The sequence below is a fragment of the Vitis vinifera genome, chromosome 5, assembly GCF_030704535.1.
Source record: "Vitis vinifera cultivar Pinot Noir 40024 chromosome 5, ASM3070453v1".
NCBI lineage: Eukaryota > Viridiplantae > Streptophyta > Magnoliopsida > Vitales > Vitaceae > Vitis > Vitis vinifera.
In genome coordinates this window covers 22,012,108-22,080,460 of record NC_081809.1, presented here as the reverse complement: position 1 = coordinate 22,080,460, position 68,353 = coordinate 22,012,108, and the positions used below count along the sequence as shown (strand labels likewise).

The 68,353-nt window shown below is 29.7% G+C and overlaps 3 protein-coding genes across 4 annotated transcripts; 2 read left to right on the top strand and 1 right to left on the bottom strand.

Annotated features, from left to right (window-relative positions):
- Positions 1-31,476: 31,476 nt before the first annotated feature.
- LOC100254972 (clathrin interactor EPSIN 2) lies at positions 31,477-38,885 on the top strand. Of its 2 annotated transcripts, XM_002267516.5 has the most exons (7): positions 32,584-32,762; positions 33,474-33,851; positions 34,507-34,545; positions 34,678-34,773; positions 34,856-35,016; positions 37,724-37,914; positions 38,624-38,885. In XM_002267516.5, exons 2-7 carry the CDS (start codon positions 33,502-33,504, stop codon positions 38,792-38,794), a joined length of 1,008 nt encoding a protein of 335 aa, XP_002267552.2. In that variant the 5' UTR covers positions 32,584-32,762; positions 33,474-33,501; the 3' UTR covers positions 38,795-38,885. The 2 variants fall into 2 exon arrangements, with proteins under 2 accessions (XP_010650455.1, XP_002267552.2); XM_010652153.3 differs by lacking the exons at positions 34,507-34,545; positions 34,678-34,773; positions 34,856-35,016; positions 37,724-37,914; positions 38,624-38,885 and having other exon boundaries at positions 31,477-32,762; positions 33,474-33,586.
- On the bottom strand, positions 38,822-40,360 carry LOC104879426 (uncharacterized). The gene is made up of 3 exons (XM_010652195.1): positions 40,142-40,360; positions 39,123-39,426; positions 38,822-39,048 (listed from the first exon to the last, which is right to left on the bottom strand). Exons 1-3 carry the CDS (start codon positions 40,358-40,360, stop codon positions 38,822-38,824), a joined length of 750 nt encoding a protein of 249 aa, XP_010650497.1.
- A 2,521-nt stretch (positions 40,361-42,881) lies between these two features.
- On the top strand, positions 42,882-43,829 carry LOC109122612 (protein FAR1-RELATED SEQUENCE 5-like). Its single transcript, XM_019219882.1, has one exon. It carries the CDS (start codon positions 42,882-42,884, stop codon positions 43,827-43,829), a length of 948 nt encoding a protein of 315 aa, XP_019075427.1.
- Positions 43,830-68,353: the final 24,524 nt, after the last annotated feature.

Sequence of the window (68,353 nt, the reverse complement as noted above, 5' to 3'; positions counted from 1 at the left end):
TTGTCACTTTATTCTTTTGTAAGTTTATGTCCATAAAAAGGGTCTCATTTTGGTTAAACTTTGTGTAAATCTTGAATCTTCAACAGATTTTGTGAGATAATCGAATATGAAAGTTGTCACTTTATTCTCTTGTAAGTTTTTGTCCATAAAAAGGGTCTTATTTTGATTAAACTTTGTGTAAATCTTGAATCTTCAATAGATTTTGTGAGAGGATTGAATATGAAAGTTGTCACTTTATTCTCTTGTAAGTTTATGTCCATAAAAAGGGTCTTATTTTGACTAAACTTTGTTTAAATATTGAGTTTTCAACAGATTTTATGAGAGGATTGAATATGAAAGTTGTCACTTTATTCTTTTGTAAGTTTATGTCCATAAAAAGGGTTTCATTTTGGTTAAACTTTGTGTAAATCTTGAATCTTCAACAGATTTTGTGAGATGATCGAATATGAAAGTTGTCACTTTATTCTCTTGTAAGTTTTTGTCCATAAAAAGGGTCTTATTTTGATTAAACTTTGTGTAAATCTTGAATCTTCGACAGATTTTATGAGAGGATTGAATATGAAAGTTGTCACTTTATTCTCTTGTAAGTTTATGTCCATAAAAAGGGTCTTATTTTGACTAAACTTTGTTTAAATATTGAGTTTTCAACAGATTTTATGAGAGGATTGAATATGAAAGTTGTCACTTTATTCTTTTGTAAGTTTATGTCCATAAAAAGGGTTTTATTTTGGTTAAACTTTGTGTAAATCTTGAATCTTCAACAGATTTTGTGAGATGATCGAATATGAAAGTTGTCACTTTATTCTCTTGTAAGTTTTTGTCCATAAAAAGGGTCTTATTTTGATTAAACTTTGTGTAAATCTTGAATCTTCGACAGATTTTATGAGAGGATTGAATATGAAAGTTGTCACTTTATTCTCTTGTAAGTTCTTTTGTTCATAAAAGGACCTTGTGATCATCAAACATAGCAGACAAGCCTTTAGAAAAGCAACAATTGTTTTTGAGGGAATAAGGTCTGTGAGACCTTTGTGAGAGAGCACTACCATTTTATTAGCCTCCATCCACAACTGAAGTTGTGGGAAAAGCAAAACAAGTCACATTTAAGTTCCTCATACCAATTAGTACAGTGGCTTATAGGGGTGTATTTGTGTGTCTGTGAGAGAGAAGTTAAGGCTTCAATACTTACAATAGATTTACTAGGTTGGAGGCAAACAACAATCTCAACCCATGCCTAAGCATGCCAATCATAACATCCTCATACTAGAGAAAATCATATTTAAGTGAAAAGGTCATAAAATTTGTAAGTATAGTTTGATATTCAATTCACATATCATCTTGGTTCAATTCCAGAAAATTCAATACACCTTTCCCTCCCCTTAAGTTCAATAACAAAAAATCTTTTGAATTATAATTTGTCCTTACCACATATGGATTTATGTGAGACAACCCGAAGGGTTTCACTAGTATGCAAGTTAAGAAAATCCATATATAGATTTAAACAAGCTTGTTACCAATGATAAATTAAGTTTTGCAATAGCATTATAAGCTTTGGTTTTCAAAAAATTAAATTTGAAGAATGTGTATACATGAAGGTAAGTGGTAGCAAATTAATTCATCTTTTTTATGACATATGTGAATGATATCTTACTTGTACTAATAACTCGACCTTGTCACATGGAACTAAAAGTTTTCTTTCCAATACAAAAATGCTCACCAAGTCCAACTCCCATTGTTAAAGATGTTGAATTAAATCCAACTCTGGTTGTTAAAGATGATAAACTAAATCAAAGTCAATCCCAAGTGAAATAAAATATGAGCAAATGTAAAATATTTTGTATCCTTTTATTGTTGGTAACCTAATGTATACCTTAACAATTACATGCCCATATATTAGTCTAGCAGTTGGAATGCTTAGTCAATATCAAAGCAGTCTTTGATTGGATCATTGGAAAGTGGCTAAAAAGGTGATGCATTATCTATAAGGTACAAAAGGCTATATGTTTACCTATAAACATAGTGGTCACATAAAGATTATTGACTATTCCGATTAAGATTTCATAGGGGGTATTTATTAGTCAATAGTTGTTAAGATAGAGCCCTTAAAAGCAAAATATGATATAATAAAGTTAGACTTAAGTTTCCACTATTCTATCCATTAACTTCATGAAGATTTATTTGAGCATTCAAGCATACATTACTTACATTGTATATGACTTAGGTGCTTTAGGAGTTACACAAAAGTTTCAAATCATTGGTTTCTTGTAAGTTGATGAGTTATTCATAGCAAAATCAAGGACTTAGGCAATCAAACTGAGGGTGTAGTGCACTACCTCCTAATTGGAGGGATGTCTTATCTTGATCATTGAGATGAGTTTCCTATAATAAGTGCACTAGTATAAAGACTTACAATGATAGGTTTCACATCATATAAGACTTATAATTAATCATGACATGAGCTATTAGATAGTCATAACTTCACCAAGCTACTATGTTAGATGAACTCTCAATCTCGATAGAATATTGAGCTAGTGTTGAGGTTTGTAGTGGTAAGTGGTAACAAGTGTTATCAAGATAAACACTATGATATCTTATGGGTTTGAGATGGTCTATCCTTTTAGGTGATCCTAAAGATTTGTAATGATAAAATATATGACACCGAAGTAATTCCTTTAGTGGAATTTAACATATGCTTTTAGTAAGTTAGAATATGTTAATTGATCACATAATAGGAGAATCTTAAACTCAAGGATTGTAGAAATAATCTTAAGAGAATAATAATATTTACCTCATTAGATTATGGACATCAATTCATAGAGAGTTTACATGTTGCAGATAATAGGTCATGAACTAAAGGAATTGATTGAATTAGACTTAATCAATTCTTATCTAGATGTAATAGCATGAGATATTGAAATGTAGTTGACTCTCTTTAGTAGAATATTAACTCAACTTCAAAATTAGATTATGAAGAAGCCTCTATTTTCTTATGAGTCTCAATGGTTCCTACTTGAGCTCACATTCCTTAGTAACACATTGTGTTGAGAATTTTGAATTATTCTTTTCCTTGACTCTAGATCATATATGTAAATGTTTTCTCTACCCTAGGCTTCTCTAAAAACTATTATAGTGGAAATAATGGATTCAAAAACCATAAAAACATAGATCTAGAGAAGTAAAGACCATACTTTTGATTTGAATGTTCTTAGATCAATTCCAAGCTGATGGAGAAGTCATAAAAGATTTAGTAATCGTTCAAAACTCTTTAGAAATCATTTATTTGGTGCTTTTCCCTAAACCAAACATAACTTATGATTTAATAAATATAGGGAAAATTGTGCTTCGAAGTCAATTGGGCCTAATAATTGGCTCAACATCCTCCTATCTTCCATGTTTGAGTTGAAGACTCAATAAAAGAGTAGAAATTGAGGTGAAAGATATTACTTTTCAAAAATCCCTAAAATACCCTTTATTGTTAAATAAAAAACCAACTGCCACACTCTTTTTTTTTTTCTTCATTCACCTCACCATTCTCTCATCTATTTTTTAGTAGGACCAGATTGAATCATTCATAGGGAGCTAACACTATTTTTGCTAATCACTTTTTCTCCCAAAAAAATTGAATATTGGAGATAAATGGTTAAAATGATTATTGTCAAATACATTTTTGAAGTAAATATTTTTTAAACACCTCATCAAATATTATTTTTTTTTAAAAAAAACTTATAGTAAATATTTTTTAAATACCTTAGAATATATATATATATATATATATATATATATATATTTGTTTCTTACTAATAGAATAATATACATATTGTACATTATTTCTCATATATATTAAACAATTTTTAAACACCTTATTTATTATTTCTCACATTATTACAAAAATAATGTAAACACTCACTTAAACTGGCTTTATATAATATTCATTCAAGAAAATGATATTTTGAGGACAAATTTAACATCCTTCCAATAATTTTACTAGTGTAAATAGGGTAATTGACTAAATTAAAGTCTTTAGGATATTCAAAATTTCTTCATTCCAAAAGTACCTAATTACCCACCACACTAATTCTAAATATTTTAAAATAAAAATTTAAATATTTAAAACCATTAAAATAAATATTTTCCTATTACAACAATTTTTTAAAAGTAATAAGATAAAAATCATGCAATCTTCAAAACCATAATTACAACAAAAAATTTTAATTTTAAAACTAATTCCATAACTTCAATTAATTATTTAAAAACATATATAAAAGTTATAAAAATAATTTTTGTTCACTTTTAATTCCATTTAAATATGATTTTTTAATCTATACTAATAATGGTGAAATTATGTTTATGAGGGCAAAATAACACAAATATATATTTCATTAAATTTACTTGTGATTAAAAATTCAAACATAATTAATTTTAATTTTATTTCCTACGCTTTAATTTTGGTAGGGAAGGTCTTAATGACAAAATTTGGTAGAAAAAAAAATGTCAATAATCATCATAATATCAAGCTTAAGTTGATTACAAATTGTACAAAACCCATTAGGAGTCTTGTCATTGTATAGTTAATATATTTGTCTTGTAAAGTTAATGCAACACTTTTGTATAGTGGTGCAAATTTCATAAACATGTATGAATAATGTGTTCACATATATGCGTGAAACATGTTTTCAATGCTTTGATTTAGAAAATGGTAGAAAACTTTAAAAAAATTTGTTTTTCAAACATTATTTGTTGGGTAAGTATTCAAATTGTCATATATGCGTTAAATAAAGTGCATGAGATGGATGTATAGTGAAGGAATGTATGACATAAGAGTGTGCAATCCTTGAGTGATAAGAAAACAAAAAAGTGACTCAAAATCGATTACAATCTTAACTTTGTACACCCCTTATATAGTTAATATATTTGTCTTGTACAATTAGTGTAATACCTTTATACAATGGTGCAAATTTTGCACATATACATAAATAATGTGTCCACATAGGTGTGTGAACGATGTTTTCAAAGGTTTAATTAAGAAAATGGTGAAAAACTTAAGAACAATTTTTTTCCCCAAACATCATTAGTGGAGTAAATATTTGAATTGTCATGTGTGAGTTAAATAAAGTGTATGAGATAGGTGTATGATGAAGGAATATGTGACATGAAAGTGTATTAGTCACTGAGTGACAAGAAAAAAAAAGTGGTTTAGAATCAATCAAAATCTTTCACAATTGATAGTCTTGTACATCCCTTGTACAATTAGTACATTTGTCTTATATAATTAGTGTAACAGTTTTATACAATGATACAAATTTCATACACATACACTAGTAATGTGTCCACATAGATATGTGAATCATATTTTAACAGAATAAAAGACTTGATAATTTTTTTTCTCCAAACATCATTAGTGGAATAAGTATTCGAATGATCATATATGAGTTAAATAAAATGCATAAGATGAGTGTGTGATGAAGGAATGTGTGGCATCGATTGAAATCTATGGTTCATAATTGATTGAAATAATTCACAAATGACAACCTTGTACACTCTTTATATAGTGAGTCATTTATCTTGGCTAATTAATGTAGCACTCTTGTACAATGGTACAAATTCCATACACACACCCCTTGACAACCTTGTACAATCCTTATATAATTAGTTCAAGTGTCTTATATACTTAGTACAAATATCTTATATATTGATGAAAATATAAATAACTACTATATAAAATGTTTGCAAATATGTGTAGACAATATTTCATGTGGTTTGATGTGAGAGGAAAAAAAAAAGAAAAAAAAGGAAAATGTAGAAAACCGCAAAAACTACTTGAAACATTTTTGTGACAGATGTGCACGCAAGTTAATTTCATTTCTTTTACATTTAACCATAATTTATAAAGAATTTGAACTAAGTATACAAGATTTGTATAAGACACCTTATATTGAACTATTTTATTTTTTTCTTCATTTATATTATTTGTATTTCATCGAAAACCACTTGAAACAAATATTATGAAAATTAATTTGATGTATGTAAATGTGTAAACAATGTTACAACTAGTTTTATTATAAAATAAATAAATAAATAAATAAACAAGAAAAATGAAAATGAAATTAGATAATACATTATTTATAATTTTTTTATTCAATTTTAAACTTCTTTTATAGAAAAGTATTTTTATTATTGAATGGATTTTATAACAAAATTTATTTAAAATAAAAAAATCAACACACTTTTTAAATTAAATCTTTTTATTATTAAATCCTTAATACAATAAAATCAAAATTATAAAATATATATTTTAATCTATTTATAAAATTCACATTTAATAAATTTATTTTAAAAATTTATAACTTTTTTATTTCATATTTATCTTTTTTATAAAATAAAGATTCTTATTATTAAACAATTTTATCGTAAAATTTATCTTTTTTAAATTAAACTTTTTATCATGTAATAAATAAAATAAATATTTTAAATAAATAATTTAATTTAATTTATTTATATTTATATTATTTTAATGAGTGTTTGAAAATTTTATATTAAAATATTAAGTATTTGGAAATGTTTATATTATTTTAATGTTAGTAATAAATGTATTCACACTTTAATTCAATATAAAACTTTCATTGCTAACAAAGATTTCAAAACCCCTACCATTACTTTGATTAACAAACTATTGTTGAAACTGCTGATGGGAAAAGTTGGTATCAGAGCTTCTCTGTGTATTGCAGTATATTAATTAGGAAAGGAGACTGTAGATTCAAATTAATTTTTAGAGTACCGAACTTTTTCTTACCCCATTTAAAGTCTGATTAATTTTGCTTGATTTATTATGAATCTTTATTTACTCTACTTATTTGATATAAATTAATGTCTTTATTCCTTATCCTCCTGGTATATATAATATTGATTATGATCGTATAAAAGAACTTAACAATAGGTTGTATGCTCAACGTAAAAAATTTAGAGAAACTAGTGATAAATTACATAATTTAAGAACTACTGTAAAATATTTAACCACAGATATTAAAAACCTAACTTCTCTTAAATATTTGAATGAATACGAAGTAGCTATACAATAAGCTTTTGATGAACTTTTTGCTACAAAAACCTTAATTAGAAGTGAAATTATAAAATATTATAATGATAATTTATATGCTAGCTCATCTAATTAAAACATATTAAAGATAATGAACCCTCATCTACAAACCCAAGAGGTAAAACAGTTAACATTTTTAGTAGAGACACAATTAAAAATAACAAACGAAGTATTACAAGAACAAATTCAGAAAGAAAACCAAAATAATATAGATATTTTAAAAGAAATCCAGAAAAGACAAATAAAATCTGTAGAAAAACTAAACATAGTCTTAGGAATTAAAAAAGAAGCTGGAAGACTTTAAGAACCATAACTTGCTAAGAAATAACCTAAATTATATTAAAAAACAATTAGCTAGAGAAGAAAAATTTGTTAAAAAGGAAATAGAACAAATAAAATTAGAACAACAAATTTTAAAAGAAACTTTAGAAAAAATTAACCAAAAAGTAGATAAACTTTTAGAACAAAGAAATATAGTATTATCATAGGAACAAAAATTAAATAACCTTTTAAAGCAATTTGAAAACTTTAATTTAGGAGAAAAACCAATAATTAAAATAGAAAGAAAAATAAATCATTTTGAACCAAAAAATCTAGCAATAAAACCATGGAAATAGTAGAAGCAATAAACCCTAGAGATAATGTAAAAGAATGTATTGAAGAAAAATTTTAAAAGGCAGTAAAGGAAGTAACACCTTACAAAAAACAATTAGTTAAAAATTCTAAATAACTAGATTTTTAAATCAACATACTATAAGTTCAATAGGAAATATTGTATATTTAGACTTAGTATTTCCAGAAACAAAACACAAATTATTAAAAAATAAAACCGATAAATATATGCACTTAGGAATAATAGGACTTCATCGTAAAGAAATTGGAGCACTTATAAATATTAACCTTTTAGTTACTAGAAACAATATAGTAGGACGAGCTCTTTTAGCTAGTATAGGAGTTAATATGAACCAAAATTATGCAGTTATTGGCTGTATACCTCAATTTTGTATAGATCTTAAGGAATTCATAGAAAAAATACAAATAACTGTAAATACTAAAGGTTATGATATGGAATTAGGAAGTAAAAACCTTAACATAACTATAGGATTTATAGGAAAAACTACTAATGCTTTAAGTTTAAAATGTATGATGGAATTCGATGATATAGTAAAAACTTTTGGAAGTAAGGCAGTAAATATGATAGAAGCAAAACCCGTAAATATAGACTATTTATTAGGACGAGAGTAGGAATTACCTCAAATAAATAAACCAGTAATAAAATATCCAACATCCAGTAGCTTATATGAAAACTAAGATGGAAGTGCAACTATAACCTTTGGAAATTATAAAACTGTAAATGTAGAGGTAGAGTCGGATAGTGAGATAGAAACTGTAAATGTTATACAAGAATATATTTTACTAAACATTGAGATAGTAGAAAACCTATACAAAAACTCAGAGTTAGTAAATATAATGTTAGAGGAATTTAGTAATCCAACATTACTAGACGAACAAGTGGATCAGGAAAACTTTGTTAATATAATGTGTAAAAACTATATAGATGACCAAATAATAGAACAACTCTATAAAACCAATTTAATCAAAAAAACTTATAGATATAGAAATGATAAATCAATTTACTATTCAACCAAAAGTTAACGAAAACATAGAAATAATCTCAAACGAATCAATATTGTAAAGAAATGATTTTCAAAAATTTAAGAAATGAGAAATTGTATCTTGAAGAAACGATTTCCACAAAAATAAATAAATAAATTTAAAATTTTAAAATTTTTTTTAAAAAAAGTGAAGAGACGATTTCTCACAAAAAATAAAAAAATAAAAAATTAAGAAGTGAGAAATTGTCTCTTCAAGACATGATTTCCACAAAAATAAAAAAATAAAAAATAAAATACAGATTAAGAAGTGAGAAATTGAATACAATTATTTTTCTATGTATTATAAAAAAATGTAATTTAATATAAATGTATATTATAAATCTAGTTTGGAATTAAATCCAGTTTGTATTATAAATATATAATACAATTTAAAATAAATATACTCATACAATTACAATTAAAAAATTAATTATACTCATACAATTATACCTGAATTTTGACACGAAGTGATGTTTTAAAAAATTTTGAATTTTACTACCTGAATTTTTGAGATATCCGATTTCAAAAACTTAAATTTTATACGTTCATAAGCACAAAACCCTTTTATTATTTTAATAGCTGTTGGTGTTTGAAAATATTTTTATATTAAAATATTAAGTTTTCCAAAAACTTTATATTAAAATATTAAGTTGAAAAATATTTTTATATTAAAATATTAAGTTTTCCAAAAACTTTATATTAAAATATTAAGTTTTGAAAATGTCTGAAACCTTTTATGATATTTTATTAGGAGTTTGAAAATTTTATATTATTTTAATAAGTCTTTGTAAAATTTTACACTATTTTAATACTAGTAATAAATGTGTTCACACTTTAATTCAATAAAAAACTTTAATCAAACTCTCATTGTTAACAGAGATTTCAAACAAACTGTTGTTGAAACTGGTGATGGGAAAAGTTGGTATCAGAGCTTCTCTCTGTGTATTGCAGTATATTAATTAGGAAAGGAGATTGTAAATTCAAATTGATTTTCAGAGTACCGAACTTTACCTTACCCCATATAAAGTCTGATTAAATTTTGCTTAATTTATTCTGAATCTTTATTTGCTCTGCTTATTTAACATGAATTAGGAATTAATGTCTTTTATTCCTTATCCTCCTGGTATATATAATATAGATTATGATCGTGTAAAAGAACTTAATAATAGGTTGTATTCTCAACGTAAAGAATTTAGAGAAACTTGTGATAAATTACATAATTTAAGAACTACTGTAAAAGATTTAACCACAGATATTAAAAACTTAACTTCTTTTAAATATTTGAATGAATACGAAGTAGCTATACAAGAAGCTTTTGATGAACTTTTTACTACAGAAACCATAATTAGAAGAGAAATTATAAAATATTATATTGATAATTTATATGCTAGCTCATCTAATTAAAACATATTAGAGATAATGAACCCTCATCTACAAACCCAAGAGGTAAAGCAGTTAAAATTTTTAGTAGAGACACAATTAAAAATAACAAACGAAGTATTACAAGAACAAATTCAGAAAGAAAACCAAAATAATATAAATATTTTAAAAGAAATCCAGAAAAGACAAATAAAATCTGTAGAAAAACTAAACACGGTCTTAGGAATTAGAAAAGAAGCTGGAAGACTTTAAGAACCATAATTTGCTAAGAAATAACCTAGATTATATTAAAGAACAATTAGCTAGAGAAGAAAAATTTGTTAGAAAAGAAATAGAACAAATAAAATTAGAACAACAAAATTTAAAAGAAACTTTAGAAAAAATTAACCAAAAAGTAGATAAACTTTTAGAACAAAGAAATATAGTAATATCAGAGGAACAAAAATTAAATAACCTTTTAAAACAATTTGAAAACTTTAATTTAGGAGAAAAACCAATAATCAAAATAGAAAGAAAAATAAATCATTTTGAACCAAAAAATCTAGCAATAAAACCATGGAAATAGTAGAAGCAATAAACCCTCGAGATAATGTAAAAGAATTTATTGAAGAAAGATTAAAAAAGGCAGTAAAGGAAGTAACACCTTACAAAAAAAAATTAGTTCAAAATTATAAAATAACTAGATTTTTAAATCAACATACTATAAGTTCAATAGGAAATATTGTATATTTAGATTTAGTATCTCCAGAAACAAAACATAAATTATTAAAAAATAAAACCGATAAATATATGCACTTAGGAATAATTTTGATAGGAATAATAGGACTTCATCGTAAAGAAATTGGAGCACTTATAAATATTAACCTTTTAGATACTAGAAACAACACAGTAGGACGAGCTCTTTTAACTAGTGCAGAAGTTAATATGAACCAAAATTACGCAGTTATTGGTTGTATACCTCAATTCTGTATAGATCTTAAAGAATTCACAGAAAAAATAAAAATAACTGTAAATACTAAAGGTTATGATATGGAAGTAGGAAGTAAAAACCTTAGCATAGCTATAGGATTTATAGGAAAAACTACTAATGCTTTAAGTTTAAAATGTATGATGGAATTCGATGATATAGTAAAAACCTTTGGAAGTAAGACAGTAAATATGATAGAAGCAAAACCTGTAAATATAGACTATTTACTAGGACGAGAGTGGGAATTACCTCAAATAAATAAGCCAATAATAAGATATCCAACATCCAGTAGCTTATATGAAAACCAAGATGGAAGTGCAAGTATAACCTTTGGAAATTATAAAACTGTAAATGTAAAGGTAGAGTCAGATAGTGAGATAGAAAATGTAAATGTTATACAAGAAGATATTTTACTAAACATTGAGACAGTAGAAAACCTATACAAAAACTCAGAGTTAGTAAATATAATGTTAGAAGAATTTAGTAATCCAATATTACTAGACGAACAAATGGATCAAGAAAACTTTGCTAATATAATGTGTAACAACTATACAGATGACCAAATAATAGAACAACTCTATAAAACCAATTTAATCAAAAAACTTATAGATATAGAAATGATAAATCAATTTACTATTCAACCAAAAGTTAACGAAAACATAGAAATAATCTCAAACGAATCAATAAATACAATAAATGAAGAAAAAGAAATTGTAAATGTAAAAAGTGAAATAGTAAAATATAATAAGCCGTATAGCAAGCCAAAAGGACCTCAATGGAAAACTAAAACAGAACCTTCTAGTTCTTTGCAACCAATATACGAATATGGAACAATATTAGATATAGATAGTGCACAAGATCTTAGAAAAACCATAGAAAATTGGGAGCAATCTTTAAATTCAGCAGGTGTGGTAGTATCCTTTGAAAATCAACAAGAAATTTATGAATTTTGTAAAAGCACCCTTAGAGGAACTGTACTACAATTTTTTAGAAACATGGAACAAGAAAACAGCAGTTATTTTCAAGAAGTCAGAAATAATTTTAGCATATCTGTATTTATAAATCTAATAAAACTTTATTTTTTAGGAACAACACAAGAAGATGTAAAGGAACCTGCAATATACCTTCATAAGTTAGAACAATTGAAATTATGTAACCTTTCATATATAAGAGAATATGAACAAAAATATAGGAAATATGCAATCCTTGCTAGAGTAGACAGAACCCCTGAATATTTAAATAAATATATATTAAAAATACAAGGACCCGTAGGACTTAGATTATGGAATGAATTTACAACCTCCGAGTATAAAAACTCTCCTTATATAGGTGCTAGAATAGAATTTGTAAAAAATTGGTTAGAAAGAGAATGTGTAAGCATAGGAGAAAGAAGTCAGATAAAGAAACAAGACATAAATCAACAACTTTGTAGAAAATTACATATAGGAGAAAATCTAGATATAGGATGCAGAGAATATAAGTTTAGAAAACCTAAGAGATATAATAAATTTTTAAGAAGAAAGTCAAAAACCTTTTATAAAAAACGACCATATCATACAAGGTATAAAAAACCTGGAAAGTTTTGGATAAAAACAAAAAGAACCTCAGAAAGAAAAAGACAGTGTAAATGTTATTTGTGTGGTCAAGAAGGCCATATAAGACCTGAATGTCCTGAACTTAAAAAACCATTAAATGAACGAAATAGAAAAACCCAAGTAAAAATAAACCTAATAAATGAGTACCAGCTAGATAGTGAAGAAGAAGAACTTATCAGTGAATTAGACTTTGAAAGTGAAAATTCAAGTGTATATAGTGTAGAAGATAGTGAAAATGAAAAAGAAGAAATTTGTATGATTATTGAAAAAGAGGAAAATCAAGCTAAGAAAACCCCTTTAAATTTAGAAAACCTTGTACAACCTTTAGAAAGTAAAATAAAACCTTATAATATATGGAAAGATTTACAAATAATAATCAAAGGAAAAATTTCAAAAGAAGAAGAAGATAGTAGTTCAAAACCTAAGGACACAGAAGAACCAAAAAGTCCTGTAAAAGAACCAATGAATCCTGAAAAAATAACCATACAAACAATAGAACAAGTAAATATGGCAAATAAAGTTAAATCTATTATTTTTCCAACAACAATTAAATTAAAAACCATAGAATTAAAGGTAGACGCAATGTTAGATACTGGAGCCAGTAAAAACCTTTTATTTGAAACCTTAGTACCTCAAGAAGATCAGCAAACATTAATTCAACTAGTAGAGTTAATCCAATACAATCAACAAAAACTAATACTAACCAAGTATATTTCAAATGTACCAATTATAATTAATAACATAACCTTAGTATTACCCCAAACTTATCTTGTACCTACTATAAGTTTATATCCTTTTATTTTAGGTCTAAATTTTGTACATTCTTTACAAGGAGGGATAACAATACAAAATAACCAAGTTAGTTTTCATCCTAAAACCACAACAATTGTTTATACAAACATGGAAAATGTATTAAATAAAAATCATAATGTAACATCTCATCAAATTAGCAAAGTGGAGGCACAAAAGGATAGTATAATTAATGACTACTCAGAACAATTAAGAAATGCAAATAGATTAAAAACCCTTATATTAGAAGCAGAAAAAATAGGAATTATAGGAGAAGACCCACAAAAACATTGGAATAAAAATAAGACAACCTGTAAAATACCAATTAAAAACCCAGATTTAACAATAAAAACAGCAGATATAGCATGTAATCTTATAGATACAAAGGAATTCAAAATTCAAATAGAAGAATTGTTACAGAATAACCTCATAAAACCAAGTTTCAGTCCCCATAGATCCTCAGCCTTTTTAGTTAGGAACCATAATGAAGAAAAACGAGGAAAAGCTAGGATGGTTATTAATTATAAAAGATTGAATGATAATACATATGATGATGCCTATAAAATTCCGAACAAAGATTCTTTAATTAATTCTATTCAAGGATGTAAATATTTTTCTCAGTTAGACTGTAAAAGTGGATTTTGGCAAATCAGATTAGAAGAGGATAGTAAACCATGGACAGCGTTTTCATGTCCTTGTGGATTATATGAATGGAATGTAATGCCATTTGGACTAAAAAATGCTCCTCAGATATTCCAACGAATGATGGATAATATTTTTGGAAAATATTCTTTTGTTCTTGTATATATTGATGATATTCTTGTCTTTTCATATACTCTTCAAGAACACATAAAGCATTTAGAATTGATTTTTGAAAAATTAATTAGTCATGGATTAATAGTAAGTAAAAAGAAATTGAAATTATTTAAGACTCAAATAGAATTTTTAGGATTAGAATTAGAGGATGGACAAATAAAATTACAAGAACATATAGTGCAAAAAATAAATAATTTTCCAGACAAACTCGAAGACTTAAAAACCCTTCAAAGTTTTTTAGGATTATTAAATTATGCTAGGCCATATATTAAAAACCTTAGTAGATTAGCTGGACCCCTTTATAGTAAAACAAAAAACACATGGCAGAGATATTTTAACCAAGAAGATATTAAACTTATACAGAAAATAAAAGAACTTGTGAAACATCTCCCAACCTTACATTTACCCTTAGAAAATGAATATAAAATAGTCCAAACTGATGCTAGTCAAACAGGATGGGGAGGTATACTTTTAGCAGTAACTAATATAGGAGAAGAAAAACTTTGTAGATATTGTAGTGGAACTTTTAATGATTATCAAAAGAACCTTAGCTCTACAGGCTTAGAAATTGAAGCAATAATATTAGTCTTAGAAAAATTTCAATTATTTTTGAACCAAGAACAATTTACTTTAAGAACCGATTGTGAGAATATTAAAAAATTCTTTGAAAACAAAAATTCTTCAAAACTGTCCACCAAAAGATGGATAAAGTTTCAAAACTCTTTAATTGGTTTCAAACCTAAATTTGAACATATTAAAGGAAAAGATAATATATTAGCAGACTGGTTAAGTAGACAAATAATCAATAATGTCGATAATACTAATGATTGATTTCATGATTACAGGAACATGGCTCAAAGAAAACCTACGAAAGCTAGAACCTTTCAATATGGAACCATATGTCTAAACGAAGTGTTGAATCCAAACCTAAGGTTTAACTCTTTATTTTCTCAAAACCTTTTTGAAGAACATAAGGTTATTGTAGATAATTTTTGGTCTTTAAAACCACAAAGTTTTCCGAACCAAAATTTAGAATACGCTTATGGAAAAACAGTGTCAGCTTTAGCCCAACATTTACAAAACCTTCAAAACCAACTGATTGCTTTAGAAACCCAAAAATTCCAAAACCTCAAAATCCAAGAAAATCAAGAAAAACTGATAGAAGATTTGAAAACCAGTACAGTGTCAACCAATCAAACCAGCTGTTCAAACAGTCAACCTGAAGTAATTAGTTTAATTAAGAAATCAGCTCTTCTGACTGAACAATATGAAAGGCTTGTTGTTAAAAACATAATTGGAGTTGATAACTACTCTTTCGTCAAAACCTTTTTTCTACAAAACCAATATAACAAAGTGTTTAAAAATCAAGAACTTTTGTATAAACACTTTAGAACTAAAAATGCCGGGATAAAAACAGGGTATATGGCAAATCACGACCCTGAATTTTTCTTTGTTATATATCTAGCTTATGTAAATATGTCTGTTGTAAATAAAGAAAATTTTGATTTAGTACCGCAACTTATGGATCAGGGAATTTTAAAAAATGTTTTTATGAACCATATATCTCAAATCCCTGAAAATTTCCCAGAAAAATTGAAAGATATTTTAACTTATCTTTTTAAAACCGAAAAATATATAGATATTTCTTTTGAAACCATTCCACCTTTATTTCAACCCGATGGATCAGTAGTACCAGCCTATCATCATGTATATATAAAACATAATAAAGAACCACTCATCCCGCAACAAAAACCAGAATGGGAAATGACCCGTTCAGATGAATTTCCAAAATTTTTTACTCGCTATAGAGCTTTTCAAATCTATGATCTTAGACCAACCCGGAATAAATTATTTCATCTCATTGGCGAAACAAAAACCATGTCTATATGGAGAATAAAACCTTTAGAACACATTATCGTTCCAAACCCTTTTATTACTTCTGAAGAACAGGATTTTATAACCGAACTCAGTGTAGATATATCGGAACCATCTTCCTACCTCAGCGATGATGCATTATTTTGGGACAACCTGGACGATGAAAGTTATCATAATCTACAAAATGCAATGGAAGGATGATGTCAGCAATGACGACATTGAAGCAGTAAATGCGTCTTCAACTACAAAAATTAAACATGGCAGTACAAGTTCAGAAGCAGTAAAGACATCCACAAGCCACGTGTTATGCATGTAATAAAAAGAGAAGAAAAGGACAAGAGAAAGAGACAAGAAAGAAGAGAAGAACGGATGAATTAAAGTCATAGTCTCAAAAGTCTTTGTATTTATTTTATACCAAACCTTTTAACACCGTAAATATTTTTCCTACCATCCAACCACTTGAAATTAATTCTCACCTGTATTCTCACCTGTCATTTGTAAATGCTTTGCCTATATATTAGTGGTAAAAGGAAAGAAGTGTGTGCCCGAGAGAGTGTGTGCAATAGTGTGCAAAGTTGTCTGTAAAAAAGAAGCTCCATCATCTTCAGCCTTGTACATTCATCAGCAATCAATAAGAAAGTAAGAATTTTCTGTTAAATTTTTGCCTTCATTTAAATTTATTCATCCCGCAACAAGAACCAGAATGGGAAATGACCCGTTCAGATGAATTTCCAGAATTTTTTACTCGCTATAGAGCTTTTCAAATCTATGATCTTAGACCAACCTGGAATAAATTATTTCATCTCATTGGCGAAACAAAAACCATGTCTATATGGAGAATAAAACCTTTAGAACACATTATTGTTCCAAACCCTTTTATTACTTCTGAAGAACAGGATTTTATAACCGAACTCAAGATTTTTATTTATCGGTTTTATTTTTTAATAATTTATGTTTTGTTTCTGGAGATACTAAATCTAAATATACAATATTTCCTATTGAACTTATAGTATGTTGATTTAAAAATCTAGTTATTTTATAATTTTGAACTAATTGTTTTTTGTAAGGTGTTACTTCCTTTACTGCCTTTTTTAATCTTTCTTCAATAAATTCTTTTACATTATCTCGAGGGTTTATTGCTTCTACTATTTCCATGGTTTTATTGCTAGATTTTTTGGTTCAAAATGATTTATTTTTCTTTCTATTTTGATTATTGGTTTTTCTCCTAAATTAAAGTTTTCAAATTGTTTTAAAAGGTTATTTAATTTTTGTTCCTCTGATATTACTATATTTCTTTGTTCTAAAAGTTTATCTACTTTTTGGTTAATTTTTTCTAAAGTTTCTTTTAAATTTTGTTGTTCTAATTTTATTTGTTCTATTTCTTTTCTAACAAATTTTTCTTCTCTAGCTAATTGTTCTTTAATATAATCTAGGTTATTTCTTAGCAAATTATGGTTCTTAAAGTCTTCCAGCTTCTTTTCTAATTCCTAAGACCGTGTTTAGTTTTTCTACAGATTTTATTTGTCTTTTCTGGATTTCTTTTAAAATATTTATATTATTTTGGTTTTCTTTCTGAATTTGTTCTTGTAATACTTCGTTTGTTATTTTTAATTGTGTCTCTACTAAAAATTTTAACTGCTTTACCTCTTGGGTTTGTAGATGAGGGTTCATTATCTCTAATATGTTTTAATTAGATGAGCTAGCATATAAATTATCAATATAATATTTTATAATTTCTCTTCTAATTATGGTTTCTGTAGCAAAAAGTTCATCAAAAGCTTCTTGTATAGCTACTTCGTATTCATTCAAATATTTAAGAGAAGTTAAGTTTTTAATATCTGTGGTTAAATCTTTTACAGTAGTTCTTAAATTATGTAATTTATCACAAGTTTCTCTAAATTCTTTACGTTGAGAATACAACCTATTATTAAGTTCTTTTACACGATCATAATCTATATTATATATACCAGGAGGATAAGGAATAAAAGACATTAATTCCTAATTCATGTTAAATAAGCAGAGCAAATAAAGATTCAGAATAAATTAAGCAAAATTTAATCAGACTTTATATGGGGTAAGGTAAAGTTCGGTACTCTGAAAATCAATTTGAATTTACAGTCTCCTTTCCTAATTAATATACTGCAATACACAGAGAGAAGCTCTGATACCAACTTTTCCCATCACCAGTTTCAACAACAGTTTGTTTGAAATCTCCGTTAACAATGAGAGTTTGATTAAAGTTTTTTATTGAATTAAAGTGTGAACACATTTATTACTAGTATTAAAATAGTGTAAAATTTTACAAAGACTTATTAAAATAATATAAAATTTTCAAACACCTAATAAAATATCATAAAAGGTTTCAGACATTTTCAAAACTTAATATTTTAATATAAAGTTTTTGGAAAACTTAATATTTTAATATAAAAATATTTTTCAACTTAATATTTTAATATAAAGTTTTTGGAAAACTTAATATTTTAATATAAAAATATTTTCAAACACCAACACCTATTAAAATAATAAAAGGGTTTTGTGCTTATGAACGTATAAAATTTATGTTTTTGAAATCGGATATCTCAAAAATTCAGGTAGTAAAATTCAAAATTTTTTAAAACATCACTTCGTGTCAAGGTAATACCCCCCTTCTGACCAGACATAGTCTCCCTAAAACGCCAATTTTCCGGCAAAAACGGGTTTGAGGTCAAGGGTTAAGACTAAAGACTCTAGTTTTTAAAACATGATTTTACACCCAAAATTTTCTAAATAACCCGATTTTTTTTTTTTTTTTTTTATGTTGATGAGAACATTATATAAAAAGGATCCATGTATATTACAGATATTAACTAGTAAAGAAAACTTAAAAATAATTCAAATAATTTTCATTTCCCTACTTTACCTTTTTACCCCCTAAGGGTAAGAAAAATACATAATAAATTTAAATGAAGGCAAAAATTTAACAGAAAATTCTTACTTTCTTATTGATTGCTGATGAATGTACAAGGCTGAAGATGATGGAGCTTCTTTTTTATAGACAACTTTGCACACTATTGCACACACTCTCTCGGGCACACACTTCTTTCCTTTTACCACTAATATATAGGCAAAGCATTTACAAATGACAGGTGAGAATACAGGTGAGAATTAATTTCAAGTGGTTGGATGGTAGGAAAAATATTTACAGTGTTAAAAGGTTTGGTATAAAATAAATACAAAGACTTTTGAGACTATGACTTTAATTCATCCGTTCTTCTCTTCTTTCTTGTCTCTTTCTCTTGTCCTTTTCTTCTCTTTTTATTACATGCATAACACGTGGCTTGTGGATGTCTTTACTGCTTCTGAACTTGTACTGCCATGTTTAATTTTTGTAGTTGAAGACGCATTTACTACTTCAATGTCGTCATTGCTGACATCATCCTTCCATTGCATTTTGTAGATTATGATAACTTTCATCGTCCAGGTTGTCCCAAAATAATGCGTCATCGCTGAGGTAGGAAGATGGTTCCGGTATATCTACACTGAGTTCGGTTATAAAATCCTGTTTTTCAGAAGTAATAAAAGGGTTTGGAACGATAATGTGTTCTAAAGGTTTTATTCTCCATATAGACATGGTTTTTGTTTCGCCAATGAGATGAAATAATTTATTCCGGGTTGGTCTAAGATCATAGATTTGAAAAGCTCTATAGCGAGTAAAAAATTCTGGAAATTCATCTGAACGGGTCATTTCCCATTCTGGTTCTTGTTGCGGGATGAGTGGTTCTTTATTATGTTTTATATATACATGATGATAGCTGGTACTACTGATCCATCGGGTTGAAATAAAGGTGGAATGGTTTCAAAAGAAATATCTATATATTTTTCGGTTTTAAAAAGATAAGTTAAAATATCTTTCAATTTTTATGGGAAATTTTCAGGGATTTGAGATATATGGTTCATAAAAACATTTTTTAAAATTCCCTGATCCATAAGTTGCGGTACTAAATCAAAATTTTCTTTATTTACAACAGACATATTTACATAAGCTAGATATATAACAAAGAAAAATTCATCACTTCACACACTATTACACTACAATTTTATTACCTACTATACTTCATCACTTCACACACTATTACACTACAATTTTATTGCAGCACTCAATCAATTTGAAGACAGTTTGAGGTGTTGTCATTTCTTCTGAAATGTTGAAATATTCCACTAATTTAATACTCCACCAATTTGACCATTTCATATCATTTTTTCTGAAATATTCAAATGTTCATCCCCTATCTTATTCACTACATCTATCCTACATCTTCCCAACTTCTCTTACAATATAAATCAACTTCAAACTTCTTCATCCTCATTTTCTCATTCTTCCCTATTTTAAACTCAGTTTTTCACTCAGTTTCTATCTATATCACTCACTTCTCTCTAGAGAACTTCTTAACATATCTCCTATCTTTTTTTCGAACACTCACGCTACTTATTAAATGTATTTAATATGTAAATTTACATTTAAAATGTTATATATATATATATATATATATATCAATTTTAAAAAGAAAAGAAATATATAGTTGTAAAATGTTAGAATATATAATAAAATAAAATGAATTTAGTAATGGTTGGTAGTATCATTATTTTTTTTGCATATAATATTATTTAAAAAATATTCAAATATAAAAAAGATAAATAGAATATTATATGAAATTATGAATTTATCTTATTGTAGACCCCAAAATTTGTTCCAATTTTATTTTTACTTTAATTTTGAGCTCAATTTTTGTCCTTTAAATTCCGATTACATATGATATTTTTTACTCACTTTCCATTTAATTCTTAGTTTTTATTATTTTGTATATTGTTTTCTTTTATTTTTATTATTATTATGTTTTATTTTATTTTTATTTTTTATTTTTTTTCTTTCTCATTTCTCATTTCTCTTCCTACCTTCCCCAACCATCCCACCCACTCTCTCTCCTCCCACACCCCCATTCCTATGGCCATACCACTACCTTCTTTTTTATTTTATTTTATTATTTTTTTCTTCTTTTTTTCTTCATCTTCTCCCTCCATTCCCAAGGTCGCGAGCAACCCATTTTTTTTTCTTCTTTTTTCCCATTTTCTTCCATAACTTTTCTCCATTTTTTTTCTTCCCCTCACCTCCTACACACAACCGGAGACCATACCCTTTCCCCCTACTCTTTGCTTTTATTTTTTATTTTTTCTCCATTTTTTGGCTTTTATTTATTTTTCCACTTTCCCTTAACCATTTTTTCTCCACCACTCTTGCCATACCACCACACACCCCCTATTTCTTTTCCCCCATTTTCTCTTTTTTTGCATCTCTTCTTCCTCTTCTTCTTTCCCCCAACACCCACATCTCCACTTGAACAATCACTTCCCATATTCAGCAGTCTTCATCACCACTGTCGGTGGCGTGACGCCGACGCCATTTCCAACCCTCCTTATCCTCATTTTCTCCCATTTTCTTATTATCTTCATTTTTTTTTTTTATTATTATTATTATTATTATTATTATTATTACTACTACTACTATTTTTCTTTATTTTTCTTGATTTGATTTTAATAGTAATTGTTGTTTGTGATATTTGAATTATTGAATTAAAATGAAAATTTTGAACTTTGTTAATTAATATGGAATTTGGGTTAATTTGTTGTTGGTAAACTAATATGAAATTTAGGATAATTTATTGTTGGTAAATTAATTTAGAATTTTCTAATTTGGGCTAGATTAGTTGATATTTATATGGTTGTGCTCATTTTAATTATTCAATTTGACATGAGATATATTGTGGTATATTTTGAATGTGGGTTTGCATATTAAATTGGGTTGATTTTGGTTGTGGATTTAAGTTTGCATATTAAATTAGGCTTGGATTGTGGGATATTAAATTTAGGCCTAATGAGATTTATTTTAATTCATCATGTTTTGAGTTTGATTAATTGAGCTTATATTTTGGCTATTAATTTGAAAATTTTAGATTAGGACCTATAACATGAAAGATATTTTTGTTGGGTTATATTTACTAATTTGGACCTATTTTGATTGAGGAATTTGTTGGACTAATTTGAAATTTGAATTTGGGTTCGAATATTTGTTTTGAATTTTGTACATTTCTAGATATTTATATATGAGTTATTTTTGTTTTTGCATATGCCCATTCTACAACTCCATTGACTGAGTACAAATTTATGACACGTAGAGCACGAAATTTAATGAAAGAAATTGACACTCGAAAAGCTATAGGAAGACATTGAGCTTGTTGTAAGCTTATTTGGGTACACGTTTTATTTCCTACTACTAATTGATTTTATTTTTATTAGTTTATGTAAATATTTGTTTGTATATATTTATCGAGTGTATATAGAATTAGATATCGAACAAACCAGAAATTTTGTTTAAATAAGATGAATAATTTAGTAAATATGTTTTAATAAAATAATAATTTTAAAATATTATTCTTAATAAAAGAAATTTTTTATTAATAAAAATTCAGAAAAATGCTTTTAGAAAAAAAAAAGTTTTTAATAGAATTTGAAAATTTGTTTTTAATAAAATTGTCCAAAAATTTATTTGTTTAATAAAAATTGTCCAAAAATTGTTATGTAAATAAAGTTGTCCCAAAAGTTAATTTTTAATAAAATTGTCCAAAAAATGTTTTTTTTTAAAATAAATTCTTTTTCCTTAATTAAAATGGGATTAAAAGTAATTTTTAGAAATAGGGGATTTAAATTTTTTCTTTTTAATTAAGAATTCTTTTGCAAATAAAGTTATGTTTTTTTTTCTTTTTTTAATAGCTTGTATAAGCCACTTTTCTTAAATGAAAACAAATTGAAATACTTTTGTAAATAAAATTATAAAAATTCATTATTTTGTAGTAAAAGTAATTAAATAATTTTTGTGCCAAAATTGAAATTTTGTAATAAATTCTTTTGATACAATAAGTGTAAATAACTTTTTTTGAAAATTAAATACAAATGAAACTGAATCAAATCATTAATTGAAAATAAATTGAAACTTTTTTTTTTTTGTAAATAAATAAATTGAAATCACTAATTCAAAATTGTTTTTAATAAAATCATTTGAAATTTCTTGAAAACTATTTTTTTCAACTATCATTTTTTTCTAATCAGATCAATAAATCAATTTGCATAATTCTATTGTCATTTGTTTTATACATTTTTGTAATTTTATTTTGTCATTATCTTTATGTATCTTGTTTCATTCCTTAAATCTTGGTATCTATGAGTAATTGATTAATTACCACAATTTCCTTAATTCGTTTAGTAGAGATTGTATGTATACGAGCTTAAAGGGACGCTACGACTTACCATTATACCTTCCCAATAGGCAACTTGACCTTTAGATCCAGATTCAGTTTTTGCAGATATGTCTTTTCCAAATAAGAAGTCACACAAAGTTTTCTTTCTTATTTTGTTTTCTCTTTTTAAAAAATAAAATAAAATAAAGTAGCGACTGCAAGTCTTTTTCTAAAAAATCATATTTTTCACCAAATAAATAAAAAGCAAGTATCGCCGTCGAGTAGGAACACACGTGAAAAATACGGGGTGGACTTATATATTTTTCAAAAAATAATATTAGTCTTAAATTATTGAAAAAATTCTTGTAAGATATCGAGAGTTCAAAATAAAAATATAAATAAAAGTAGAAATAAAATTAAAATGTTATGTGAATTATTTATATGTAAATAATATAACAATTAAAATAATAGTCGTGTATTCTTATTTTTGAAAAATGACTTTTAAAAAATAGATTTAGTAATGGACAATGCACAATAATATTAGTAAAATAGATTTGCAAAATACATATTATATATCAATCATTATCATAAAGTCTATTGATGATGATACTTCTTTGTTGATTTTTTTAATAAGTTTGATAATGGATGGTTACACCATAGTGTTGTGTACTAGTGGTGAAATTGTTGATTGTGAATTTGGGGTATGTTATAATCGTCCTTCTGAGAAAGGTGTTTCAATCAATAATATGATAACATTTGACGAGTTAGAAACAAAATTGTGTCATGCTCTGAATATTAATCGTACTTACACCAAGTTAAATATGGTGTTCTGATATCCACATCTTTTTCCAAATGGAAGTGGTACTATTAATTATGTCCACCTGCCTATTCGAGATGATGGTGATGTGAGCATAATGTTTCATGTTGTCACACAATCTCCTCATTCTAATATTATTGAAATGTATTGTCAAACTTCTTCAATTGATCATCACTCCATGCCAATTAGCTTTACTACCCCAATGCATATTGAAGGTGTAGGTCCAAGTCAACAAATGGTAGAAGAGAACACCTCTTCCCCTACGTATATGCAAAGTTATGATAATGACATGGAACCTATAGTTAGGGTAGATTTGGTAGGGGTCACTGATTCAATTGTAATGATAATTGAAAATTATGTTGATATTTTACCTGGAAATGACGATGACAATGTAGAGTTCTTTGATGAAAATGATGGTAATGAGGATATTATGGACATTGAGGATAATGAAAATACAAAAAATGATGCATCATTGCTAAGTGATGGTGAACATGATGCCACTTCTCCAATATTTAGAGAATTGAATTGGGATGCAATTAACTCCATGGCCGACAAGGATTTGATAACACACACTGGATTATGGAATAAATTAGTCGAATTGTTTAAGGTTTTGCGATTTGAGGGTAAGGTATACTTACAATATGCTGTTAAACATTATTCCATATGTAGAAATCAACATTTGATTGTTATTGAATCTAAGCCAAATATGTGGGTTGTAAAGTACAAAAAGTGGTCTGAGGGTTGTAATTGAAGGCTCCGTGCATGTCGTCGTAAATCTCATGGTTTGTTTGAGATAATAGAGTACACAGGTCCTCACACTTGCATTTACCCTAAACTATCACAAGACTACTCACAATTAGACTCCACATTTATTGCACGAGAAGTTCAAAATGCAGTCCAAAGTGATCACACAATTTCAATTGTTGCATTACATCAAATAGTGAAAGATAAATTTGGTTATAATGTTCATTACAAGAGAATTTGGGAAGCAAAGAGGAAAACAATCATAAAGATATTTGGTGATTGGGATGAATCTTACCAAGCTTTACCTAGGTGGGTGAATATCGTTAAACTAACTAACCTTCGGACTAAGATTGTTTGGAAGCCATTAGTACTAGCATGTTGCAATGGAAATGTACGTTTTATGTGTGTGTTTTGGGATTTTGGGGCATGTGTTGAAGGATTTAAGCATTGTAGATTAGTAATACAAATAAATGGTACTTTTTTATATGGAAAATACATAGGAAAACTTTTGATTACAACATTAATGAATGCCTATGGTCATATATTCCTTCTTGCATTTGTAATAGTTAAGAGAAATCATCAGATAGTTGGTGTTGGTTTCTTTATACATTAAGGAGGCAAGTCATGTAGAAAGAAAGCATATCTCATTTCTGATTGTCATGTAGGAATACAAGCCGTCGTTAGGGTTCTTAGTGTTGGATGAAACCCGCTTTTTGCACACTATCGATATTGTCTTAGGCATATGGAAAACAACTTCAATGATAAATATAGAAATAAGATGTTAAAAGACTTAGTGTATAGAGTTGGGTCTCAACATCAACTACGAAAGTATGAGTCATGTATGATTGAGTTAAAACAATTAGATGAGAAATGTTTAGAATGATTTAATAGGTTAGACACAAAGAAATGAACTTTAGCACATGATGGAGGACATCGGTATGGGTGGATGACTACAAATATTGCTGAATGCATAAATGGAGTGCTTAAGAAGGCTAGAATGTTGCCTATCACTGCTCTTGTTTGATTAACTTTTTATTGTTGTGTTTCATATTTTGAGACTTGTTGAACAGAGATACAAACTCAAATTGCAAATGGAGATTTGTTCACTTTCTATGTCATTAACAAAATAACAAAATATGAGTTAAGGGCTAGTGGACACACTATCAAAATCTTTCCCTGTTCAAATGGGATATTTGAAGTGACAACTGCTCCCCATGGGTTTCATATAGATAAAGAAAACAATATACAAATTGTGAAGTTAAAAGAAGGAACATGTACTTGTAATAAATGACAATCATTTGGTATCCCATGTTCACATGTGCTAGCTGAATGTGCACATGCAAGGATTGATAGTTGGCAATTTGTTGACAAACATTATAGAATGGATGTATATGGTTGTTGTTATACACCATAATTCAATCCAATTCCACATCAATCTTGTTGGCCAAAAAATAATTTTCCAATTGTTCATCATAATCTAACTCTAGTACATGATAAAGAAAGCCCAAGATCTTCAAGGATTAGGAATGAAATGGATTGGAGAGAACCAAGTGTCAAAGTTTGATGTGGGCTTTATAAATAGGAAGGTCACAATCGTAGAAAATGTTTTAACAGAGAGGAGTCTTCTAACACAACCGCTCAATGATATTGTAAGTTCAAGTTGAAAATTTTACTATTTAAATGAAATTTTTTTGTAACATTAAAGATGAACATTGAGTTATTTCCACATAATGTCATTACAATGTTTTGTAATAAACTAATGAAATTATTTAAATGATGCAAGGAATACATTGTCATAGATTCTAGAGAGCTCTATTGTCGACGTCGTGAAGCCAGTTTCTATCCTAATAGTGTTTTAGATACACGCATTATTCCATATATGCTACAATCTGGATTCTACGGTGTTACCTGATTAGGTTTCATTTCATTGGATTGACACTTTATTACAACATTTATAGAGAGATGGAGACTTGAGACCTACACTTTCCATGTACCTCAGGTAGAGAGTACCATCACACTTCAGGATGTTAGCATTATTTTAGGCTTACCAATTGATGGTGTTGCAATTTGCGGTATCACATGCTTGGATTGGAGAGAGGTGTGTGCTATATTATTAGGAGTGGTGCTTGAAGATGGAGATATATATGGACAAAGACTTTGTTTAACTTGGTTGATAGAGCATTTTCTTTCATTGGCACCTGATACTGATGTGGAGTTCGTGCGATGCTATGCTAGGGCATTCATCTTATAATTGATTGGAGGTTTTCTTTTTGTGGATAAATCGAATAATATGGTACATTTAATGTTCTTACCACTATTTTAGGATTTTGGAGTTATTGGTACTTATAGTTGGGATAGTGCTTGCCTAGCTTGGTTATATCGAGAGATGTGTCGAGCATCCCGTATTGATGCACATGATGTATCAGGTCCTCTCATTTTGTTACAGTTATGGATATGAGATAGATTTCCCTTTATAGCACCTATGTGCTTACATTCAGCCTTACATGATGGAGTACTGCCACAACCACCTTTAGGCATGCGGTATGTATTCAACCTTAGTTATAGCATATGCAAACACATATATACATAAATAAATAATATACAAACTTCTAATATATATATATATATATATATATATATATATATATATATATATATATTTTGTAGTTGGAAAGATGAATTTTGTACTACTTTGACTCTTATGCATGTGTTACCCTAGTATAGGTATCTACTTGATCGACTTATGCCAAAGTAAGTGATAAATTCATTATTTTGAAAATTTTTAAAACAATTTGTAATCAAAATATTATTAAATAATGTGAGTCATATTTCAAATTTAATTGTAGATTATATGGGAGCCATATACTGATGATGTCATCTCTGGACTCCCATGTTATTGTACTATTGCCTCTGACTCATGGTTGACTATTTCACCCCTTATATGTTTCCACATAGTGGAGTCACATAGACTTAATCGTGTTTTGAGGCAGATCAGGCTACTACAAGATGTTCTTCAGCAATGCAATACAGAGTTGGGATTACATAAATATGATTTGAGGAGTCGACATGATTTGGATTGGATGACTATTCATTACTACTATATTCAAAGGTGGGAGGCTAGGTACGATCATCTTGCTAGAGTTGAGGTAGCATCTACTTCTTTCATGTATAACCACCCATATATGGTGTGGTATCGTTCTATCACTCATCTTTTTGTTACTCCACATGGATCTTCATGGGAGATAGTGTGGTAATTACAATGTCTTTTATTTATTATTCTACTTTCTTCTAATTTGAAAAACATCTAATGTTTTACTTTTAATTCTTATAGAATCGCAATTTGCAACAGATACATATGTGAACTGGCCCAGATACTCCAAATATAGGTCATCATGATGAAATTCATCAATTATGTACAACCACTTTAGAGGCTATACACGAGTTTGATAGGTTACTTATTCCCCCCAATGTTGTTGATACAGAGAGACAATCATCAGATGAGGAGGTAGTAATGAGAGGTGATAAGGTACGAACTAGAGGTGGTAGGGTGCGGACTAGAGGTGGTAGGGTGCGGACTAGAGGTGGTTGGGTACGGATCAGAGGTGGTGGGGTATGAACCAAAGGTAGTGGGGTACGAACTAGAGGTAGAGGTGTATGAACATGTGGAAGACAAATTTCTGATGATCCACACTTCCTTATCAATGATCCATCGCTAGAGTTTTCATCATCATCTTCTCTACAACATATCGCCTTCACTTTTTCTACACCACTTGACCAGCCACTACCTCCTTTATCAGTTCCATCCATTGATGAGGGGATGATACAGGAAGATGTTAGGACATCATTCATCTTAGAGCTATTGGTGATGAACCTTATTTTCATATACCTATGTCGTCTAGTATCGAGGTGTCATTTACTCCACCTATAACACCACTCATTACTTTGTCACCACAATCATTAGGACATCCATTTAGAGATGATATGGCGACACAAATGCAATACTTTCCTATACCACTTGTTGAACAACAAGGACAGGACTAAGTTCAAGATCAAGGATGTGGATGAGGAAATGAAGCAACATTAAATGCTCTCTCAAATCAATCGGAGTTGGAAAGATGTCACCAACGGCCACAATGAAGAAGGAAACCACCTTCATGTGGCACACATTGATGACTTTTATATCTTTTATTGAATATGATGATACATGTTGCTCTTTTGTTACTTGTTGGTTTATTTGTATTAGTGACGTATGTTAATTTATCATTTGCTAATATTGAAGTTGACATCTAGTAATGTTGAATTCTAATATTTTAACTTTGTTGGTATTCATCATTATTATTTTGTTAATTATTAGGATGTTTGTTAGTTTATTAGTTTATATATATGGACAAGGTATTGGTTTTTTTTAATTTTTTATTCATAATAGTAGCTGAACTTTGATCATTTAGTATTTGAATACATTTGATTGTTTAGGGATTAAACATATTAATATAGGTTGTCTATTACTTAGCATTAAAATATTAATACATGTTATTGGTTGATATATATATATATATATATTATTTTTTGATGGTTCATATGAACAAGGTTATTGGTTTTTTGCATTCATGATAATAATTGATTTTTTTATCATGGTTGATATTTTATTAATTGTTAGGTTGTTTGTTGGTTTTTTAGCATTTACATGAATAATGTTATTGGTTTTTTTATAAGCATGATATGATAAGATGTGACTTTACTTCTTTAATATTAAAAACATTTGATAATTAAGGAAAACAATTATGTTTATATTTATGATATAGTGTATTTGAATTTTAAAGATTTTATTTGAATATATAGCTTTTGAAAAAATGTTTTTTTTTTTATTTTATTGATTTTCTTGGAACCTATGACATTAAAATTTGAAAAAAAGATAAAAACATTTATATAACCAAAAAATATGTTATTTTCCTCTATTTTTTCTTAATAAAAAATAGTTAATCATTTCTAATTTTAAGTGTATTAAATTATTTTTAAAGAAATATTTTATTATTTTTTCAAATTACTTTAGTTGTTTATCATTTATAATTACTAAATAAAATATTTTTAATATAAAAATGATTACAATTTCTTTTTAAATTGATTAATACTCAAAAAAAAATTATATCTCTTAATACTGAAATTTTTATTGAAATTTATTTTATTTTTTTATATTTTATTTCTTTTATAGTGAAATTTGAAATTAAAGACTAAAATTTTTAATTTTAAAATTTATATAATAAATTAATTTAAAAATTAAAACAAAACAAAATTATTTATTTTGTAAATAATTATTTAATAAATTAATAACAAAAGTTGTTTTTCATAAAATCATTTTTCACATGAACAAAAAGTAATAGATAAATATTATTTATCTTATAAATAGAAAATAATATCAAACTAAATTAGTTTTATGAGTTTTAATTAATTGAATTAATTTAAAGAAAAAATTAAGAACAATAAAATTATTTAATTTTTTTATTTTATTCCTTTTATAGTGAAATTTTAACTTAAAGATTAATATTTTTAATCTTAAAATTTATACAATAAAATTAATTTAAAAATTAAAACAAAACAAAATTATTTATTTTGCAAATAATTATTTAATAAATTAATAACAAATTTTTTTAACTCATTTTTTCACATAAATTGACAATAGTTTTTTTTTAATTGCAAAGTCTAAGAAAAATAATAATAGATAAATATTATTTATCTTATATCAAATTTAGTAAATAAAATTAATTAATTTTATAACATATATTTATAATAATTGTATTATTGTATAAGTATAATAAGGAATAGAAAAATAGATTCTTGAAGAGAAAATTTCTCACTTTTTGTTTTTTTTAATAAATTACTAACATTTTTTTAAACTCAGTTTTCAGATAAAATTGATAATAGTTTTTTTTTAAAATTCCAAAGTGAAAAAAAAATAATAGATAAATATTATTTATCTTATATTAAATTTAGTAAATTAGTTAATTAATTTTATAATATATATTTATAATAATTATATTATTGTAAATAATTGTATGAGTATAATTAGTTTTTTAATTGTAACCGTATGAGTATCTTTATATTAAATTGTATTATATATTTATAATATAAATTAGATTTAATTCCAAACGAATTTATAATATATATTTATATTAAATTGTATTATTTTTTATAATATACAGATAAACAATTGTATTAAATTTCTCATTTTTTTAATTTTTTATTTTAATTTTTTATTTTTGTGGAAATTGTTTCTTGAGAAATCGTGTCTTAAAAAAAACAAATTTTTTTTAATTTTTTTGAAAGTTCATAAATTTGCCTTTTGAAGTGATGATTTTCAAAAAAAAAATTTCCTTCTCTCCTACATGATAAAAACTACGATAAATTTGGAAATATTTTTTCTACTAGCTTGATTTAAGAATTATTTTTTAAAAATGTTATAAAAATCCGCCCTAAAGCACAATTTTGCCTAAAATATAGAACAATACGTGGCCGCCGGAACCCTTGTCCACCACCGTTGGAGCCGCTCAACACCGACACGTCCTCCATCGATCTCGCCAACAACTCTAACCACCCACAACGACAATCTCCATTAGGACTCCGATAGGGTTCTGTAGAGGGGGTGAAGCAGATAGAGCGATGACGTACATACCAGAGGTGATTATGGTGGACATTCTGTCGAGACTACCAGTGAAGTCTCTGCTACGATTCAGGTGCGTATGCAAAGCCTGGTGCACCTTAATCTCCCATCCCCAATTCGTTGAAACCCACCTCCGTCAACAACATAAACGCCCCGTAATTGGACTCGTTGTTCCACACTCCGTGGACGACCCTCTACATAAGGATGATTTAGCAGTGGATCTTGAACTTCACTTGGGTATCCCAAACAAACGCACTACAACAGTTCTGGATTCTTGTAATGGGTTGCTGTGTGTGGTTGATTGCTATTATGGGTTTTATTCCCTCAAGCCCCCTCAAAAACTCATCCTTTGGAACCCATCTACCAGACAGTGCAACCATATTCCATGCCCTAGTTTTGTTGGTTACCAGAACTGTATGTATAGCTTTTTCTATGATCCTGGTAGTGATGACTACAAGATTGTAAGGATTTTCACCTTTCTTGGTAAGGACAAAACCGGAATCGATATTTTCACGCTGAAAACTAACAAGTGGAGAAGAGTTGAGGAGACCCATTCAAGTGTAATTGGATATTGGTCCGCAACTTATTTTAACGGGAATCTCCATTGGCTAGCGTTCAGGTATGGAGGGTATGGAGAAGATGAACGTAGTTCAATGGTTGCTTTTAGTCTCAGAGAGGAGAAGTTCCAGGAGATGGAATTGCCAAGTCAACGTGCTGTCTTTGGTTTGAGGGTTTTAGGAGGATGCCTCTGCGTGGATGGTTTATATACTAATGACAAGTGGGTGATGGAAGAATATGGCATCAAGGAGTCTTGGAAAAGCTTAATTGCTATCCCATATAGGGTTGGAGATGGTTCAAGTTGGAAACTTCCCCGTGTGTTGCGTTTTTTGGAGAATGGTGTGCTTCTGGTGCTTCATGACGGGAAGTTATTGCTCTGTGATTCTAAAAATAACACATGGAAGATCATCACTAGTTACTGTTCGTCAGCACCTTATGAGAGGGAAGTGGGTTTATATATACAGACACTAGTTTCTCCCCATGGTAGTGGTGACAGGCTGACGGGAAATCAATGAATGGGAGGAGAGGGAAAGCAGTAAGGAAGGGAAAAGAGGTGATTTTCTTACGTACCCTTCATCAATCGCCTGTATTAGATTTTATTAACTGCAAAATTGCTTCTTTGAAAACCATAGCCTGTCCAAACTTATCCCATCCCACTAGTCTCAATTCGGATTTTTGTTAAGAGTAAAGTAATTTTTAAAAATAATTTCTAAATTATTGAAAAAATAATTTTAAATCTATCGTTAATTTTTACTAGAGAAAATTTTTTTTTTTTAAAAAAAAAAATCATCTTTTCAAAAAACAATTTATGACCTTTTATGTTATTTTTTCAAAATAAAAATATCAAACAAAGATTGATATTTATTCTGCTTTTGACTATCATTCTGGTTAGGAGCAGCATTCTGACTCCTTTCTCATTGTAGTTCTTTTGACATGTATTCCCCCCTCCCCCTCTCTTCCTTTTTTCCCTGAATTCTTCCTAAATTTCTGTTGGAAAATGTGGTGTAGCGTTCATGGCTTTTTTAGTCATCATGTCCATGTGTCAATATTAAGTTTTTCTTATTTCTTGTTCATCATGTCGCGAGCAAACATTAAGTTTTTCATGTGTACTGGGTTTATAAATTTTGTGTCAAATCTCTTTTAGATTGACCAACTGGGGATAAAAAAAGAAATAAAGAAAAAATGAAATTAATGGAGATTACCTATATATGAGATTTATGGTTTTTTATTGCTTTTTTAATTCTTTTTGTATTTTTGCAACTAGGTTTCGCAACACAAACTCAGCAGGCGGTATGTATAGGCCCAGTTCATATTCTAGTTCAGGAGGATATGGTGACCGTTATGATGATGATCGATATGAAGGCCGCTATGGAAGAGACGAAGATCGAAATGGTTATGGGAGAGAAAGAGAATGGGGCAGCAGAGATGATGACCGGTATGGTAGAAATGGGGACTCATATGGTCCTGAAGGGGATCGCTATGGCAGAGATTCTGATGAACGGTATGGTAGAGATGGCTATAAGGATGATGATTACAGGGGAAGAAGTCGAAGGAATGAGGACTACCAGTATGGCTCTAGAAGTAGGAGTGCTGATAGAGATAGGGACCGTGCTTTTGATGAGGAGAGCAACCATTCATCTAGGTGAGCATCTGCTCTCCTTGGAGAACATGCTATGATTTTTCTAATAAAGAGTAGTATTGATTTTAATTGTCTTTTCCTTTTATTTTGTCATTTACATCTATATTTGGTTACCAAAATAATTGGACCCTGAAAGGAGCTGGTAGTTTAAGCATTTAGCAAGTCACTTGTCCGGTTCAGGTCTGTAATTAGATCAGTAAAGGTAGTACCCCTGATAAAACTGGTTAAATCCATTGAGACAGGAAATCTGACGCAGGCATGTGAACCTGTTTACTTATTAAATGTTAACCAGTTACAGCGCTTTAAGACCTAGTTATTTTTTCTTTTTATTTATTTTTAAGTGCTTGTAAAGGATCTGATAAGAAAAAGTTTATAAACGGGAGTCCGGGTCTGGAGAAAGTGTGAAGTGTCTCTGCAAAAGATAATAAGCTAAAAGGAAAGCAATGACCAAGAATGTTACTAGGAAAACTTTGCTTTAGAACATAGCAATGAATTACTTTTATATTGACTATTGTAGAAACGGGGGCTGGATGGGTGCAATATTTTATTCTTGTTTATGAAGTTATAGTTCTTTTTTATATTAGAAGTAGGATGATATTATCTTATTGAGAATTTTGACCTAGAAGATGTAGCTGACTTAGCCCTTTTCTTGCTGTAGAGGTGGTGCCCGAACTAATGAGCATCCTCAGTATGGAAGGTAATATCTTAGTGGATCCATTCACAACTAGTTGGTGATTATACAATAGTTTTAGGTCACTTTTTCAAAATTCAGATTGAATTCAATTAAACTAATTAAAACTCTGTATTTGTTTATTTATTTATTGCACAGGCAGCTTGAACGAAAATTTTCTGAACAAAATCTTGATGCTCCTCCTAGTTATGAAGAAGCTGTAGCTGATGCCCACAGTCCTGTTCATGATGAGAGGTACTAATTTTATACCAAGGACATGTATTAAGATTTTGCTAACCCAATGTTTGGTTATTCCTAACTTTCTTCTTGATATAAGGGATGGAGCAACCCCAGCAGCACCTGCCCCTAAAACATCTTCTCCACCTGTAAGCACTAGTCCTAGCCAAGCAACAACTGCTGTTGGTCCTTCTACATCTCCTCCTGCCAACAAGGAAGTTGATGCTTTTGATGAATTTGATCCGCGCGGTCCAGTTTCAGGTATGGAGAATCCTAGAGATTTGTCTGTTTGCCAGTATGTGCAGCTTGAGTCCAAACAATTTGCTTGCGCTTGTTAGTACAAATTTTATGATAGTTATATAATTCTATAATTTTTTATTGGGTGGCAGTTTTGAAGAAAATTTGAAATGTTTTTCTATAGAAAATTGTTATATTATTGTTAGGAAGTTAGTTTTAGCCTTTAGAAAAAGATATTAAAATTATTCTTTTTCCTTTTTTTGCCACCTTTGCAAAAAAATTCCAGCCATGATTGTCAAAATTTAGTACCACTTATTAATGTTGTCTAAGTTTAAGAAGGCTAATGTCATAAATTATTAATATTCAGCAGTTCATGGAGAATTACCCTCCAAAAATGAAATTTAAAATTTTTTTAGGTACAGATTTGAATGTAAAATGTGTACTAAAAGATCAGGCATAATATATAATTAGATAAGAAAAGTACTAAGTGGAGTTGCACAAACAAGAGGAAGAGAGGCTTGGGTGTTAGATGTCTCTCTTCATTCAACAAGGCCATTCTTTGTGAGTGGAGCTGGCAATATGCATCTGAAAGGGAGGATTCAAAGATACTTTTTGATCAGTTTATTGTATTTTTTAGAGGATTCCTCATCCTTTTTTAGTATTTCTTTTTCCATATTTATTACATTTTTTGTTTTTGAATAAAGAAGTGATTCTGAAAGGTAAGCTCTATGGAAGAAAGTCATAGGTGGAAAATATGGGGAGGAAGAAGGGTTGGCATTCTTGTAAAGTGAGAGATGAGTACGGGTTTGAGTTGAAAGGATTGAGATCTCTTTAATAGTAGAGCCTCCTTTTTGTTGGTAATAGGAGGAGGGCAAAGTTTTGGAAGGATAAATGGTATGGTGATAAGCCTTCGAATGCATCCTTCCCCTCTTTATATGTCTTAACCATATCGAAAGAGGCTTGGGTGGCGAACTTATGGGACCAAACCAGTGAAGGGGGTCACTTGAATCCCCTTTTTTATAGGCATTTGAATGATTGGAAGCTAGATGAAGTAGGGCATTTCTTTTCTAGACTACAAGGGAAGACAGTGATTAGGGAAGGAGAGGATGGGGTGGTTTGTATGGATTCGAGGAATGGAACTTTTTCCATCAAAGCTTTATATTTCAGGTTGAAGCTAGGAAGATCAATTCTTTTTCCGGAGTAATTTGGAATTCCTGAGTATTGTTTAAAGTGAGTTTTTTTGCTTGGGAGGTTAGCTAGGAAAAGTGTTGATTTTAGATCAGCTTCAGAGGATATGGCAATCGTTGGTAAACAAACGCTTACCTTGTGAAGTCGAGGAAGAATCTATTGATCACATTTTCCTTCACTATGCCAAGACAAGCGTTTTACTGCAGTTGTCTTTTTTCTTTGTGTGGCATACCTTGGGTGATATCTTCCTCAGTGAGAGAGACTATCTTAGGCTGGGATAAGGAGCATTTTGATCAAAGACCGAAAAACATTTTTCTTGGTAATCTTTTGGTTTCACTATTGATGACACAATGTGTCATTTTTGGAATGCCTTTGATCTTAATCCCACTTTCATTCTAAGTTGTATGTATCTGTATCTATAGGATCAGAAACCACCATTTTATTGCAATAAAGTATTAAATACAAAAGAAGGATGAGGAATTCCTCCACCAAGTATACGATCAGCTGTACAATTGATCAAAAGCAGAAGGTAAGTGTATGCTACTCCAAACATCAATGCTAACTAAACATCTAATGATGGTTGCAAGAACCAAAAAAAAAAAAAAAAACTCAATATAACTCAGGAAGTTAAAGAACCCCTTGTGAAAAACATCAAATGTTTGGCTCCAAGCTTTTACTAAAGGTTTGCTCTGTGATTAGCTAAGTGAGGGATCAAAGAAAAGAACAACCCAACTCTGATCTTAAGGAATGAATATTTGACGCTTATTTGTCATGTGAATAAACATCACTTGTTATTTATCATTTTTCTCCAGTAATAGCTATATTTTTTCATCTAGTTTTCTATTTCTTTCCTTTAAAAAAAATTAAAATTCCTATCATATCTTTTATATTGATGCAATATGATACATGTTAGAAGTGTAGAAGTACAGAAATGAATACTTATTATGGTACCCCATTCAACAACTATTTTCTAGGTCCTTTGTGTTTTGGTGCTTGCCTGATTGATGTTTCTTCAATGCTAAAGAATTATACTTATTGAAGCCTGGGCCATCTATGTTTTTTTGCTTTATTTTTTAATTAGCTTATAATTTTTGGCTCTGCTGATGCATAGGTTAATTAGGAAGTTGTGCATTTATATATTTCCTGTCACATTTCTTTTTTGGATGTATATTGCCACTATTAGTTATTTCATGCAAAACAGTTATTTTGCAATATCTTTCCTAAAATGTTTTAATGGCCACACTGTTGCTAATCACTGTAAATTACATCTTGGTGGATAGCCGTCTACAGTTGTTCAATTGTAAAGCAGGTGTTTTTGTGATTGAGTTGTTATTTTCTATTTCTTCAGTGGAATGATTGCTATGCATCCCTGTGTCAAACATGATGTATTTTGATTGGAAAATTTGTGGTGTTAAAAATATTTCTGGAAAAAAATGGTTTGTGGAGGATTCAAGAATGGGATAGGGTTACTGTTCTACTGGTATTTTTGTAGTAAATATAGGTTGCAAATGGGAACTTAGAGTTTTATCTTCTCTTTGAACAGCTGTCCCAGCTACATCAATTAGTCCGGAAATGGACTTACTTGGCTCTCTGTCAGAGTCATTTTCTTCAAATTCATTGGCTCTTGTGCCATCTGGACCTGCAACCACAACATCTGAGGCTGCTGTCCTTGGAAATGCTGGGTCTGCACCCGCATCAGCAGCAATGCCATCTGGATCTGCTGTTATGAGCCAGGTAAATTTAATTATATTTAATTTGAAAAACTAGTGAGAAAACTCTGATAGTCTCATTTTGATTTATAAATAAACCCAGACTTTTAAATTCTCACAGGAGCCCCTCCTTTTTTTTGGGTCAAGGTATAAATGCCCTATCTACAGTATTATAATTGCTGGATTGACTGCTCATGTCAAACTTGTGTTAATTGGTTAGGGTGCATTTTGTACATCCCACATAGTGAAATTATTCCATTCTGTTTTCCAATAGTTTTGACAGAACTGCTTTACATGGAGTTTACAAGAAATGAAATATGATAGTGCAATGTTCCCAGCACTTTCACCCTGAACAGTGTTATTATACATGCAGTGATTCTGTTAAGGGAAAATTAGATTCTAATTCAAATGCTGTATTGCACATTACAGAATGATATCATTTCTGTGGGATGTCAAAATGTGCAGCAAGGATCATGTCCTTGACAGAAAAAGTGAGGAATCTCCAAATGAAGCCAGGCAATGAATTGCTTTGTTTTAAGGCTATTCATAACATTTGTCCATAAAATGGATGATTTTCATAGTTAATGTCAACCAATAATAAAAACTAAGACTTTATTTAGCTAGTGATGCTCCATGGTATAAGTGAATGTGTAACACCTCTTATTCAATTTTTCTTTGTTTCTAATTATAATAAATCAATTTTTTTTTCTTAAAAGTATTTCCTCTTGATGCAGTCTTTTGAAGACCCATTTGGTGACTCCCCTTTTAGAGCTTTGCCTTCAGCAGAGAGTGTACCAGCTCAACCTCAGGATTCAGCTTCCACAACTTCCTTCCAGACCATGAATCAAACATCAGGACCACCCTTCCCAGTTAACCCAAGGAGTGGACACGGGTTCCAACTTTGACTTTGGGGACACTTTCCCTGGCATAACTTACACGCCATCCGGTGTCTCTACTGCACAACCTCCTTCTGCAAGCCCACAATTTTCACCCCAAGAGCAATGGATTCCCCAGCAGAACAATGATATCCTAGCAGACATTCTACCACCTTCAGGATCTTCAGCTCCTGCCATTTTACAGGCTGCTTTCCCAGCTCCAACTGGCCAGTCTGTGCTGCCAAACCCTAATGTTGTTGGGGGCTTTCTTGCACAGTCAGGATCTGCAGATCATGCAGCTTCACAATTTTCTCCTCAGATTCCAACTGGACCAGCTGCACAATATAACAATGGGAACTTCCTTTCACAGTTGGGTTCTGCAGCGCCTGTACCTTCACAGGCTCCTCTTCAAGGTCCTGTACCTTCTCAGTCTCCTTTTCAAGCTCCTGTACCTTCTCAGTCACCTTTTCAAGCTCCAGTATCTTCACAGTCTCCTTTTCAAGCCCCAGTGCCTTCACAGTCTCCTTTTCAAGCTCCAGTACCTTCACAGGCTCCTTTTCAAGCTCCAGGACCTTCACAGTCTCCTTTTCAAGCTCCAGTACCTTCACAGGCTCCTTTTCAAGCTCCAGGACCTTCACAGTCTCCTTTTCAACCCTCCCTTGCTTTTATCAGAGCAAATTATGGCCCACCAAACCAAATGGGTTTCCATTCCAAGGCCCCTCTTACATAAAGAAAGTTCCTTTGAATTTGTTCTAACCTCAACCTGATTGTCCTCGGGATACAATAAAAGGGCATAAAATAAATAGGCATACTGGAGAGGGTGCTATGAATTAGAGTGAGTCTCCTGCCTTTGGAAATGTATTGCCTCTTCCACAAAGCCAGTCTTTTACGCAACCTCTCCTGCACACCATCCTAAATCGTAATGGACTTAAAAGGAGCACCTAACAAGAGGGCCAAATAAGAAGAGGGAAGGGCACCAACCTTACACCCAATCCAAAATGAAGACTAAGCCTTATTCCGTGCAATGCTAGCAAATTTTGTCCTCAAATTAGAGACAATATTTGGGAAAATGGAAAATAAATGAATAAAAAATAAAAGTATTCACAATTTAGTACTGATGCAATTGAGGCAATTGTGTGCAAAAGACATTAAGCATGAAAGGAACATCTAATATTTTTACAAGTTACATTCAAGCGACAAGCAAAATACACAACTAGCATAAATATTATTAAAACTATGTTCCAAATTATTTTACAAATGAAAACCTAACTACACAAGTATTATAATAGCAAAATGCTAATTTTCCTAAGTATAGAAATTTGACATAGGATATATATCAGATTCTTCATATGGCATGTGAAACAAAAAAAATGTTACCATTTTTGGAACAAAAGGAGCAATCTCACAGAAGGCCTTCATCTCTTCTCTTGAAGAAAGTGCATCAATGAAAAGGACATCTGCTCCAGCACTAGCAAAAGCCCGTGATCTCCAGAGTGATTCATCAAAAGACACTGCCTGACGAGAATCAGTTCGTGCTACGATAACAATGTCAGAGCCAGTCTCTTTACGAGCATCAATGGCTGCTTTTATCCGCATCACTGCTTCCTCCCTAGACACCACTTTCCTACCACGTGTATGACCACAAGCTTTTGGAGACACCTTGATATAACATTATATCATAAGCAAGAGTTCTAACATGTTCTGAATACCATGTACGCATATATTATACTTGTCAAAAGACAGAAAGTTATGCATATATTTGTTTCTTTTAATAATTAGAAAATAACAAACTTAATAGTTTATCCGACAAAATTGGCCGCAGAAAAGGAAAGCATACTTCTGACTCCAAAAGCTTATGTTTATTAATGAAAAACAATGGGTTCAGTTAAGAATAGGTTGTTTCTGATATATAAGAAAAGGGTTGTTCTATGGTACCCACTCTTTATTTTGGGGGTACCTACCCACATTTGACCCCAATAAAAATATGACATGTGTAAAGTATATATCATTAAAAAATTTATAAAAACTTATCAAACTGGTAAAGATGACTTGTTGGTGAGAAATAATCACATGCATTTCATATATATATCTAAATATTACAATTATTTATAATTTATTATTAAATATTAAATATAATTTGTTATTTAATGCATTACCTAACTCTATCTAAAACAAGAAAATCTTATCTACTACTCTTATACTCTCATTATTCATATATAAAAAAAAGGATAGTAATTTAATATGAAAATTAAATAATTTCAACTACCAAATTACAAAATATGTAAGATGTATTTTGATGAATCAAATTTCAAGATCAAGTTCAAAACTTTTTGAGAGAGAAAATTTAAAATTTGTATTATATGAAGAAGATGAAGGATTTCAAGTGATTACAAGTGTCAAAGGTAATATTTGATATTTTTTTTTGTTCATAAATTAAATGTGAAGATGAAGCTTTATATGTCTTGAAGGATGTCAAGTGATTACAAGTGTTAAAAGGTAACATTTGATTTTTTTTTTTTCCATTTACATATACCTATTGTAGGTAGAAATGTCATGTCAAATGACATTTAAATATGTAATGATTTATAATATCTACATTTTTTAATTTTTTTCTGAGTTATTTTTAATCAAATTGAGAGCATTTAGTAATTTGTTATGAAATTGTCATCAATATTTTGTAAGAGAGGATATGAACTTTCTAAGGGAAGGTACAAACTTTCTAAGGGTGGGTACGAACTTTCTAAGGGAGGGTACGAACTTTCTAAGGGTGGGTACGAACTTTCTAAAGGAGGGTACGAACTTTCTAAGGGAGGGTACGAACTTTCTAAGGGAGGTACGAACTTTCTAAGGGTGGGTACGAACTTTCTAAGGGAGGGTACGAACTTTCTAAGGGAGGGTACGAACTTTCTAAGGGAGGGTACGAACTTTCTAGGGGAGGGTACGAACTTTCTAGGGGAGGGTACGAACTTTCTAAGGGAGGGTACGGACTTTCTAAGGGAGGGTACAGACTTTCTAAGGGAGGGTACGGACTTTCTAAGGGTGGGTACGAACTTTCTAAGGGTGGGTACGAACTTTCTAAGGGTGGGTACGAACTTTCTAAGGGAGGGTACGAACTTTCTAAGGGAGGGTACGAACTTTCTAAGGGAGTGTACGAACTTTCTAAGGGAGTGTACGAACTTTCTAAGGGAGGGTACGAACTTTCTAAGGGAGGGTACGAACTTTCTAAGGGAGGTACGAACTTTGTAAGGGTGGGTACGAACTTTCTAAGGGAGGGTACGAACTTTCTAAGGGTGGGTACGAACTTTCTAAGGGAGGGTACGAACTTTCTAAGGGAGGGTACGAACTTTCTAAGGGTGGGTACGAACTTTCTAAGGGAGGGTACGAACTTTCTAAGGGTGAGTATGAACTTTGTTAGGAAGGGTACGAACTTTCTAAGGGAGGGTACGAACTTTCTAAGGGTGGGTACGAACTTTCTAAGGGAGGGTACGAACTTTCTAAGGGAGGGTACGAACTTTCTAAGGGAGGTACGAACTTTGTAAGGGTGGGTACGAACTAGATAATGTAATTTTCTAACTACTTTATCTTTTATATTTCAGTTTCTTCATAGATACGATGGACAAAGGCAAAGAAAAGGAATTTATCATTGATTTGAACGATGAAGACTTTGATTACCAATATGATAGCATTGTTAAAACTGAGTCTGATGAAGAGGCCATTCTAGTTTCGGACAAGATTTTTAATGATTTAACTGTTGAATATATATGGAAGATGGAGTTTAGCTCAGTAGAGGAGGCAGAAGAATTTTATAATTTATTTGCTAAAGTTACCGGATTCAATGTTAGAAAGGATGATGTGAAACGAGATAAAAATCAAAATATAGTATCTCGTAAGACATAGAGTGTGTTTAGAGAATGAAAATCGAAAACGAGAACCTAAGGCAGTAACTCGAGTTGGTTGTGAGGCAACATTTCGGATTGGGTTTAACAAACAAATGAACAAGTGGGTTGTGAAAGAGTTTATGGCTGATCATAATCATCCTTTGGTGGAACAAAAAAATGTCCAATTCCTTCGATCCCATAGGGTCATTAAAAATGCAGATAAAGCTCAATTGAATGCAATGGGAGGTGTTGGCATAGGAACTAGCCATATTATGGATTACATGGTGCAACAATCAGGTGGATATAACAATGTTGGCTTCACAAAAAAAGATCTATATAACCATGTTGATGCTGATCGTAGAGTTCATCTAAGAGATGGTGATGCAGAGGGTGCTTTGGCTTATTTGTGTGGAAAGTCTGAAATGGATCCATCATTTTATTACAAGTACAATGTTGATGAAGACAACCATCTAGCAAACTTGTTTTGGGCAAATTCTACTAGTAAATTGGATTACAGTTGTTTTGGAGATGTATTAGCATTTGATACAACTTATCGGACTAATGCTTATAAAAAACCGTTGGTCATATTAGTTGGCATTAACCATCACCATCAAACTATAGTGTTTGGATCTGCATTATTGGTAGATGAGAGTGTTAGCACTTATACTTGGGTCTTGGAGACTTTTTTGGACGCAATGAATAACAAGAAGCCTCTTTCTGTTATTACTGATGGGGATAAAGCAATGTGTAAAGCCATCAAGAGGATATTTCCAGACTCTTGTCATCGATTATGTGCTTGGCATATTCAACGCAATGCATTCACTAATGTCCATGTCAAAGATTTTACTAATCATTTTTCTAAGTGCATGTTCATGGAAGACACCGTTGAAGAATTTGAATGTGCATGGAATGACATGTTGGAAATGTTTAATCTTCATGGACATAAGTGGGTGACAGATATATATGCTAAGCGTTCTAGATGGGCAGAGGCTTATTTAAGGGGGCATTTCTTTGCTGGTATGAAAAGCACACAAAGGTGTGAGAGCATGAATGAATACTTGAATCGTTTCCTTAAAACTCGTTTGAAGCTGTTTGAGTTTGTCAAGCATTTTGATAGAGCACTCTCACGTATTCGTCATAATGAGGCAAAGGCAGAGTTTGAGACACACCATTCTTCAGTGTTCTAACAACCAAACTCTATGCACTTGAGAAATATGCAGGGACTGTTTTCACAAGGCAATCTTTTCTAAAATTTAGGGATGAGATGAAGAATGCAGAATTGTTTTTCTCTGTCAATACAGAAAATCATGGAGGTTATCGTGTCCATACATTGACCAAGTTTAGAAGCCCTGACAAGATTTGGAAAGTATGTTATGGTAATAGTGATCGGTCTATGAAATGTACTTGTATGATGTTTGAGTCGGTTGGTTTTCCATGTCCCCACATGATTGTTGTAATGAAGATAGAACACCTTGAAGAAATACCTGAGACTTGTATTATGAAAAGGTGGTCTAAGTTAGCAAAGGAAACGGTCCAAGTTCATCATGACAATGAAAGTCAAGGTGATGCGACTAATATCATACGATATGGTGCACTCAGCTCTATGTGCTCACGGATGTCTTATTTCGCATCTCGATCGGAAAAAGCTTTTAAAGAGGCTAGATGTGAAATACAAAGACTCACTTGTCAAATGGAAGAACTTTGTAAAAATTCAGTGGAAGAAAGTGAACGAGAAGATTTGAAAGCTACAAAACACCATGTTCGAGATCCTATCATTGTGAAGACGAAAGGTAATCTGGGTAACTTAAAAGACAAATTTAAAAAACCAAGGCATTGTGGGAAATGTAAGAAAGTAGGACACACTGTTCGAAAATGCCTAGAGTTCGTCAACACTCACAATGCATTTATCAACATTGAAGATTCAATTGAAGATATGGTATGTTCAAACACACATTCACTAAATTCATTAATTATTCACTTTATAGTTATTTTTATTTGGTTAAATTGGTTGAAATAAAAAATTGAATTCTTTATATTAATACAGGGGGACATGCCTTCATTACTAAATCACAACATGGAAGGTGGATCAAGACATGGGACAAATGAATTTTCTCAAAATGTAAGTTTAACATTTTTTAAGTAATTTTTATTATGATGTGAAAAATATTACTTATTAGAGTAATTGAAAAATTAAATCATATTACAGACAACACTTGGCACATTTCAGAATGGTCCAAAAACGAGCTTAAATGATTCATGGCTCAGGTTACATCCACCAAATTACTTCACAAACCAAGTAAGAGTCATAGAATAAATTATTTACACCACATATCATATATCTATATATTGACAGAAGTTCCTTAACATTTAGTATTTAATCATATGGATTTTCTTTCAAAATATTATGTATAATTGTAAATATTTTCAATGTAGGTCACCATGAACCACTTTACATCCGGAATTTCGGGAGCAAGTTCTACATATCATAACCAATGAGTTGTACTACAATGCAAAAAATTATGTACAAAAAAAAAAATCAACTCTTGATTGTATTCTATACTCTTCTTCTCTTTATTTTTGCATGATTCTGAACTTTATCTAATATTATAGCTTTCTCACTATTTTCATCATCAAGAAGTAATTCGATTGCCAATTTGTGTCTTATAGCTGTAGAGTCCCAATGGGAAGGGGTTGAACTTGAGTCCATGAAATCGGATCTTCGCATATGATTAATGACATGGACTCCACAATCCCACCTAACAAATGAAATGAGCAAACATTTATCTAGTTAGTACATACAAATATTATCTTGAACACATTATATTTGAAGAAACAATTATGCTTGCTTACCCATTGGCTTGCACATCTACCCATGTAGGTCTTTCAATGGGAACACTTGATAAATTCTTTAGATGCCCATTGAGATTAAAAAAATGTGCACACTCTTCAACCTAATATTCATATCGTTATATCTTTTAGCAAAATAAAACATGCTATTTAACAACTAACATTAAAAAGTAATAAAATTCATTAAAATATAAGACATACCACAGTTCTCACAAATGAAGTTCGCATGTCATCCCTTTCTATTGATGGTAATGAATCCAATATATGAATATTATGTTGATGAAGATTTATAACACACAAATACCAATGATCCGGACATGTATCGTGCATCGGGATGTATATCTAAACAAAACACACATTTTAGCATTGATAATTATTTACAACTATGCTATGAATCCAACTTCAAATATGTACCTTATTGCAATCATTCATTTCATCCATGTGTTTGATAATATGTGTGAACATCTTGGTAGCAGTTGCCAATTTTCGACCACTATGTAAGATTATTTGCTATGAAAAAAAAAAAACATATATATATCACAATATTTATTAGGTTTATTTTTTTTCTTTAATAAGAAATATAATGGATGAACATACCGCAAATGTGGTGGGTAAGTAGCATCTGGTAGGTCGTATTCCTTTGAATTTGTTCTCAAAACTATTAAGTTTGCATGCAAATATATTTATGATCTAAAAATGAAACACAAAAAAATTAACAATGTTAATTATGTAATAGAATTAATAAGAATTGGGTTTATCCTTGTATTACTCACCACATCGAGTAATTCTTGTCTAGGCCCTAAAGTCAAGAAGTCTGCTCGACTTGTATGCTCATATTGAAAATTAACAAGAAGTTCACTGCAAAATATAAGATATTTAATAAGTATAACTTTTAAAACATGACATACATAAAGTATAGTCAAAATAATTGGTTTACACACCTTTTGTCCAATGAAACATCAAACACATAAGCAACAACTAGAGACTCAAGTGTACTCAAGGAATGTGAATCCTCCACGTTCGGCAAAATGGACATGGGGATTATCTATATTGAAAACATCTCTAACAAACATTAGTTATCGTTCACTATATTATTAAGTATTTTAAAAATACTACACCAATGAAGTAACATATTACCTCTAATACCTTTTGTGATCCAACAACTATGCTTGGGAATCTCTTAGGCTTTGGCATCTTATTGGATTGATGAATGTAGGGTGACACCTTGAATTTACTAGGCTTGCGTTCCATTGTTGATCGTGTTTTCTTCAATTGACGTGGGAGCACCACCAATGAACTTAGTTGTTCTTCTTGTTTTTCAACATATGGAACATCAACATTAACCTATCACGTATTTGAACATTAGTATATATATATATATAGAACTTTGTAAAAAACTAGGTCTTCATAATATGCAAATACCTTTTCATCGTGACATTGATTGTTGACAATGGGAGAAACATGTAACTCCATGTCACCACATGAGTCATTCTCACTCAATCTCTCTTCTACGACAACATTGCTTATAGGAAAAAACAAATGTTTCAATTCCATATATTTTTCTTCAAATTCTCTAAAAGTTGATTCTTTACAACTTTCATCCATATTAGAAACATTTGTTTGTAGCACAAATTTTTTCAACTTCTCAAAAGCTTCCTCCATACCCATCAAACTTTTTTCTTCAACCTAGTAACAAATAAAAATTTCCAATATCATGAAAAAAAAAGTTTGAGATGAATAAACTAATGTATATAAATATAGTATGAAAAAGTACCTTATGCCCTTCTTCTTGTTGTTCATGAACTTTTGCATCTTGTTTATCACCATCTTCTACATTTCTCATATCATTATCTTTATGATCACTTGTTATCTCATCTTTCTCAACCACCTCCATTTTTTCATCATTTTCATTTTCCGCACCATTATTTTGCTCTATATCCACACTTTGCCCAATTTTTATAATCCATATCGTGACCTATAATTTATCCATAAATTTTATTATAATTGCAACATCACATAAACAAATAAGTTTTTCAGTTAGTAAATGTATCTTACCTTTGGATCATCATAACCTCCAAGTGTTTTGATTTTACGTTTCATCCTAGAAACCTCATCATCTCCCCATTCATTTATACGAGGGCTATATGCATTAAAACGTAAGTTCATACCCTTCTTTGTGGAAATGTGGTCTAGGTAGAAAATCTGCAAGAAATAAATTCCAAAATAAGTATAGAGTTGAATATATCACAAATCTATTATTGTTAAAAATATCATAATATATCAACTTTGTTAAAAGTGTATTACCATTAGAAAAAATAAACATCCAGAAATCCCACTGCTTCGTTTCTTGGATCTAAAGTCGTTTATGCCTCGTACAAGGAAGAAGAATACTATTTGAGCCTAATTTATCTTCTTTATTGATGCGGTGTCTTGAAGGAGATGGAGGAAGGAAGGCTTGACACTAACTTTCATCGTTGGACATAACAAGGCACCCAAAACAAATAATACAAAACGAATTTTAAATTCATCCCCACATTTCTTTTCTTGCCGTATTTGGTTTTCTAACATCAACAATGACAATTTTCCCTTCCCATCACAATACATGTTGTATAAATCATTTCGTTTACTTGTGCATCTCTCTATATCTACCTCCACTCCCTTAGCCTTCAAGCCCAAAATTAACTCAACATCCATTGGGGATAATTTAATGGAAGTGTTATGCACACTTAATGTGCATGTAAGAGTGTCAAAATTCTCTACCAACCAATGACATAAACTATGATCAAGTTTAGTACATCGCAATCCTAAAATACCTCCAAACCCTATTTCTTGTATGACGGCCTTTTGATTAGGTTGCAAGTGTTGAAGTAGTTTATACACCCGATCAGGCGAACAACGCATGTGAAGATATGACTGGAAGTCATAAATATACATAAGCATATATATTTTAAATTGAAAGGAAATATTATCATAATTTAAAAACATAAATTTCGAATTTCTTACCTTTGATGCATTTTTTGAGTTTCGACCCTTTTGTTTTATATATTCATGAGGGCATTTTTTAGACTTCTCTATGAACTCTTTTTTTTCTCCATTTGAAAGGGATTGCCACTTTTTCCCAATCTCTTTTCGCAACTGTAATATTAAATTAGTTAGTTATCATATAGAGTATAAAAGTTGACTAAAAAACATATTATGCAAATATTCATTTCTTTTCTTACATCATTATTTATTATCAATTCCTTGTTATCTTTTTTTCTTGCGAGTACTTGTTCTTGACTGCAAAAAACATCACATAAAAATGATTATATTTTCAACATATGAATAAATATCCAAAATGAATTAACTATATATGTATATATATTCTTACAAATAATAAAGCCATGAACCCATAGGAAGTTTTGGGTTTGAAGGGGGATCATTCTCCTCAAATGATTGTTTGCTCCTGTTTAAAACACAACATTATGAATGTAACTTACAACTAATTAAAACTATGTACTATATTCAAATAATTAAGTGACAAATATAAAATCTTACATATTTGGCTTTCTAAGTCAAGATGCAGTAAGACTGCTCAAAATAAGATAAACTCCTCTTATATTAAGCAACTGTGTAGCCTGCAACATAGTGAGCATACCGATAAGAATTAAGTTTTGAATTTGACAACAATGAGTTTGAAAATATTTGTAACAAAATGGAGTTTTTTTCTAAAAATATTAATCATTATTTAATCATTAGATCGATGAGTTAAACTAATTAAAATAAATTTAAATTATCAAATAAAAATAATTTATTTACTTTAAATATATTTTTTTTTTTATCTTATCTTTTTTACATAGCATAGCAAAAAGGCATTTTTTAAAATTATATCAATTAATTTATAATTTTTTTAAATATAATAATGTCCAAATGTTTTAAGCTCTTTTATCATTCTTTTCATCTCCTTAGGATCTTGTTTCATTGTATGGTTTAGTCGCATTTTGTAATTTCCAAATTTCATTACAAGTCCTCTAAGCTTCGTAGTTGAAAGTCCACCATACTTTTCTTTTAACGTTTCCCACATTTCATGAGAAGTTTGATATACCTCATACTCAATCATAAGATCATCTTGCATACAACTTAATAACGTTATGCGAGCTAAAGAATTTTTTTGTGAGAGATGCCACATCAACAAGATAAATATATATGTCATGTCTGGCATATCAAATTATTTACATGTTATGTACAAAACATAAAAAAAATGTAATAAATAGAAGGAAAACTAATCTTCTCCCTTGAAATTAAAAGAAACAATGTTAGGATTATACACAGTGTCTTCTATAACTCTAGAAGTTGTTTTCAATAACCATAACCCTCTAAGATTTTTATGCCTACTAGAATTTGAAAATCTTGCATTTCGCAAGTTAGGAGAAATAGAAAGCACTGTTGTTCGTCTGATGGCATTCTTCACGAAGCATGTTTCCCAGTGTTCCTTGAAAATAGCTACTAGGTCATCACAAGACCTATTTGTGAAACCATGAGACCCTTCTTGAATGGATTCCCATATATTTTCAAGAACTTTTTTCTCAGGTTTTGTTAATGACATTTGTAGAATATGCATTTTACGGTTTGACTCTAAGATATATTCCTCTTCGAAACGTTTAAACATAGTAGCCACATGATCCACATGTTCATTTGTAGAATGGCTAGGGTCCCTCTTGTAGTTCAAGATTGTATCCAAACGCGGCCAAGGTCCACTACCCCTTAGTACTTTCCTAGTTCTCCTCAATCATACCATTTTGTACTTGATCAAAAGAATTTAATTTAATTTTAATGAGTAACGTATACTCATACTTTAATTAAATATTTGAACAAATGAAATTTTAATTAGAAACACACAATTATAAAAACAAAAGGTCTTTTATTGTCCCTCAAATTTTTATTATTATTTTATACACAAGTCAACATTCATAATTTCAAATAAACAATATAACACTAATAAATGGTATTTTATATCATATCAAGGTACTTTACTTGAGATTTAGGTTCGAATCCATGTTGCATTATTATTTCTAACACTAAAAGGTTCAAAAGTCTAAAATTTTATTACATTTTAAATGAAAAATAAAATTAATTTATATAAAATATTTTATTTGAGATTTAGGTTCAAATCCATGTTGCATTATTATTTTTAACACTAAAAGGTTCAAAAGTTTAGAATTTTATTACATTTTAAATGAAAAATAAAATTAATTTATATAAAATATTTTATTTGATATTTAATTTCTAAAATTTTATTAAAAATATGTGATAACAATTTTTTCTATTAACATTAATGTATTTAAATAATTAAAATTATTAATAATTTATCTTATTAAATTAATTTTAATTCATAAAATATCGGTAATAAAATTCGAAAGTTCAATTTATATAAAATATTTTATTTGAGATTTAGGTTCAAATTCATGTTGTATTATTATTTCTAACACTCAAAAGTCTAGAATTTTATTATATTAAATGAAAAATAAAATTAATTTATATAAAATATTTTATTTGATATTTAATTTCTAAAATTTTATTAAAAATATGTGATAACAATTTTTTCTATTAACATTAATGTATTTAAATAATTAAAATTATTAATAATATATCTTATCAAATTATTTTTAATTCATAAAATATCAGTAATAAAATTCGAAAGTTCAATGGTAAAGATTTAAACAAAATATAAATGGATAATTACTATTGGTAATGATTTAAACAAAATATAAATGGATAATTACTAATGGTAGTGATTTAATCAAAATATAAATGGATAATTATTAATTATTTAAAAATATGTGATAACAATTTTTTTATTAACATTAATATATTTAAATAATTAAAATTATTAATAATTTATCTTATCAAATTATTTTTAATTCATAAAATATCAGTAATAAAATTGGAAAGTTCAATACTAAAGATTTAATCAAAATATATGGATAATTACTAATGGTAGTGATTTAATCAAAATATAAATGGATAATTATTAATTATTTAAAAATATGTGATAACAATTTTTTTATTAACATTAATATATTTAAATAATTAAAATTATTAATAATTTATCTTATCAAATTATTTTTAATTCATAAAATATCAGTAATAAAATTGGAAAGTTCAATACTAAAGATTTAATCAAAATATATGGATAATTACTATTGGTAATGATTTAAACAAAATATAAATGGATAATTACTAATGGTAGTAATTTAATCAAAATATAAATGGATAATTATTAATTATTTATATACAAAGATAAATTCCTAAAATGCCCTATTCTGATTTTACTAATGGTAGTGATTCTCACACTCAGGGATGGGGCGTCAAAGAAGGCATTTTCTCCTCCAAACCGAGAATCCCTAAAAAGCCTCCAGACCAAGAATCCCTAAAAAAGCTCCGCCACTCTCAATCCTCGCAGGTACTAATCTAATCATGTTATCATTTTTTTTTTCAATACCCATTTCTCAACAAAATCCATCCCCCATTTTTGGATCTGTTTGAGGTGTTTTTTTTGCTTTTGTGCCATTCGATTTAAATTTCATGAACCCTAAATCCACGATTTTTTAGCCAGGTTGAAAAACATAACCTTTGTCGGTAAATCATGACCAGATTACCAAATAGTATCTTTTGTTTTTTAAAAAAAAAATTGGACAGATTTTCTATCCTTGTGCGCGGCCTGGACCAGTAGGAAATATAGGGAAATTTCCAAAAAAAAAAAATCAGTAAAAATACCAAAATTTTACTGCATCATGTTTGTGCATGGCCTGGACTAGTAGGAAATATCGGGAAATTTTCCAAAAACTCGGTAAAAATATAGTCTTTCTCAGAAATATTGCCGGAAATTTTTGACATTTCAATGAGTGAAGTACCTGTTCTGGGCGAGTAGGTAGAGTTGCCTGCAGTGAGAGATTGGTTTCGGATCCGCCAAAGCCCGCCTGATTCTTTTCTTGCTGATTTCTCCTTCAAAATCCCCACTCAGCTCACTCTCTCTGTAAATGTTCATTTCACCCGAAAATTCCATCTCCACACCCTCAAATTGCTGAAGCTTAACTCTCTAAAATCCGGGAAAGTTGTAATGCCCATCAAACTAATAGCTCACTTCTCCGAAAATAGGCGTCAAGTGTAATACCCATCAGATAAATTTTTGTCTTTAGACAAGATTAAGCAAGATAGAAGCAGGAAATCAGGTGACCGGCAACTTGCTATTATTTTTTTATATATTTATAAATTTTTTTAAAATATATAAACCAATTGGACGGTCCAGATTGAACCATTTTCATCCAATGGTCAAAATTGTTTTTTGGGTAGGTACCGAAGTGGTACTGTAGAATTTTCCATAAGAAAAATACAACAACAATGATGACAAAGGGAAAACATTTGATGCAAGCTAATCGAAGTGAATTGATGGCCCCTTTAAAAAAACATTGTTTTGGTATGCTCTTTTAAAAAAACAGGGTCCAAAATGATGTCGTTTTGAACCTTTAATTTTTTTTTAAAAAAATGGTCAAAACAATGTTGTTTTGGTCCCTATTGTTTTAAAAGAACAAGGACCAAAACGACGCCGTTTTGGCTCCTTTCATTTTAAAAAGAACAAGCCAAAACGACATCATTTTGAAGCATATTCTTTTTAAATAAAAAACAGACCAAAAAGACGCCATTTTGGCCATGTCTTTTATTCTAGCCCCTTTTCTGGTTGTTATTACCCGACAACACCCAAAAAAATTGCCCTAGCCTCTACTATAATGTGAAGAAGCGAAGAGGACAAAGAAGAAAAGGAAAAAATAGCAGAAAAATAGAGGAAATATAGACATACCTTGTTATTTTTCTATTTTCTTCACTTTTCTACATTTTTTTTTTGTTCTTGTCTCATAACTCTCATTAGCATTTTTTTTTTCAAAATAAATATTATATTTTGACATGATAAATTTACTAAATAAAAATAAACAAATAAAAAACACTTTCATGTGCATATTTTTTGTTAATATGATATGCATATTTATTTTTTTATTTTTTATTTTCTTAATTTAATTATAATTATTTTATTGTAGTATAAATAATTTGTTTGCAAGATGGACAATGAGAGTGAAACTCAAGTGGACTCTAGTGCAAGTGGAAGAAAAGATCCTTGATGGAAGTATGCTCGTTTTCCAAATGAAAAAGATTTGAACTCCATCATTTGCATTTTTTTGTGATAAAGTAACCAAATGAGGCATATATAGACACAAACAACATCTTGTTGGTGGATATAGAAATGCTAAAAAGTGTAGAAAATGTCCGGAACATGTTAGAGAAGGAATAGAAGAGTATATGAGTTCTAAAAAGGTCAAAAAGAGCAAATGAATATGGGGAGTGAAAATGTTAATGAAGATTTGTTTGGTTTGGAAGATGAAGATTTTGGTGAGGAGATTAATAATAGAATGAATGTCACCAACATTTCTAGTGGAGATAGTAATCGAGAAATAAATAGTGGTAAGATGTTTTCTTCAAAAAAACCAAGACAAAAAGGTTTCATGGATCATTTTTTCACTCCTAATGCAGAGATGGTTGTTCAAAATCGAAAAAATGGGAAGATGAACCAAACTACTATCAATGTTGCCTACAAAAAGGAAGCAAGAGAAAAAGTTTGTATGCTTATCACAAGGTGGATGTATGAGGCTACTATTCCATTTAATGCAATCACATATAAAAGCTCATCACCCTTATCACCTTAGGAGAATACTTCTAGGAAGGAACAACGTAAGCAAAATACTCATCAATATGCAAAGAAGAAAGAAGAAAAGAAACCTAAAAGAAAACAAGCGATTGTGCAAGTTGATGACCTCTTGATACAAAAGCTCATCACCCCTATCACCTTAAGAGAATACTTCCCTCTAGAGTTCTTCAATAGAAGGATGGTGACATCAACTCATATGGTCTCTTGTCATGAGATTTCGGAAGAAGATGAGTCAAGTAAAGATGAAGAAAACATTTTCGGTGCAGGGCCAAGCAAAACCAAGGAAGATGATGAGGTAGTAGCAAATCTACAATGCTTACTCTCATTCTTTGGTATCTATGAAATGTTGCAACTTATAAGGAAACACAAATTGCATTGATCCAGATACATAGGAATCCATCACTTTATGCCACAAAAATAAATGGGGCAAAACGATTTGAAGACAAAGGCCACGATTGTACGACATGTTGTGCAAACATCACCTACACTAGCAACGATGAAAAGGGTGTGACATCAAATTTTACCACAATTGTTTTTGAACCTTGGTATTCCAGTGATGCTCCTTAAAACGTGAGCCTAAACTGCATATTGCTCCTATCCTACAAGAGCTTAAACTGTAGTAAAAAAAAAAAATCATTCTTGTCAAACTTCTTAAATCGAGGAACAAACTTTTTGTATTAAATAAGTCAAATTTAGAGATTCCAAATTAAAATCTCTAACTTCTCTACATACAAGTGTTCTTTTCTTTCAGCATGACGCGTTCTCAAAAGGGCGATGCAACCTAGAAACTAAATCCAAAAATGAAGCTTCAAAAGTCAAAATCAAACTCCAAACATTCTTCAACAAGCTCGTGGAAGAATATCAAACACAAACAAAAGTGTCATTCATCCACCTTGAAAGCTAAAGAAGACAAGGTTGGGTTCTTCAAAAGACTTGAGGAAATTGTTGATAAGTTTACTTGAGAGCAAGTCATCATTGACCTACAATTAAATTTTGCTTCAAGAACACGTTTTTACCACCCTTGGATTAAAATCAAGTCCAAGCTTGACACATTCTTCAACAAGCTCATGGAAGAATATCAAACACAATACAAAAGCATCATTCATCCACTTTTAAGACTGAAGAAAATCAATACGAATTTAAAGGACTTCTTTTGTTCTCCAAAATGTTTACGAAAGGTCTTCATAAGTTTGGTTGAGAATAAGTCATCTTTGACCCTCAATAAAACTTTGTTCCGAGGATGTGAATTTATCATCATTCGATTAAACTCAAGACAAGTGATGTTTTTGGCCCACATGAGCATAAACTGAGTATGGCGCACCAAAAAAAAAAAATGTTCACTAAGTTGAAAACTTGAAAAGGTGACTTAGGCAAAAGTTAAGGCATATGCTCGCAAGATTAAAATTTTCTTTTAGTCTTGGAAAAAGTTAGAACGTTAAAAAAAAAAAAAATCGCTAAGTTGAAAACCTGAAAAGACGACTTAGGAAAAAGTTATGACATATGCTCGCAAGATTAAATTTTTCTTTTAGTCTTGGAAAAAAAATGAATAAAATATGGGTCTAAGTTTTTAAATGCCACTATGCATCTAAGTCAGGCCAAATCGAATGGGTGAAGACCTTAGCACTCAAGTCGTATTAAGTGCTGAAAGTACAATACTATGTAGCATTAGGGCCATAACTTGTTTGCATAGATATCAAGTATTATTCTGGTTTTAATTAAATATTAAAACTTGAACACCACTATGCATTCAAGTCAAGCCAATTTGCATGGGTGAAGACTTTAACACATAAGTGTCGAAAATACGATACTACTTCGTGTCAGGGCTATGACTTGATTACATGGTAGTCAAATTTTAAATATTTATATTTTTTTATGGATATTTAATTTTATTAAAAAAAAATCCCCTCAAATATTAAGGTAATTTTATTTTAAATTAATTAAATTAAATTACCTGAAATCAAATTCGCTTTTGTGAATAATGGAGGTTGACACACATTTGAAAAAGGTTAGTCTTTTTCTTCCTTGAAACACCACTATGCATTCAAGTCAAGCCAATTTGCATGGGTGAAGACTTTAGCACATAAGTGCCAAAAATACAACACCGCATAGCATCAGGACCATAACTTGTTTGCATAGATATCAAGTATTATTCTGGTTTTAATTAAATATTAAAACTTGAACACCACTATGCATTTGAGTCAAGCCAATTTGCATGGGTGAAGACTTTAACACATAAGTGCCGAAAATACGACACCGCTTCACGTCAGGGCTACGACTTGATTACACGAGGATCAAATTTTAAATATTCATATTATGGATATTTAATTTTATTAAAAAAAATCCCCTCAAATATTAAGGTAATTAAAAAATTAATTAATTAAATTACTTGAAATTAAATTTGTCTTTGCAAATGATGAAGGTCGACACGTGTTCGAAAAAGTAAGTCTTTCTCTTCCTTGAAAAAAAAAAAACACACTTACAAGTTTGAAGAGGTGAAGATTTTTCACGGTGAATTTAAGTCGGGTTTCTCAAGTTGGGTTGAAAAACACCCAAAGATCAAAAGAGCTCTTTAAAAAAGTTCAAGTCCAGTTTCTCAACTATTGTCCCCTTTATATATATATAAATGTATATAGGGATGACAAATTGGAAGAGGACTGAAAGTGTAAAACAATTAGGAAAGCGAAGTAGAGTTTGGAAAAAAATGGAAAAGAAATTTTTTTTTTTTTGAGAAAATAGGAAACTTCCTATTCATATATTTCTTTGAAAAAAAATTACTTCAAGACTCACCCCATCCACATGACAATATGCGTCTTAAAGTGGGGGCATTTGTAGATAAAAAAAAAATTGTGGATTAAATTACCACTAATTTGGTCTTAAAAAAAAAAATCTCTTATGGACAAGTCTCTCTAATCTTCAAGAGAAGAAAATTTGCTAAAACTAAGCAACTAAATCTCTTGAATTAAGCAACTAAAATTGAGGAATTTGAAATTCAAATTCCCTAACTTCACCTATAAATAGAGGTGTTTTCTATCAAGAGGGGGGAGGCAATTTAGAAATATAAAAAATCCAGAAAGGAAAATCCTAAGGAAAAAATCCAAAGGTAACTTTGTATAGAAAATGAGTTTCACAACAAAAGAAAGAGCTTCATCAAATCTCCCTACAAGTTTGGTAAACGACAAAAGAACTGTTACACGTGTTCTTCTTCGTCATTCAACTTTTCGAAATCAAGAAAATGTCATCATCATCTTCCAAAGTGTGATCAAGCAAAAGAATCAGAGGGAAAATATTATTTTGGAAAGAATATTATTATTTTTTTTTAGATTGTACCCACAATATTTTTAATTTCAATAAATATTTTATTCGCATTATTTTCCTATTTAGTTTTGCTAATTTCGCAAGACCAAAAATTTATGAAATTTGTGCGTACAATAACTTAATAGTATAATTTAAAGTAAAAAAATAACGTTAAGTAATAAAAAATTTCAAATGTTAAAAATATTATAAACACTTCCTAAAATCATTGTCAAACACACTATTAGTATATATTTTATAAAATAACTTAATAGTATGACTTAAAATAAAAAATAACTTTAAGTAATAAATAAAAACTATTAACTTATTCTTAAATCTACATTTTCATTTTACTTTTTTTTTTTTATTATCATTTACCCTAATTACCTTCACAATCTCTTTTCCTATTCCACAACTTCTATTGTTACATGACCTTTCTTACCCTAATTACAATTTATGAAGATAAATATGTCAATTTAATATTTTAAAATAAATTTTAAGTTAATTTTATCAAAACCTTAATACTTAAAATAAGAATTAAATAATAAATTTTAAGTTAACAATTTAAGTATAATTTAACTTAAATAGTTAAGTAATAAGTATTAAGTTTTACTAAATACTCTTTTAGTATTATAATTAATTCGATATATTTTACCATAATTTTTTCAATATTTTTTTTAATTTTTTTATTTATATTTTATATTTTATATATATATATATATTTTAAAGATTCATATCCAATATCATGTTGGTGTTCGTGATACACCACATAACTCTTTGAATCATACTATTATCATCGCATGACATGTTAAATGATATTCCATGTGATGAGGAAGATCAAGAGCTAATGGTCAAAAAATATTTTCATTTCATAATAATCTCTTGTAAATGGTAATATACATGAGAATTTTGAGATGCTATAATTATAAAGATATTAATGATGCAATAACTTATTGGCAACCCAAAATTAACCGTTAACAAGTATGATATTCTATGTGATGAGGAAGATCAAGAGCTAATGGTAACAAAGATATTCTCATTTGATAACAATCTCTTATAAATAGATTAATACATTAGAATTTTGAGATTCTATAATTATAAAAATATTAATAATACAATAGCTTATTGGTAACCTAAACTGGTATCGAAGAATATAAGGCTTAGGCTCCTTGAAATATCAAGAATAACAATTTTTATTCTTTGTAGTACTTCGAAGATGTAATTTAGTTCATTTTTTAAGGATGAGATATTTTATAATTAAAGCTTAGTTTTTTAAAATATTTTATCTTTTAAATTTTTTTAATTTATATGTGACCTTCATCTATTAGTTAATTTTAAAGACTTATATCAATAGTCTTATTTTACTTGTCATGTACCTTATACACTATCGCCGCCTCTCAACATGAAGGATAAAAATATCGATAGTCACATATATATCGGTACTTCGATTACACGGATATATCAAAGATATTTTGACATAAAATATCGATGACATAAAAGTATTAAAAAAAACTCTAAAAAATTATATAAGAAGTAGAAATAGACATTTTAAAGTTTTTTTTAAATGATATATATATACATACATAACTTATCATATTTGATAATAATATCCTATACGTCAATAAAAATATAAATTTTATAAATATATATTTATTATTAAGTTGCATTATATATTAATTTATAATAATATTATGATAACATGTTTAATTTTAAAATGTATTTAATATTAAAATTGTGATCTATTTTAATTTAAACATATTCAATGATATCAAATAAATAATAATATATGTATAATTTTTTAAATATTTATATTTTTTATATTTAATAAACATACAAATCATTAAAAAAAAAAGTCCTAAAATTATGTTTTTATATTTTGGTAATAAATTAAATTAAATATAAAAATAAAATAATTAGAATTAATTTATTTAATAATAGAAAAAAATAGCATAATATGGTACCAACATTATCATTTGTTAATGTCAAATTAAAAAAAAGTATCTTTTATCTCAAAGAATTATGCAAGTGGTTACATAATCGGTGAAATGTACATCTTCTTTGTTCATCTTGAAATGACATGCAATTTTATATATGAATAATATTTATAAAAAAAACACATGATAAATAAAAATAGTAAATATAATGACAATATATGATGTATCATTGATGAATAAAAATATTTTCATCATTTGCTAGAAAATCAATTTTTCATCGAAACATTTAAAAAAATCAAGATATATCAAAGTAAGTTAGATCTAATTCACTACTATTAGTGAAATTCATTTCATCTCTTGTCTTTTATTTTTATTGATACTTGGTAAAATTTGACTAAATATTTTTTCTTACACTTATCAGTACTCTTTCTTATCGTATTCATAATAATTCTCAATATTATTTCACTTCTAGTGATATTATGTGATTTGTTTTATTATATCAACTTTCACTTTAGTTTTAATAATAAACAAAGAAGATTTTGAATTCACTTATGAGAATAATATTACATCAGGAAGTGAAATTATTTTCTTATATAGTTTCAAATTATGCTAGCATATAATTTTTATTTTATTTTATTTACACAGTTCTTGAATATGAGTGAATTTTAAAATAATTTTCACATAACTTCTGGTTATAATTTGCAAATAGTTTTTACTATAAGAATGAATTTTACATAGTTTATAGCTACATATAATTTGTACATAATATCTAGCAATAATGGTAATAAATGATATTTGTATATATGTCCTTTTGTCATAGCAAAATAATTTGCTACATAACTTTTAGTTTTAATTTCTGGAATTTGTTGTTATAAGAATGATTTTTACATGACTTTTAGTTACATAATAATTTGTAAATAGCATCTACCAATGATATTATTAAATAAGATTCGTACATACTTTCTGGCAATAATTAAAAATAATTTGCTTATAACTTCTTATTATATATAACAAAATAAATACTAATAGAAATATGTAACATTTCTTCAATATTAATAATCTCAAAGTACTGATTAGAAAATTACTTTTAGAGCAACTTGTGTTGATAACTTGTTATAAAACTATTATATATATACTCTTAAAAATGTATAAATAATATTTGAGAGAACCAAAGAAAAATTAGTCCCTCTGAGAAAAATTAGAGAGAAACTTCTTAGTCAGGATATCCATCCTTTTTTTTTTTTTTTTTTCCAAAAGCCTTTTATAGGCATACAAAAATTAAGAACTCAATACCTACATTTATGCATCTAAAATATGTGATGACTTAACGAGGCATAATGTAATGACTTAATTTGGTGGCATCCATTACTTGCATTTACAACAAGATTTTTATTTAAAAAAATTTAGTTAAAAGAGTTCATAAGGTTGTAAAATATTGAAATTTATGATTTTATTTTCCTTTCTAATTTTTCTATTTCAATTTTGGTTTCAAAGTAATAATGTTTAATTTTTTTTAGTATAAAAGTAGAAAATAAACACTAAATAATATTAGTTTCAAAGAAAAAAAATCTAATTCATTCATATCAATAGTATTAAATAACTAAAAAATATTATCAGTATTTCAAAAACAATACCATACATTATATTTGAGTTAAAAGATCAAATTAAAATTAACAATAATTCAAAGTAAGATAAAAATTTAGTTTAAAAATATCTAAATATAATAGAGTTCTTTCAGAGGGTTTAAAAAATTAATCATGATTTTAAAGTTTCATATAACAGATTTTGGAAATAATATCCATAGGTCAATTGATTATTATTTGTTTATACATCAATTATATTTATAAAATATTTCTTTATTATTATTAAAGATTGTAAATGTATTCTTCACTAATCTCTTTATATAAAATAAAATATGTTTCAATGATTATAAATTTAAAAAGTGCAAAGTAGTTCCATTTTTTTCCAATATTTTTATCTTAATTTTTCTTAAAAAAATAAAAAATTACTTATTAAATTATAAATTGTATTATGACTTCCAAATAATGTGAAACATGAGAGATTTTTTATTTTTTTAATAGAAAATATTAGGATATGATATATTTTTTAGTTTGAAAAAATATATTAAACAATGAAATTCAATATATTTTTATTTTACTTTTATTACTTCTACAAATAAAAAATAAATATGACATAATATATCTTATTTGATATGCAATCCTAAGATATCATTTACATCTATGTAACATTCAAAGATTGTTAGATCAAGATTTGGTTAATCTCGATTTTGATGATAACAAAATAAAATTTAGGTCTAATAGTTATATTTAAATATGATAGATAAGAAGATCTCCATGGAACTATCAAGAAGAATATATATCGAGCAAAAAAGAAATTCAAGAAGAATCAATAAAAAGTTTATCAAGTTTATCATTAGAATAATTTACATCAAATGATAAGTTTACTAAGTTAGAATTGCATATTTTTGTTAAAGCACTAAAACATTCATCCATAAATTCTTAATTAATTTTATATTTTTATAATTTAGATCAAAATCATTTTGAAGATGAAAAAACCTACCTAGCCAACAAGACTTCTTTGAACCTCAAGTCTTTCATGAAAAACCTTGAGTTTTCTCAAAAAAACTTTTCGACTTGTCACCAAGGTGCTCTTAAGTTTGAAATTATTTCATTATATTAGTTAAATCTTATATAAAAACTAATATGAATTCATATGGGTTAGTTAAATATTGTTTGAAGTCTAAAAATTACTGAAACTTTCAAAAATATTGTGTAGAGCACATGTGGACGACCACGTGGACATCCACTTGCCTTGTTTTGGGAGTTTTGGCTACTGAAAGCCATGTGAACCTCGTTAATATATGCTTTTTGGCCTCCAATGACTCTTTATAGCTCGTTAAATGCTTTAATGACTAGTATGTGAATGTCTTATTCTAGGATACTTGTTTCTATCAACCAATTTGACCTTTTAACTCCTATATAAGCTTTATACTTCGTTTATAAAAGAAAAAAGAATTTCAAAATATTATTCAATCATCTTCGTAAATGCATTGAGTTTAAACTTACATTCACTTTTAGTATACCTCTCGATCTCATTTCATTCTTTTTGCAACTCTCTGTCTTTTTATTATTCTTATTTTTATTCTTATTCTTGAGCCAAAAGTTTGTAAATTAGGCACTTCTATTGAAAAATTCATTTATTGTAAATCTTGTAAGGTGAACTCAAGTATGGGTATCACTTGAAGGAAAAATTTAAGTATTAGATATCACTTGAGATTTTCTAAAAAATGAGATATCTGTAACGCCCAGACATTTCTTTTAAGGGTAATTTAGGAAATTTTTATTAATAATTTAATTAGTTGATTAATTAATTTAATAAAGTGGAAGAGGGGTAAAAATGTAATTTTACGAATAAATACCCTAGGTATAAATTAGAAATTTTATTCTTTCCCTTCTTTTCTGAATAGACTTCCTGTTCGCAGAATTCCAGAGAACGTAAGGTTAGAGTCAGATTTCAGGGTTGAAGAACAGATCTCTATAGGTAAGATTCTAACCCCTAGTTTAATATTTTAGATTTATTGATTAATTTCAAACACATTAGATATATTTTTTTTGGAAAACCCCAAATCTAGATTAGGGTTAGATTATTTTTTTTTAATTCGTTTTAATATCAAATAGTGAAAATCTAAGATTTTGATTTTAGTATTGGAATTTGGGAGATCTTAAGTTTTATTAGAAAAAAAAAAAAAAAAATTTCCTTGGAAGGTTTTGATTTTAGGCTAGGGTTAATTTTATATAAAAATAAATAAATAAATATATTGTTATTTGTGGTTGAAGAGATTAGAAAATGCTAAAAAAAAAAAAAAAAAAAAAAAAAAAAAAAAAGAAAGGGAGAACGCGTGTGCACAGCACTGGAAGGAAGGAAGGAAAAGAAAAAAAAAAAAAAAATGGGGGACGTGTACTGTGCTGGAAGGAGCCTTTATATATATATATATATAAAGCATGATGATGGCAATGAAAGGAAAAAAAAAAAAAACTAAACTTGCTTTTTTTTTGTTTGGTTTGGTGTACCCGAGACATTGAGTGGCTTTTGAATTGATTAATTAAAATAATAATATTTAATTTTAGATTTATAATTAAGATAATAGTAATAATAGATTTAGCAAAATATATATATATATATATATATATATATATAGAATTTTATAATGACATAAAATTATAATTTAATTAAATTAGTAATGTGTTATTAGAAACAATTTGGGAATTTATTAGTTTTATTTAAATAAGGAATAGATTAGTTAAATTATAAATAAATAGTAATAATTGTTTCTCTTATGTTATATTAGGTGAAGAGTAGATTATATTTTTTTCAGAATTATACTTCTCCCAAGCTTTCAGGGACTTCTTTTGAGGTAAGGGAAGTTAATGTAATATTTATAAAATTAAATTATTTTGTACGTTATTTTGAATTGTGGAAAAGAAAATGATATTTTGTTACCATGCATGGATCAAATTGTTTTGCACTAAATGTTATGTTGGAATATTTTGTTTTATTTATGACACAAAATATGGAGATATTATGTTGTGTAAATTTGAATACTTGAACAAAAACATCACTCTGGTTTATTTGGCCCTTGTCAACGGGATATAATAGTTGACTATTCGGCCCTGTCAACGGGATATAATAGTTGACCTTTACATTTCATGGTGGGAATGTAATTGATTTGAACCCAGCCTCTAGGGGTTTGGTTAGAGGTTACTAGTACTAGTAGTGTTTGGTTCCGTCCACCAGGAACAATTTGAGGCTAGTCACCCATTTGAAAAGTCCCACCTAACTGGGCATTTGATATTTGATAACCAGAGTAATGAAAATTGAATGGATTTGATTGAATCTTATGTGAAAGTGTTTGAATTTGATATGAAAATGGTTGGTTGAATTTTGAATATATTGGTATTTTTGAAACTCTGATATTTGATGAGAAAAAAAAAATTGATATCTCCTATTTGAAATGAAAATATTTGATCCATGAATTGCATTAATATTCCTTATTGGGCTGTGAGCTCATTCCCAATTGTTGAAAATTTTTCAGGTACTCTTAGTTCGGGTGAGGAGTGATGGCTAGGCTGAGGAATGGTCATCATTAGGATTTGACTTAGGATTTTATGTTGGATTTTGTTTAACTATTAGTTATGTTCATTTGGATCTTTTGGTATTTGGAAGTTATTTGGAAATTGAATTTTGAGGATTTTAGATTTTGTTCCGCTACTCTGAACATGTATTTGGTAATTGGTAACATCCAGTTACAATATGATTGTTTGGGTCAGATTATACTTTAAGCCTTCGGGTTTGAGGTGTGAAATGACCGTCACGCCCTTGGAGTGGGTCTTGGGGCGTGACAGAGTGGTATCAGAGCACTAGGTTTTGATCTTGATGGGAATTTGAATTGGTTTAGATTAGGGATAGATGAGTGACGCATTTGTTTAAGTTTTAGTTTCATTTAGTATAAATTCCAATTCTTTCTTTATTTGGAAAATTTTCTAATTGGTTCTTTAGTGACTAATTTAGTTATGCCTTGTTATTTTAGGACATCATGCCACCAAGAAGAGCAGCTTCTTCACAAAACAGTCAGGCTAATGACGATGTACCTCCAGTTGAGGGTTTGCCTCCTGTGAGTGCAGAAGGGATCTATAGGTATCTTGGGACACTAGCTGGTTTAGTTGAACGCCAAGCTCGAGCTGTTGGGACTAATGTTCAGGGACAGTCTTCATCTTCTAGGGGTAGCTCTTTTGATGACTTCAAGAAATTGGGTCCTCCTTACTTTTCTGGTGCTACAGATCCCACAGAGGCAGAGGCTTGGATCCTTAAGATGGAGAAATTCTTTGGTGTCATAGATTGCTCTGAGGAGCAAAAAGCCTCTTATGCAACTTTTATGTTAGATAAAGAGGCAGATCATTGGTGGCGTATGACTAGGAGACTTTTGGAGGATCAGGGACCCATAACATGGAGACAATTTAGGGAGGCTTTCTACAAGAAGTATTTCCCTGACAGTGTTAGACGGCAGAAGGTGGGAGAGTTTATTCGTTTGGAACAGGGGGATATGACTGTGGCTCAGTATGAGGCCAAATTTACAGAGTTATCACGTTTTTCCCCACAGTTGATTGCTACAGAGGAGGAAAAGGCATTAAAGTTTCAGGATGGATTGAAGCCTTATTTGAAGAACAAGATATCTATTCTGAAGCTTGGTGTCTATTCAGAGGTTGTTGACAGAGCCCTTATAGCAGAGAAAGATAATGAAGAGCTTCATCAGTATAGAGAACAGCAAAGGAAGCGAAATAGGAGTGATGGTGCTCATGGTAATCAAGCACAACGAAGGTCTACATCAGGAAGAAATCAGAATAAAGGGAAGACAACGCAGAATTTAGATGGGGCTTGTCCTACTTGTGGTAAGAAGCATGGGGGTAGGCCATGCTATAGAGAGACTGGAGCTTGCTTTGGTTGTGGGAAGCAAGGACATTTGATCAGAGATTGTCCAGAGAATAGGAAGTTCATCACTGGGAAGCCTAAGGAGGAAAATAAGGAGGATAAACAGAAACCCAAAGCCCAAGGACGGGTGTTTGCTATGACTCATCGAGATGCTCAGGCCACTTCTGATGTGGTGACAGGTACTCTCCGAATCCACACCTTATTTGCTAGAGTCTTGATTGATCCTGGATCAACACACTCTTTTGTTTCAGTATCTTTTGCTGGTTTGTTGGGTTTGCCTGTTGTTAGCATGGACTTTGATTTGATTGTTGCTACTCCTGTGGGAGATTCTGTTGTGGCCAGTAGAATGCTTAGAAATTGTATTGTGATGATTGGTTATAGGGAAATGCCAGTTGATTTAGTACTCCTTGACCTTCAGGATTTTGATGTGATTTTGGGGATGGATTGGTTAGCTTCCTACCATGCCTCTGTTGACTGTTTTGAGAAAAGGGTGACGTTTAGTATTCCTGGTCAGCCTAAGTATAGCTTTGAAGGGAAGCATGTGGACAGACCACTGCGTATGATCTCAGCCTTGCGAGCTAGTAGCTTGCTTAAGAAGGGTTGCCAAGGATTTTTGGCTAGTGTGGTGAGTAATGGAAGTGATTTGAAGTTGGAAGACATACCCATAGTAAGGGAGTATCCTGATGTCTTTCCAGAGGATTTGCCTGGCTTGCCACCAGAGAGAGAGGTGGAGTTCACCATTGATCTGGTACCAGGAACAGGTCCTATGTCTAAGGCCCCATACAGGATGGCACCTATGGAGCTTAAGGAGTTAAAAGTTCAGCTTCAGGAGTTATTAGACAAGGGTTTTATCAGGCCTAGTGTTTCACCTTGGGGAGCTCCTGTTCTATTTGTAAAAAAGAAGGATGGCTCAATGAGACTTTGCATTGACTATAGGGAGTTGAATAAGGTGACAGTGAGGAATAAGTATCCCCTTCCTCGGATTGATGATTTGTTTGATTAGCTACAAGGTGCTTGTGTGTTCTCTAAGATAGATCTTCGATCGGGTTATCACCAGTTGAGGGTTAGAGGGGAAGATGTACCCAGGACTGCTTTTCGAACTAGGTATGGGCACTATGAGTTTCTTGTTATGCCTTTTGGTTTGACTAATGCACCTGCTGCTTTTATGGACTTGATGAATAGGGTATTCAAACCCTATTTAGATCAGTTTGTGGTGGTTTTTATAGATGACATCTTGGTATACTCAAGAAGTAGAGAGGAGCATGAGGGCCATTTGAGTATTGTATTACAGACCCTCAGAGATAAGCAGTTGTATGCTAAACTGAAGAAGTGTGAGTTTTGGTTAGACCGAATTTCTTTCCTTGGGCATGTGGTAAGCAATGATGGCATCTCAGTTGACCCTGGCAAGGTAGATGTTGTAGCTAATTGGAGAAGACCTAGTACTGTGACTGAGATTCGAAGTTTCTTGGGACTTGCTGGTTACTATAGGCGGTTTATAGAAGGGTTCTCTAAGATTGCCCTACCTTTAACTAAGTTGACACAGAAGGGAGTTAAGTTTGAGTGGTCTGATGATTGTGAATGTAGCTTCCAAGAGTTGAAGAATAGATTAGTGTCAGCTCCTATTTTGACTATCCCTTCAGGTTCAGGAGGATTTGTGGTGTATAGTGATGCCTCTCATCAGGGTTTAGGTTGTGTTCTTATGCAGCATGGGAGAGTTGTAGCTTATGCTTCTAGACAGTTGAAGCCTTATGAAAAGAATTACCCTACTCATGATTTGGAGTTAGCTGCTGTGGTTTTTGCACTTAAGATCTGGAGACATTTTCTTTTTGGTGAAACTTGTGAGATATTCACAGATCATAAGAGTTTGAAGTATTTATTTTCCCAAAAGGAATTGAACATGAGACAGAGGAGGTGGATTGAACTACTTAAGGACTATGATTGTATTATTCAGTATCATCCTGGGAAGGCGAATGTTGTAGTTGATGCCTTGAGTAGGAAGTCAGTTGGTTCTCTAGCAGCTATTAGAGGTTGTCAAAGGCAGTTACTTGAAGAGTTGAGGAGTTTACAAGTCCACTTTCGAGTTATGGGCTTAGAGCACTTGTAGCAAATTTCAGAGTACAACCAGACTTAGTTGGGAGAATTAAGACCCTACAAAAGAATGATTCCCGATTAGTGCAAGTTATGGAGGAAGTTAAGAGGGGCAGTAAGCCTGATTTTGTTTTGTCAGATGATGAGATTTTGAGATTTGGGACTAGACTTTGTGTCCCAAATGATGAAGACTTAAGGAGGGAGCTTTTAGAGAAAGCTCATTGTTCCAAGTTTGCAATCCACCCAGGAGGGACAAAGATGTACAAAGATTTGAGGCAAAATTATTGGTGGTCAGGTATGAAGCGTG

Bases quoted from the DNA above. Each gene is read 5' to 3' on its own strand.
- LOC100254972 (XM_010652153.3), top strand. From the start codon at position 31,651: ATGACGTACATACCAGAGGTGATTATGGTGGACATTCTGTCGAGACTA.
- LOC104879426 (XM_010652195.1), bottom strand. From the start codon at position 40,360: ATGCGGATAAAAGCAGCCATTGATGCTCGTAAAGAGACTGGCTCTGAC. The intron at 39,427-40,141 runs GTAACATTTTTT...CTCTGATAAAAG, and splicing joins CTCCTTTTGTTCCAAAAATG to CAAGGGAGGGTTGAAAAGGA. The intron at 39,049-39,122 runs GTTCCCATTGTT...CATGATCTGCAG, and splicing joins GAACCCAACTGTGAAAGGAA to ATCCTGACTGTGCAAGAAAG.
- LOC109122612 (XM_019219882.1), top strand. From the start codon at position 42,882: ATGGGAGGTGTTGGCATAGGAACTAGCCATATTATGGATTACATGGTG.